This window comes from Aplidium turbinatum, chromosome 13, assembly GCF_918807975.1.
Source record: "Aplidium turbinatum chromosome 13, kaAplTurb1.1, whole genome shotgun sequence".
Taxonomy (NCBI): domain Eukaryota; kingdom Metazoa; phylum Chordata; class Ascidiacea; order Aplousobranchia; family Polyclinidae; genus Aplidium; species Aplidium turbinatum.
The window spans coordinates 1,553,413-1,614,360 of NC_137484.1; the positions used below are offsets into that span (position 1 = coordinate 1,553,413).

Here is a 60,948-nt window from a genome sequence, read left to right on the forward strand (position 1 = left end):
TATGTTGTTTAGATAGACCCAATGTATCCGTATTCCAAGTTTCGTTCAAAACTATGCAGTATTTAAAAAAATATTGAGGTTTGAAAATTAGCGGGCCTAATTAGCTGCAGGTTCCTTAAAAGCAAAAGAAGCTGAAAATTTAAATGAATTCAATACTCGCTTGAGCAACGCATTCAGTTAAGGACTGCTTTCCATCCAGCGGCATCTAATAGAATAGACGGAATAGTTCCCCGGCAACAAGACTTCAACAATCGGAAACTTCACTCTGCCAATCTCGGTGACCGGGCCGCAAAATTTTTTTCCAACAAACTTTTTGCTACCTCACATAGAGTTTGCATTTGTACCGTGTGAATGCAAACATTTTTCCTTGGCGTGTTTGGTTCAGTGGTTTCTTGGTTAGAAGAAAAGTGTGAAAAAATTGAAAGGCTCAAAGACATCAGCCCGAAGGAACTGTTCAAGGAAATACGCATTAATATCTAAAACCGGTCCTGTATTAACCTCGAAGTGCATTCGATCTTCTGATGGCAAAATTCTCTATGAACCGAAAGATGTGAAGAAACGTTGGGAAGAGTACATTACTAACCTTTTTCATGATGACAAAGAAGATATTGATAACACTGTGCTGTGTGCTGTGTTAATTTTTAGGTTACCGTACTAAAGTATTGACGGTTCGTAGTGTACTTTTTAATGCTGAATCCTAAACTGTTATCCGTGTTCTTCCATCAGGGCTAGTTTTTTGGCAAATTGCATTTGAAATTTTCAACAACTTCAGCTTTCAGCGCCTTGCGACTGATATTTGTGATGTCATAAAAATGATTTAGCAATTGAATTATTTTTGATGAAACTTCAGTGACATCACAATGAGAAGAACATAACGAATGTACCTGATGCTTGAAAAGTTAAACATCTGAACTGGTTTTTACAAGCTAGGTTAGTGTGCAGTTTAGATGGTAGCCTACTGTAGTCGTTGTATTTTATTTGGAAATTAGCTATGTTATGGTATTAGCTATGGGACTCGAGGGCTGATGATCGCCACTACACACAAATTAGCTGGCCACCCACAACAAGTTTTACACCTGGTTTTAAAAATGTCAAATCTGCTTACTTAGTTGATCCACAAAATATTCTTTTGCCACCTCTCCACATTAAACTTGGTCTCATGAAAAACTATACCAAGGCACTTGAATTAAGATGGCCCAACCTTCAAGTTCTTACAAATGAAATTTCCCCGTATCTTTGAAGCGAAGCTACGAGCAGGAGTCTTTGATGGGCCACAGATCCGTGATCTGATCAAAGACGAAGGTTTTACTGCACACATGAGTGCAGTAGAAAAAAGAGCATGGACAGCTATTCGAGTGGTAATTGCAAACTTCCTTGAAAAGCATAGAAGCCCTAATTATGAAGCACAGGTTAAAGAGCTGCTTGAAAGCTTTCAATCCCTTGGAGCCCGAATGTCTGTGAAAAATGCACTTTTTGAGTTCGCGTTTGAATTACTTTCCTGACAACTGTGGTAACTACAGCGAAGAACAGGGAGAGAGATTCCACCAAGACCTTCGCCAGATGGAAGAAAGGTAGGCTACCAAGGATACTGGGACGTAAACATGCTTGCAGATTACTGCTGGTGCTTAAAAAGAGATCTTCCCAATTCTACACATACAAGATAATCTTAGAAGCGACACTTTTTGTCAGCATAAATCATTTGTATTCATATTGTTATGGTATTTATCGTCGGAATATCATCATGTGCCGCACAACGCTTTCTGTGTTAAGCTTATTTGAACACTGCATTTTTATTTCACACATTGATGTTGGCAAGTATTTCTCATTTAAAACACACTTGTGATGTTAAGTGTTTACGTGTCTATAGTGTAACCATGGCCACCTGGAAATGCGGCCTGATTTGTCACATTTTGCAGCTTTTGATTACAGCTACTGCTAGTGCTTGACTGACATTTTTTGAGATGTTTTTACTTTTTGCGGTTTCCTAATGACATAAAACTTTTTTGTTGCCTTGGGGAAGCAGTAGCAAATGAGAAAAAGTAAGTTGAAAAACACAAAATCAGACTGTTATTGAAAATTAACAGTCTGACTAAAATCTTCGAAATCAAAATTTCTTTGTTTTTCAACATGTGAGGATGGTAAAACCTATTGTGTCATCTGGGGAAAAGAATAAAGAAAGCGTAAATATCTAAATTAAAAAAAAAATTATTTAAACGTTCGCCCAAAGTTAGAAAAACCTGGAAATTTCTGCAAAATGTGACAAATCAGGCCGTATCTTTAGGTGGCCATGGTGTAACACAGTAGTTCTCAAACTGTGCGTCGCGACGCCCTGGTGCGTCGTTTTAATTTTCCAAGGGCGTCGCAGAAGAGTTTCGTTTCGTAGCTGAATTCAGTTTATCTTATAAAGATGAGGTTAATCCTTTGATTAGCAGTTTCAGTTGTCATCAAAGTTGTTAACTTCATTAAAACACGCCCTCTGAAGTCAAGAGTTTTCAAAAAACTGTGTGGAGAAATGAATGCAGCGCATCGGAGTTTGCTCTTTTAATTTTCATCCAGGTGGCTTTCGCGTAGAAAATTCTTTGAACGCTTCTACGAATTGGTGGATGAACTTCAGGCTTTTTTCCATCAAGAAACTAATCCACTTGCAGATTGTTTAACTCAGAACAATTTTTTATTGAAATTGGCTTACTTTACTTGTGTGATATCTTCGCCAAACTGAACATTTCTATGCAAGGGCCGAATAAAAATGACATTTCAGATAAAATTGCAGCATTCGTTAAAAAGCTGCTATTGTGAAAGGAAGATATAGCAAACCTGTCTGGAAGCTCTCGATACTTCACTTTCTTGTCCAACTTGCTTAAAAGAAAAGTATGGCGCTGCCTTCAAATTTGTGAAGCATATTTGGGCAACATTTGTCCAAGCTCGAGTCGAAATTTGCAAAATACTTCCCGAAAAATTTATCAAACTACGAATGGATTCGTAATCCTTTCGTTCAACCTACTCCACTGTCTTTTACTGCACAAGAAAAAGAAGCCTACTGGTCACAGCGGTAAACCATAATTTCTTCGTGGGAAAATTGTAACTTAAAGTTCCCGGATCCTTTCGTCTGCATATAATGACCGAAGAAACACACACTTGAACTTCTTTTCAAACAGTGTATTTCTGTAAAAATTAGCCCACGGCTACCAAAAACGAGGGGGTGCAACGCGTACACCACTTAAACTGTCACTACACAACAGATTACTTGGATAAAAGACGGAACTTTTGTCCAGCTAGCAAGCACTAAGCCAACAGTTAAATGTGCGGCCAACTTTCAAACAATCATTTTACGAATGACCAGAATAGATATCAATATCTCAAATTCACGTAGAAAGTAACTGTGACGCAATAAATGAAAGACAATTATGAAGTCATTCCAACAGGTGTTTAAGCTGATGTAATATTTCCTGTTTAAACAGGCCCAAACAGGTCCAAACAGGTCTTATGAACGATGGTGCAATTTTGGCACATGCTTTAGGAATTTCCATGACGTAATATTCAGTAGACTTGAACGGTTTTTATATGACGTTTGATTTGGTGAAAATTGTCGGGAACACCTACATTGACCTTTCTTGTGACAATTTCCTGAAAAGGATGTTTAATTCAGGAAATCCGGCAAATTTCTGGATTTCAATGAATGGCGATTATCCAGCTTTGGTGAAGAAAGCACTACTAATTATTATCCCATTTGTCACGTCATATTTATGTGAAGCAGGATTTTCTGCCTTGGCGGTGATAAAAAGCAAATTTCGATCACCAATAAACACTGAAAGAAAAACGCGGGTGGCAATTTCAAAAATTCTCCCAAGTGTTAATGAACTTTGTAAAAACAAACAAGCCCACACGTCACATTAAATAATATGCGTTGCTTTTTGTTGCTGTATCAACAAACAAAACTTTAATAATAAGTTTCCTCATTAACTTTTATTTGCTGGTGCGTCGCAAGTCCAGAAAACTTTTCCAGAGGCGTCGCAACAAAAGAGGCGTCGCAACAAAAAAAAGTTTGAGAACTGTAACATATTAACTTCTACTGTTAGGTTGAACAACATTATGTGTTAGGTGGCTTTCTTGGTTAGTTGTTGTCAGTGTTGGGCGCGATAACTCATTTTTCAGTTAAGCGATAACGATAATCGATAAACAAAAAATGCCTAAAGCGATAACGATAAACGATAAATCAAAAAAAAGTTAAGCGATAACGATAAACGATAAATTATCGCCGATAATGTCCGATAACGATAATTTTTTTACTTGATTAGCGCTGCCCCATTCCATGCAGCACGAACTGTTTTCATCAACATGACGAAAAATCGAACATAATATACTGTAGTGTAAAGGGACAAAACTTTTTTTAAGTTATGCATGAATAGAATCGCAACAGCGGCAGTAGGTATCGAACCTTCAACCTCTTGATCCAGAATCAAACCACTGAGGTAACCGCCGTGCTCATAATTATACCTTCAGATACCAGTTGGCTGCTTTTATCAATTGAGTTACACTGCCGCTTACGTGCAGTAGGAAAAATAAATAAATCAAATGAAAATACCATAAAAAATTCCAAACTTTGTATTTTGCTTTCTGCTTAAAGGGCTGTTTACAGCAAAGTCAGCAATAATTTAAAAAATTCCAAAAAACGCAAAATGCTTGAAAATTTATCAGTAATCTTAAGCGTTATTGGTAGTAAAAATGTGCATACTGTGAAATCCATCAAGCTTGTCAAATTAGTCGTGTTTGTGTTAGAACAATAACATAATTATCGTAATTTACTGATAAATTTTTTTGTTTTCCTTGTGAACACCATCATTGAAGCAATGGCAGAACGCTGAGTTGTTGAGATAAGAATTACAATATAGGCACTGCATTAGTGGGAATAAAAATATTTGATTGAGGTAGGCTATGTCGCATTCGCATAAGTAAATGAGAAAGGTAATACTGTATTTAGCATAATTTTACCACGCAACTCGATGCGCCTATTGTCATGCAAAAACTACTACAAGATGCAAAAAATATGATGTCGGTCTGCATGTCAAATGCTTCCAGCAATATCATATTCCGCAATGACTTGTTTCAGTGATGTTGTGTTACTTTGCTAATTTTCATCTTCATATTTTTTGAACTTTCATTTCAATAAAATGCTCGATGACAATATTGACATGACAAAACATGAACAAGACATTTCCCATTTATTACTTTGAGCGATAAGTAAAATGTAATAACACTTAAGCATTACGCACAAGAAACTTGTGAAATTTGATAACGGATTTGCCTAGCGTCTTATATATAGGACGGCTTTTTTCTCAAAAAGTACAAACACAATTAGGAAAAAAATAATTGTGATATGTTTTTTAGGTCATAATTATGCAATATTTAAATTTTCCGAAATTTTTTTTAAGTAGGCTTACTTTCACTTTCGGCACAAATGGGTTAACTTTTTAAGTTAAATCACAGTCTCTATATTACTAGTCTGGAAGGCTAACGAAAAAGGCAGTTGTCGTCGCTTGTGAAACAGCGCCCCTAGTGGTGCGAGGGTATATTATGAAAGCAAAGCACCAAAGGTATGCAAATACAGGCATATTGTCTGCTATCAATGGTGAAATTGTGCAAGATATTGTGGTTGCAGACTTGTTTTTAACTAATGTAAAATGTTTAGGATGTTAGTTACAGTATTTATCTAGTAAAATTCGTTTGTTCTAGTTTTCTTAGACTTAGGTTAGCATGAACATAAGTAGTTAAAAGATGTTGTCAGTTTTCAAGTTATCTGCAATATAAGCAGGTAATCTGCAAATAAGAATTTAGCCTACTTAAAGTTAAAACAACCTGCAGTTGACATTACTCGGCTAAGCCTGCATAGACTTTTGGCTACGAATTGAAAAGTACCCACGTGCCACTTGAGGCGCTGTCTCAAATGCTAAGACACACCCTTGCATAGCAACGCCATTGAGCTTCCAGACTAGTAATATAGAGACTGTGGTTAAATGGCACTTACGCATTTGGTTATTATTTTTGGATTAAAGTTATATCGCCAAGCTAGAAAAAAATCGATCTTACAGTCTATAACCGATCTTGTGTTGTTATTGTGTATGAATTTTGTCTTTTAAACTGAGTTTGTGACGTACACGTCTCAAGGCAAGTGCTTACAATTTTAGTTAATCTACTCATCTAAAGATTTAATGCGCTTAAAACAGTAAGTTTTATGTTTTGACGAGAGACATTTTATTTTTTTACGACAATTACTAAAAACTAACACTTCCAACGAAAAAAGAAAACACAAGAATAAAATAGTTGATCGTGAGGTGGCGCGAAAGACCATGTTTCCGATGTAAAAGCGGCTTCGTATTGCGACACTTTCACAAACCACTTGCCCATTTCTTTCGCTTCGCTTCAAAGGAATCTGTACCGCCATGCGCTTACATTTTAATTGTAAAATTCAATCAACAACATGAGACTTGTTGCATGCATTGCATTGCAATTTGCAACTCTAAGAATTATTGTGTTGTCAGGGCCGTCGCTGCAGGGGGGCGTGCCCCCTCCCCTGACAACGACCTGTGCACACACACTTCAGGCACTGAAGAAGAACTGGTTTTAATTATAGTATCATTAGCTAGGTGGCTAGTAAAAATATTGCTTTTCATGATCTTTCCACTTGTGTGTTGATCCGAAATAAAATTTATCCGCGATTAATTATCGGCGATAATCAAATATTGCCTTTGGCGATAACGATAAACGATAACTGAAAAAATAATTAAGCGATAACGATAAGCGATAAAAATTTATCGCCGATAATGCCCATCACTGCTTACACTCAAGCCGCAAAGCATGGAGCATCGTCAACAACCTCATTGGGCACTCAGCAAACTTCCCTCGTCAGTTCCCCGTTTCTGTTAATGCCATCGCTTCACAGCTAGTGCAGAACGGGGCCTACAAGAAAAAGGACCGCAAGGCATCCCGCCTTGTTGTCAAGGAAGTATCTGCCCTTTGGCGAGTGGAAACACCACAAGAGGAAGCAATCTCTGGAGACTTCACTCCAGAGGAATTTGCCACCGCCCTCCGCCTAGTGAAACCAAACAAGTCTCCAGGGCCGGATAAGATCTGCCCTGAGCTTGTGCTCCATGCTGGCCATGCCCTAAAGTCCTGGTTACGTAGATTCCTCTCTTCCTGCCTGCACCACCTCACAATCCCAAAAATCTGGAGAAAAGCTTTAGTAAGCTAGTTGCGATCCCTAAGCCTCATAAGCCACCAGAGGACCCAAGGAGTAATTGTCCAATATCCCTCCTCTGTGTTCCTTTCAAGATCCTCGAAAGACTGATCTACGCACGCGTCAACCCAATCATTGACCCGCTCCTTCCAAAAGAGCAAGCTGGGTTTCGGCGCGGAAAATCTACCGTAGATCAGGTCACACTCTTAACCCAAGACATCGAGGATTGCTTTGAGGCAAAAAAGATGGCCGGCGCTGTCATTCTAGATCTTACAGCTGCCTATGACACCGTATGGCATCGCGGCCTTACTTGCAAGCTGCTTCGCCTGCTTCCTGACCGACATATGGTTCATATGATTATGGAACTTGTCAGGAACCGAAGCTTCACCCTCACCACCGGTAGCTCACAGCGAAGCAGACTGAGACGCCTGAAAAACGGCGTCCCACAAAGATCGGTCCTGGCTCCACTTCTTTTCAACATCTACACCCACGACCTGCCAACTACGGTCTCCGCAAAATACACTTATGCGGACGACCTGGCAACTCTCTACTCCGCAAAGTCGTGGGAAAATCTAGAAGACACCTTGAGCCAGGACATGAAAACTCTCTCAGCATATCTCCAGAACTGGCGACTGAAATTCAGCGAAACCAAAACTGTGGCAGCAGCTTTCCACCTCCATAATCGGGAAGCTGATCGTGAGCTACACGTCCAGAACAACGGAAAATCTCTGTCCTTCTGCCCCGAACCAAAATATCTTGGGGTGACACTGGACAGATTGCTCACATAGCCTACCGCCACCATTTGGTGTCATTGCGCAAGAAACGCACATCCCGCGCTGCGCTACTCAAGCGCTTGGCAGGCTCCAGCTGGGGGGCGAGGGCTGACACTTTGCAGCCTTGGCCCTTGTCTACTCTTCAGCAGAGTACCGTACTGTGCACCTGTTTGGTGCCGCAGTGCTCACTGCCATAACATCGACACTGCCATAAACAGCGCCCTGCGCACAGTGACCGGATGCCTGCGTCCCACACCATTGGACAATCTCCCCATTTTCGCTGGCATCCAACCCGCTGAGCTTGGTCGCGAAGAAGCCACTCTGTCCCTCGGTCGACGGGCACTGGAGCCTAACCACCTTCTCCACCATAAGATCTCTGCTCTCCCAAACGAGCACCCCGTCGACTGAAATCAAGACACCCATTCGTGCCAGCCGCTCAACTTCTTATCAACGAAGCTGATGGGTACAAGACATCTCTGCGGCTGCTTGGGCGGACCATAGGCCTAAATGGAGTTCTGAATGGAAGTCAACCGCCACCAGACCCTATTCGTTCATCCCCGACGCCGACACACGCCCCATCGGCCTAACGCTACCAAGACAGGCATGGGTGCGCTTCAACCGTCTTCGTACGGGCGTCGGGCTTTTCCGCTCAACCTTGCACTAATGGGGAATGGCCTCTTCCTCCTCCTGTGAATGTGGTGCCGAGGAACAGACCGCAGACCACATCATCAATGACTGCTCCATCTTCAAGCCACCTAACGGAGTGGAAGGTCTGCGTGTCATGGATGATGAAACCAAAGACTGGCTGCTCTCTAGTAGCCTTCCAGTGTAGTCCGGGAACATCGTGAATCTGGGGTGGTAAAAGGATAGACTCTCGGCCCCAGACGCTCACACGACGACGACGACGACGAGTTGCCAGTGAGATTTCTCCAAGGTGATAATGTACAGGAAATAGAGCAACAATACAGGAAGATAGGCTTTATTGACTGGTTGGTCATCTGAAATTGAAGTAGCCTATTTGCTGGAAAAATCCCAAAAGATACAGCAGATTTTTGGATTGGTGTCAAAACATAGGTTATACAAATTCTGCAGGTACACATGGATTTGCAAACTTGGCCACATATGCTTTGTCTTGTTTAACAGATCATTTTGTTTTTATTTCTGACCACCACAGTTGTAGAAGGGATTATTTCTACCGTCACTTTGACCAATACAAAGGAGAGAAATAGAATGCGGTTGCAAATGTTGGACTCATTGCTGAGAATAAAAACGCATTTGAATTCCTCAAAGCAATGCTGTAAACACTTCAAAGTACCGTAACACCAAGGATGCTATCTTTGTTTACATCAAAGAACATGTATCAAACTGACAAAGTTGACGAAGGTTCAGTAAACGTTATAAGCTAGTTTATAGGTAGCTTTGTGTCTTTTAAGGAAAAACATAGGCTTGTTAGAGTTTGTAGTAGATTTGGCTTTTTTTTTAGGCAAGTTTGGCTTTTTTTATTTTGGCCATCTGGCAACTCTGGTGTATGGTTAGATCATAGATATCTTCTATGATTAGATCGAGTTAGATACCGGTAGTTTTCTTTTCAGACTAAGTTCAATCATTCTAGTGCCGCAGCCATATGAGTGTTTACGATACAGTTTACTTTGAAGTCTGAATAGGCCTACTGGTTAAGATTCAAATAAAGCTACGGTATATGTGTATGACAGTTGGTTAAGAGATAGTTAGACGTCAAAAATATTTCTTGTAACAGTTCAGCAATGTTCTCTATCCACTCGATGTAGAATTGTATTTAAGATATCATATTGAAGACTTTTAATTGACTTCCTTGATCTCATTTTCAATCTTTCATTGTTATATATATGTTGCATATATAATATATATAACATATGTTGCAAATATAGTTATTAGGCTACTATCTGAAGCCTTAGGTGAAACAATTTGTAAAGGCTTCAGATAGTAATAACTATATTTGATTTAACATATGTTGCATATATATGCATATGTTGATATGTTGCATATATATATAACAAAGATTTCTGAGAAGTACCGGTAGATGACTTTGGGAAAGTGGAATGAATATTGGGAGCAAGTCTTTTAGGCGCTGACAGTTAGGCGCTGGTCTAATAGGCGCGCACACTGTGGCGTCTGGATATTTAGGTGCGGAGCACTGTGGCGCCCGGTCATTTAGGTGCTATTCCTAGTAAAGTCTGTAGATTGTATTAGCTTGGCAGCTTGCCAGAAAATTATATCATAGCTTCAGTGAGTGAAGCTGCTAAAACCGGCAATGCTTTTCACACAAAATGTTACATTGAACAGAAAAATATATTGTTGTTTTATTAGTTGATTTATTATTGTTTTATTTGTTGTTAGTCCAGGTTTGCTTTGGTGAAAGCTTTATCAATAAATTATTGAAGCTTTCGAACATTATTGAGATCATTTTTAGTTAACTCTTTCGCGACCACGGACGTATACACACGTGTTGGGATTTTTGCCATGATGACCAAGGAAGTATCCCTACGTTCAAGGTTAAAAGGTAGCCTATTTCAAGCAAAAAAATAATGTAAATGATGGCAGATCCATAGTCTTTGCCTGTCCTTTTTTGGCTAATATAAAAAATATATATAGGTTTGCTTGGGACTGGGTTGAATGGGTTTTCAGGGGTGATGAGCGATGGTCTATGTTGGGACTTAGGAAAAGGGCTAAGGATGGTATGGTTTGGTAAAAAGGTCCTTTTAGGCTGGCAAAGGCCAGATCCGGATTGGTTGTTGTTTTCCATCTTCCTGACAAAAAACTGTCTGGTTCTTTTAGGTTGAACATTAATTGGATACCAGTTACAGCTGCCCATGATTCAAGCGCTATGCCGTCCGCATTTGAGTGGCGGTAGCCCCAGGTTGTGCTGTGGGAATTGAAGTCTCCGACATGCGTGGTGGAGCAAAGGCGGGAATGGAGTTAGCTTGCAAACTCCATTCCCGTTGATCACAGCTGTGCCTTCGATTTCAGTGGCTGTCCATTCAACTTCACAGTCAGGGTTGGATGAAGCAATCGGTATCCACTTAGCGGAGTTCCTTACATATGTGGCTATTCCATAAATATTGCTATTGATGCAGCTGCCAGGGTATATCCACTGATCTTTGACTTCGATACTTTGGTGGTGTGGGTTTCTTGCAGGAGTAATGCTGTCACGTTATGCTTTTGTGTGAAATGTTGCAACATGTCGCATTTGGCTTTGGTAAGGCCTTCAACGTTTAGCTGCAAGATTGTTACTCCGACAGGAAGACGAATTTCTCTCATTGGACACCGGGGCCAAGGGCTTATCCTTTTACCACCCCAGGTGCCCTGTGAGTTGCGGTCTCTGATTGTTGCCATTCGCTTCATTAATTTGAATTACCAGGACTCACCACGAGGAGGTTGGCAACATGAGTCCCTTGTATTGTCTTGTATTTGTATTTAAATAAGACAAAGACAGGAAAAATAAATCAAAGTCAATTATTGTCACTTAAAGTGATGTAAAATTCCATGCAATTTATACTGAGAAACAAATGCAAGAATGTAACTGTGGTGAAGAGTGCAAAGCGCTGATTTGATTGAAATGCCATGCGAGTAATCTAATCAGGCATTTATACACTGCAGACTAGGGGCTCTTAAACTTTTTGGGCTGCGCCCCCTTGGAACTTTATGCCCCCTTTTCTTGTTTAAGTTACAAATCAAGTTTTACATGTTTTGGATTTTAAAGCAAGATAATTTTCCATCACACATCAATCAAAAGATTAAGTGAAATACATTTATCTTTTTCCTCGCTTTAACGTCGTCGTCTGAGCTTCTGGGGCCGAGGGTCTATCCTTTTACCACCCCAGATTCACGATGTTCCCGGACTACACTGGAAGGCTGCTAGAGAGCAGCCTTCCAGTGTTTCATCATCCATGATGCGCAGACCTTCCACTCCGTTAGGTGGCTTGAAGATGGAGCAGCCATTGATGATGTGGTCTGCGGTCTGTTCCTCGGCACCACATTCACAGGAGGAGGAAGAAGCCATTCCCCATTGGTGCATTAACAATTATGTAGCATTGTAGCGACGAAGAAGAATCATCCATGACGCGCAGACCTTCCACTCCGTTAGGTGGCTTGAAGATGGAGCAGCCATTGATGATGTGGTCTGCGGTCTGTTCCTCGGCACCACATTCACAGGAGGAGGAAGAAGCCATTCCCCATTGGTGCATTAACAATTATGTAGCATTGTAGCTGCTTTTTTGAAGCCAGCAGTTCAATTCGTGGTGTAGTTGAAGACAATGCACAATTGCACATTCCATGTCAGGTTCCCACTTCCCAGTTAAGGTTGTTCCGAGCTTGTGTCTTCACACAATTGCAGGTGCAAAGCCACTTTCACACAAAAAACGTCGCAAACAACCACTGTTGCTGAACAATGAATTTAACAAAAGCCGCAAGAAAAGGCTGGAAGCTAAAGTTAAAACCAGATCAGAATATCACTTACCAGTCAATAATCGTGACACAAGGTAACTTGTTCTCAACATTTGTGTTCACGACTTGTACAATATGTGGCATATTAATACAAACTGCCTGTCACATTTGTGGGGTGCAACCTAGTTCGTCCCTGAACAGTTTGTACCCTCAGTTCGTACCCTAAAAAGATCGAAGCCGAAGTTGCTGATCGCAGTTTAATAGCACAAAGCCGAACTCGCTGATCGGAGTTTCCGCAAACAAACTCGAGGGTTAGGGTTAGCGGAAACTGCGGAAAAATATTTGCGGAAACTGCGATCAGCGAGGGTTAGAGCATAGATTACTCTATGGTTAGGGTAAAGGTTAGCGGAAACTGCAAAACTGCGGAAAAATGTTTGCGGAAACTGCAATCAGCGAGGATTAGGGTTAGAGCATAGATTACTCGATTGTTAGAGTTAGGGTTTGCGGAAACTGCGGTTAGCGGAAACTGCAGAAAAATGTTTGCGGACACTGCGATCAGCGCGGGTTAGGGTTAGAGCATAGATTACTCTATGATTAGAATTAGAGTTAGGGTAAAGTTTAGTGGAAACTGCGAAAACTGCAATCAGCGAAGGTTAGGGTTAGAGCATAGATTAGTCTATGGTTAGAGTTAGCAGAAACTGCAGAAAAATGTTTGCGAAAACTGCGATTAGCGACTTCCGCTTTTTTTAATTTTTTCTCTCGATCTTTTCAGGGTACGAACTGAGGGTATGAACTAGGTTGCATCCACGTTTGTGCCCCCCTTGGAGAATATTCATGCCCCCCAGTTAAAGAACCACTGCTGTAGATGAACAGTCAAACATGTTGCATTTAACTCGGAATGGCCCGTTTCGGTGAGTCCGATTCGGTGAGTCCGATTTGGTGAGTTCCCTATTCGGTGAGAGCCCGTTTCGGTGAGTCCGATTCGTAGCCTAATAAAAGTTCGTCATGTCAGTTCAGTTAAGTTGTTTTTATTTATGATTCGTCATGTCACATCATATTAAAAACACGTCAACATAGCAAAGGTAGAAGCGACAAAACGCAAACGTTAAAACGTGCTTGAATTCAGTGCAGCTCAGTTGTTTTTATTTGTGACCATCATACCAAACACAATACACATCAACAGTGTTGTACGCGTCATTGAAATAAATTGACGGCGTCAGCGTCAGCGCGAATTGCCTAAAAACTTTACGGCGTAAAGTACTGCGTAAGCTCTTAAAGAAATTGACGGCGTCAGCGCTAATTTCTAGCGCTATTTTTTGCCAGCGTCTCATAAAACGGAAATATTTCAACCAAGTTTAGGCTAACAATAGCTAAAAATAAAGAGCAGATATTATGTTTTGAGACTGTATTGTAATTAGCTGCTTAGCCTATTAGTTATTTCCTTACAGAAAAAGCAAGCATTTCAAAACGTTTGTCTGACAATTTGCTGCGTTTGGGACGCATAGCCTAGGCTATTGTCCTTTTCAAGTGAAAACATGCGTTCCACAGCAGCGCTGGTTGGTATTGGTGTGTTGTATTTCAAAAATAAATTGAAAACGTTTACTCGGAAAGGTATCACTGTTCCTAACGTGCTGTGATAGTTTAGCATGTATAAATCTTTTAACCAGGTTCACTGCACCAACATCGCTCTTTTCAGAGGCATAAAGCTCTTGAAATAAAGTATCTTCAACGTTCCGCGAAGCCGATCATGGATTTTTCGCTTTCTGTCTCTGATCTCTCGTTCTCAATACATGGGTGATCACTAGGGCCCGCAAAAGTCAATAAAGTCAAAAATTTTTAAGGACCTCGTCTATCCACGAATCCAAGAATAGAGTTATTTTTAGCACCTAGGGGACTGTTTCTAAGAAGTTTATAGGTCAAAGTAAAGTCAAAATTGACAATAAAGTCAAAATTTTCAATAAAGTCAAAATTTGTCAAATTATGGCTTTTGACAAACTTTTTGTGTTTCTTGAAAGTAATTTTTGTCAAAATCCTCGTGGAAGCATTGTATCAATCAATCAATCAATGTTTTATTTGTCAGTAACAGGAACATAGGTACATGTTTGAAATATGCAATATACACAGTACAAAAGTTACACAAGTTCCCATACCGACAGGGAGACAACGAGACGACCATATGGTCTACTAGTCAATTGCCACCCTACGGAAATTACGATTTTGCCATTTAAAATAAGCTTACAAGAGAAAAAATAATAATTGAAACGTTCCCGCGCTTCAACAACAGCATACGCACAAAAAAAAAACATATTGATGATAACGTAGGCCAAAACACAAAATTCCATAAAGCAAGCAGAGAATAATCAAGCTTCCGAAGAAACTGACAAGTTGGTTTCCATAACATATCACTTACGATGCACTGTAGCTTTGTAAAATTAACGTTTTGATTTCTTTTTTGAAACAATGAAATGATAAGTTTTTTAGCCTACTTGGAACCTCTGACCAGAGCATTGGTCCCAATACCTGCATGGACTTCTTGCCAAATTCTGTGTTTGATCTATTTATAAAATAGTTGTTGTTTGTTTGATATCTTGTGTTATGCTGATGAATAGATGAAGCATTTGTAAATAAATCACAATACGTAGACGGATACTCATTCATATGAACTTTGTACATATGTTCTTTTATTTCAATGTTATGTATATCTTTTAGTTTCAAGATGTTCATTTTGAAAAATAAAAAATTAGTGTGAGTATAGTAATTTTGTTTCGTAATTATTCTTATAACCTTTTTTTGTAATTTTATTAAAGGATCCAGTGCACTGTCACAGGCCTTTCCCCAGCTTGAAATACAATATTGCAAATGACAGTAAATCAAAGCGTGATACACATCTTTTAAAGTGTCTGTGTTGTAAATCAGGTTGTAAATCAGGAACTGTGACACAATTAAACCATATTAACCCATAAAAGCAGGAAATATGTCACAATGCTGACGGATCAGCAGTACCTTTTATCGCAAATTGCCCATTGTTTATTCATTGTTACGTATTTAAATATTTTTTATAAAAAGCTCCATCTTCACAAACGTAGTCTTTTCGAAAATCAACAGTTTGGATTTTAGAAATAGCCAAGCTAAATCGTCTTCAGCAAAAGTTAGACAGATTTGTGGAGATTTTCCTATCGCCGAAAAACACGACGCACTTTTTATAATCCATAAAAACCTTGACTTTTCGACAAAATATTACGTTTGGGTCTGAAATTGACAAAATATTATGTTTGAGTAACTGGTATCAATTCAAGGAAGAAATGTGACCTTTACAAATAAGCAATTTCGTTAGGTCAAAATAAAGTCAAAATTTGATAAAAATAAAGTCAAAAAAATTTTTTTTAGGTCAAAATAAAAATGGCCCTAGACCAGTGGTTCCCAAACTGTGGGCCATGGCCCACTAGTGGGCCACGAAGACGGTTTCAGTGAGCCACAGAGTTATTTGTAATTGAACTTATACTGTTCCTGTATTGTTTTCATTAACAATTTCTAGATTTTTTACCGAAAAATTTTAACTGCCATTCTTAAAACTGTCTGCCACGGGGAGGAATTGTTACGTAACAATGAGTTTTTAAGCTTGCATGTGCCAGAAATCGTACTTAAAAACAAGCGTTCTTTATGTCGTGGACTGATAGTTGTGAGGTGCAGAGCGAAGAAGAGATTGAATAAAAATTTGCAAATCGAGACATGCTAAACTAAATTACTAAATACTAAATTATTCAATGGCAAACAAAAGAAAGTATGATGATAGTTACGTTAAATTTGGATTTACTTCGTTAAATGATCATGGAGTCGAAAAGGGACAGTGCGTACTATGCTACCGCGTCTTAAGCAATGAGTCATTGAGACCGAGTAAATTGAGAATTCACCTGGAAAAAAATCATCCTGAGTTGAAGAATAAAAGCATTGAGTATTTTAAACGACTAGAATCTAGCTGTAAACGTCAACGACTTGACAAAACAGGGAACTTTCAACAAACTGATCAGAAACTTACAGAAGCATCTTTCGTTGTTAGCCAAATTATAGCTAAGCAGAAAAAAGCTCATAATATCGCTGAAACTGTTGTTAAACCGTCTGCACTGGCCATGACGAGAATTGTCCTGGGTGATAAACATGAGAAAAGTCTCAAAGCTATTCCTTTATCCAATAACACAGTAAAGAGACGAATTGCAACAATGTCAGAAGACATTAAGGAACAAGTAATAACTGAAATAAATAAATCTGCTTTTGGTCTATTCGCCATCCAGCTGGATGAGTCTGTCGATGCATCTTCAGTTTCTCAACTTATGGTTTTCGTTCGCTATGCAGTTGACACCTCTGTAAAGGAAGAATTACTCTTGTGCTGTGCTTTGAACACCAGCACAAAAGCATCAGATGTAATGGAAAAAAGTCAACCATTTTTTTAATGAAAACGGAATATCCTGGGACAATCTGTGTGGCGTGTGCACTGACGGTGCACCTGCGATGCTTGGTTCCAAAAGTGGATTTAAGGCACTTGTGCAAAGAAAGGCTACTGGCGTTATGTTTACTCATTGCTTCATTCACCGGGAAGCTCTGGCTTCTAAAACTTTACCAAGCGGTCTCCAAGGTGTGCTTAACGTTACTATTAAAATAGTAAATTTTGTGAAGAGCAGCGCTTTGCACACTCGTCTATTCAGAAAACTTTGTGAAGACATGGAATCTGATCATAAAAACCTTTTGTTTTACACAAAAGTTCGGTGGCTCTCTAAAGGGAACGTTTTATGCAGAGTGTTTGAGCTCCGCGATGAGTTGGAAATCTATTTAACTGATGTAAAACCTGAGTTAGCATTTCACTTTACCAATGTAAAATTTATTGCTTGTTTGGCATACTTGGTAGATATTTTTCATTCTTTAAACACCCTTAACCTGAAAATGCAAGGAAAAGAAAAAAACATTATTCAGAACATGGACTTGATCAATGCGTTTGTTGAAAAATTGGCGAACTGGAGACGAAAAGCTCAAAACGGCAATTTTGCCATGTTTAACAACCTGTCTGATATTTACGAGTTAAACGATGAACTAAAGACCAATAATGTTCAACATCTGAAAGAGCTGGAAAGCAAATTCAAGTCATATTTTCCTGAAGTTAGTGCTGATGACCTATCACTTGCAAGAAATCCGTTTCGACTTTCCCCTGAAAATGTGGAAGATGAATTGCAAGACCAATTGATTGAATTGAAAAACGACTCCAGTTGCCGAGATCTATTCGAAACTTTGCCACTCACGGAATTCTGGCTAAGCATGGCATCATCATATCCAGAAATAAGCAAAACTGTACTTAAACAGTTATTGCCTTTCACTTCTACATGGTTATGTGAATCTGCCTTTTCAGCGCTAGTATGTATGAAGTCCAAGCAACGCAACCGCCTTGAAGTTGAACATGACATTCGCTGTGCTCTTTCGACAACTGAGCCAAGAATTTCTAAGCTTGTTGCTAAAGCGCAAGAGCACCCTTCCCATTAAAACATAAATTGCAAAAAGCCATTTTGTTTGTTTTTGTGTTACATGTCATATAGTACAGTAATTAGGTAGTAGAACTTGGCCGATTAGCGTAGTGGTAAGAAACATCGCTATCTGTGCTGGAGGTCTGGGCTTCGATCCTCGGGCCAGTCAAATCAGGCACAGCGTCGCCACTTAGAAAATTGCTAGAGCCTACAGTGCTCGCCCATATACAAGTGTATAAAATATTTTGGGTGGGCCACGGAGTAAAAAAGTTTGGGAACCACTGCCCTAGACTGATCACCACCATTTGGCGAACTTCTTCCGCGTGTATTCCAGGGAGCCATTCCAACCAACGCAAAAGCCGGTAATTCGGATGAGTCGCGCTGGCCAGAATACATTGTGAAACCATAGGTGAAACTTTAATTGTGAAACAAGATTTTTCATTTTTTTTCCATGAAAATAAAAAATGACACATAGCGCTTGACGCTTAAAATCGGCAAAATAGTTGACGGCGCTATCACTTCCGTCAACTGAAAAATAAATTGACGGCGCCAGCCTCAGCGTCAACAAAAAGTTGACGCCGTCAAATGACGCCGTCAAATTGACGGCGTCAACGTACAACACTGCACATCAACATAGCAAAGGTTGAGAAAAAGGTAGAAGCGACAAAACGCGAACGTTAAAACGTGCTTGTGAACCAAAAAAATAAATCATGTTTATGTCTATAAGTTAGTACTTTAGAAAATTCAGTTTTTTATATGGACAACCTTGGACATGTTTATATGGACAACCTTGGACTTTTATATGGACATGTTTTGGATATGGACAACCTTGCCTGACGCAAACAAATAATAATATGTGAGCAAACATTTTAATTTAATAGTTCAAAATTTTTTCGCTAAATATCATTTTAATTTATTTATCTTTGTGGGAATGCAAAAGAAACGATATTGTGGAATAAAATACAAAATTCTCTAAATAAGCAAAAGGCGTCGTTGGATTTGGAATTTTCTAATACTAGTTGAGGATTCGAATATCAATTCAATTTTATTTTTCACTGCTGGCGCGAACATGTAGAGAACGATAACGTAAACCCACGAATTTTACACCAACAAAAAGAGATGACAAACCAAAAGGTTTAAAGTACGCATCAGTAAAACAGTGTTTGAAAAACATAATCTTACAAATGCAACGTATCCTAGTCAGCAAAAGTTCTCTTTTCTACACGATTTCAACGTTTAGCGACGTTAAAACGATGTAAAAACGGCAATTTCTGCTGGTCGGGATAACTAGGCTACGGTATGTCAACCTTTAGCGACGTTAAAACTATAGGCCACAAAGGCCTCGAAATTCACGGCGGACATGTCCGCCGTCACAGCATGTGATGTCTGCGGGAAGTACCCTCTAGATCGGTCATATTTGTCCGCCAAGAAATATCGCAGAAACTGGCGATACAAATCGTCATTGCATAGCACGAACAACTGTTGCAAGAATATAATTTGCGCTGGGAATGCGAAATTATCGCATTCCCAGCGCGCATCTAGAAAAAGTTAGTACTGTATCTCTTAGCTTCCATTCAAGCAGAAAAACGTTCGAATTTTACGTTGCTTCAACGATTGATGACATTGAATCAGCGTAACAGAGGTGAATTCTTAGCTAAGAATTGATGGGAGTACCGGTACTTCTACACTAATCACGCGCAACTTAGTTCAAGTCTTATGTCACAATGTCTGGCTTTGATCTCCGAGTAATATTGATAAGGCAAGGTTGGTTACAAAGTTAGATTATAAGAGTATAGGCTACTACAGCAAGATGCCGCAAAACTTAAGTTTTGGTATTACAGTAAGAATGAAGAGGCCCAGGGAAATTTCTGAAAGTGAGAATGAGGGCGATGAACTTACTACTAGGAATTTTAGTGGTGATAGGCGCATATATTAAAGGAACAACGAATCTAAGGATTAGCTCTGTCAAAGATCACAACACATCGTTTACCCCAAGCCATCAATTTCCGGTCATGAAGGCCATCGACAATATGAGTGACAAAAAAAACATCAAAATTAAGAGGTTGTTTGAAATCGCATATTTTATCGCTAAAGAAGAGCTCGCATTTACGCTTTTCCCTCAACTAGCCGGTCTGGAGAAAAGACACGGAATAGATCTCGGTATCACGTATCTTAACGACAAGCAGTGATCTCGTGGAGATTGGCGCACATCTTTGAAGATCGATGTTATTGAAGCTCTCATCATGCGCATATGTTTGAATGGCCTTGACTGCGCTGATTATAACTCCGAGCCTGCCGTGGTCTCGTGGAATACTGATACTATTTTGGAGAGGCGACCGCATCACGGAGAGGGGAAAATAATTGTGCTTTTTGTAATGTTTTGTTTATTCTTTTCGTCACTTTCGCTCACATGTCACGCAAAAATAAACCTAAAGAAAAAAGCCTAGTGAAACTTTGCACATTAGAAAATAGTAGCGTTACGCGTTAGTGTAGAAGTTTTCCGACTCGTGCCCAGAGCATTGTGACGCAAGAAGCCACACGACCTCGTTCGGTGGAAGTTAATCAGTTATGCGGCGGATTATTTTTTTATTATTTATTTGCATCAGACACAAAAAGTCCATAGAATTTAAGTTTTTAACAATCATCATATTATCATCATCATCATATTTAGTAGCTACACGGCGTCAAGCGCACGTCGTTGGTCTGATGAAAGTCTTTCAGAGTGACTTTGCTGAAATTTTAAAAAGCCTAAACCGTAGCTATGGTTCTCAAATGGCGAAGACTTATCAAGATAAAGAGATTAAGTATGACGATCGACGTTAAAACTGGTGTGTCCGCCGTAAGACTTAATTTGTCCGCCGAGATAGCTGCTCAGACCGGACACGTTTGTCCGCCGTCAACAAAAACGAATTTCGAGGCCTGCCACACATTTGGTTATCTGTTACTACAATGTAAAAATGAACTGTTAGGCTAACTGGGTTGTTGGAACAATTTTTTGCTGGTCCGGATAACTAGGCTACGGTACCCGATAATTTCCTTTCAATCCAAGCTGTAGGCCACACATTTGATTAGCCTTTTCATTCTGTTACTACAATGTAAAAATGAACTGTTAGCGTTAGGGTAACTGGGTTCTTGGAACACATCGAATGGCTTCTGTGAATGTTTCTCAGTTTCAATGTATCCTAGTCAGCAAAAGTTCCCTTTTCTACACAATTTCAATGTTTAGCGACGTTAAAATGATAAACAGACATAACTAAGCAACAACACTACATTTAACATTATAAAAACAAAAAACAACAAGCGAACGTTTTCGGCTAGTCATATACCGGTAGCCCTTTTCAAGCCTATAAGAAAAATACATTATTGAAAGAAATGCTAAAGAATCATACAGTATTACAGCAAAAATAAGGTCAAATCTAAACATTTGAGAAACTGCCTCGCTCACACAAAATGATAACTGAAAATTACGCAGCGCAACGGGTCAAGTATTTCAGAGGTAAAAATAATTGATTGTTCAGACAAGGACTCAAATAATAAACCGTCATTGCAGTCTTTCAAAATTGTACGTAAGTGTTTGTCCGAATTCGAAACCAAAATTCATGAGGCATTGATCATCAAATCTTTAAACCCAGGGCTCAACAGGCAATTATTTGCTTGCGGAGCTTCTTACCTTTTAACAGTTTTTTAATTAAATTATCACGTCTTGTGCTTTTCGCATTACTTTGTTTTGTGCCACTATCTCTTGTGCTTCTGTCTTTCTTGCGTAATCTGCCTGAGTCCTTGTCTGAACAATCAATTATTTTTACCTCTGAAATACTTGACCCGTTGCGCTGCGTAATTTTCAGTTATTGTTTTGTGTGAGCGAGGCAGTTTCTCAAATGTTTAGATTTGACCTTATTTTTGCTGTGATACTATATGATTCTTTAGCATTTCTTTCAATAATGTATTTTTCTTATAGGCTTGAAAAGGGCTATATGACTAGCCGAAAACGTTCGCTTGTTGTTTTTTGTTTTTATAATGTTAAATGTAGTGTTGTTGCTTAGTTATGTCTGTTTATGGTTTAAAAGAGTTACCTCTCTACCCAAATTGTATTAAAATGATAGGCCACACATTTGGTTATCTGTTACTACAATGTAAAAATGAATTGTTAGGCTAACTGGGTTCTTAGAACACATCGAAAGGCTTCTGTAAATGTTTCTCAGTTTCTATGTATCCTAGTCAGCAAAAGTTCCCTTTTCTACACGATTTCAACGTTTAGCGACGTTAAAATGATAGGCCACACATTTGGTTATCTGTTACTACAATGTAAAAATGAACTGTTAGGCTAACTGGGTTCTTGGAGCACATCGAAAGGCTTCTGTAAATGTTTCTCAGTTTCAATGTATCCTAGTCAGCAAAAGTTCCCTTTTCTACACAATTTCAACGTTTAGCGACGTTAAAGTGATAGGCCACACATTTGGTTATCTGTTACTACAATGTAAAAATGAACTGTTAGGCTAACTAGGCTCTTGGAACACATCGAAAGGCTTCTGTGAATGTTTCTCAGTTTCACTGTATCCTAGTCAGCAAAAGTTCCCTTTTCTACACGATTTCAACGTTTAGCGACGTTAAAATGATAGGCCACACATTTGGTTATCTGTTACTACAATGTAAAAATGAACTGTTAGGCTAACTAGGTTGTTGGAACAAATTTTTGCTGGTCCGGATAACTAGGCTACGGTAGGCTACCCGATAATTTCCTTTCAATCCAAGCTGTAGGCCACACATTTGGTTAGCCTTTTCATTCTGTTACTACAGTATAATACAATGTAAAAATGAACTGTTAGGCTAACTGGGTTCTTGGAACAAATTTTTGGAGGTCGTGATGACTAGGCTACGGTACCCGATAATTTCCTTTCAATCCAAACTGTAGGCCACACATTTGTTGATCCAAACTAATCATTTTAACTATTCAAAAGTACTGACTTATAGACATAAACATGATTTGTTTGGTTTGTAACATCTTCTTTTTTTTATTTTCCCTTCATATCTTAAATTTTTCTGAAGGTGTTGCGACCACGCCAAATTTCTTTCAACTCAATAACTTACTTCGGTCACAAGCACGTTTTAACGTTCGCGTTTTGTCGCTTCTATCTTTTTCTCAACCTTTGCTATGTTGACGTGTATACATATTGTTTTTGATATGATGGTCACAAATAAAAACAACTGAGCTGCACTGAATTCAAGTACGTTTTAACGTTTGCGTTTTGTCGCTTCTACCTTTGCTATGTTGACGTGTTTTTAATATGATGTGACATGACGAATCATAAATAAAAACAACTCAACTGAATTTCCTAAAGTACTAACTTATACACATAAACATGATTTATTTTTTTGGTTCACAAGCACGTTTTAACGTTTGCGTTTTGTCGCTTCTACCTTTGCTATGTTGACGTGTTTTTAATATGATGTGACATGATGAATCATAAATAAAAACAACTTAACTGAACTGACATGACGAATTTTCATTAGGCTACGAATCGGACTCACCGAAACGAGCTCTCACCGAAACGGGCTCTCACCGAATAGGGAACTCACCGAATCGGACTCACCGAATAGTAGCAGACCCCATTTAACTAACAAAAGACCAGAACAGAAAATTATTTAGGGGCATTAATTTTTTTCCCCAATTGCCTCTTTGATTTTTTTTTGCCCCATTTTACTTTCTGTCTCAGGTAGCCTAATATATGACTCTGTTTTTCTTAATGTTTAATTTATTTTTTGAACTTTCCATTGGTATTATTCTGATTTGTTTCTTTCCATTTATTCATTGAGTAATTTATCATGAACGGTGAAAAAGCACTGCTTCGACGTGAAAGGTGAAAAAGCACTGCTTCCCACTGTGCTTGCAACACTATTATTATTATTAAGAAATGCTGTCGAAGAAAGTTTTGTCAGTATTAGCCATATTATCTTTTAAATTTTAATAATTGCGTTTTAGATCATATTATTAAGAGCTAGGCTAATTCTTAAAAAAATACCTTAAGAAATTGTTTAAAATGTCCAGGAATGACACTAAACGATTGGTCGCTTCTTTTCTACAATTTCTTGGAGATGAACTGAAAGAATCAAATCTATCTTCAGATCAGTCTGAGAGCATAGATGTAGCTTGCCAATGTCTCCACATGGCTTACACTACCACTGCTCAAGATGTACCAGCGGGTCAGAAAAAATTGAAAGAAATATTTCATCAGCATTGTCCTGCTCCTGTAAGTATCTTTTGTACTTAAAGTCAATAAACATAATAATAATGTAAGAACATAGTGTAAGAACGCAATAAAAAAGTAGTTAAAAAGTAGCTATCAAGAACAAAAAGATTGAAAATCACTAAGAAAAAAACAAATAAAAACAAGAAAGAAAAAAACGCAACGATTTGGACCTAGAGAGCAAAAATCTTGCAACTGACTCAAAAAGTGCCGAAAAAAGCTTAACCAGGATTGAAGCTAAACCAAGACTGCCGCAAATACCAAGGTTACTATTGTAATATCAGCACCAGAAGTGAGTAGGCCTACTAGGCATTGTGATGTAAGATCATGAGTTTCTAACATACAATGAAATTGCTCAGGGTTGATCGGTTTAAATTGGGGCGGTTTAAACCGCCCGGTTAAAACCTGGTTTACACCGGGCAGTTTTGACCACCTGTTACTGGTCAAAACCCCTTTAGTGTATGAATCAAGTTGCTTTTCAATTGAATTAAAAATATTACCCTCCATGTTAATGAATGGTAATAGTAATGATAGTGATGATGTTCAACTATATTTTGTTTTGATCAACAATAACCTAAATGCTGGATTTGGAACAAAAAATATTCAATTTCTCTGTTTATTTTTGATATTTCAATCAGTTGGTTATTTTAATTAATGAGAAAATTCAAATTCTAAAGATAAGTTTCTGATTAACCACAAAATGCTTGGTAGAACGATAAACCATTTGCACAGCCAACTGAAGTACAAGAATTTATTCCAACAAATTGTTTTTATGAAAAACTTTTGCCATAAAATTCGCGCAACATTTGCCCTCTCGTTGCGTAGCACATAAGACGTAGCACGACATGTAATTAAGATTAGAGATGTACCGATACCAATATTTTGGCCGATACCGATCCCGATACCGATATCACTTTTTTAGGCCGATACCGATACTGATACCGATATTTTGGCCGATACTTTGGTGTTACAAAAAGAAGCAATTTTGGTATTTGCAAGGAATCATATCAAATGCTAAGTTTTACCTTATTTGCATAAAACTATTGAAAAAAGCTTTCAATTGGCATAACTTATTAAAGATTCAAGAATCCAATCTCAACTGCATTGTTGTGTCATAATAGTAGGTTTTAGTAATGAAAGGCCACCATAATTGAGGACTGGGGTATAAGGGAAGAAACATTACATCATAATTGGGGTTTCTGAAAAATTAATAAAGTGTTTGCGCAAACTCTCCAAATAGGCTATCATAATTGATAATAAGATGTAAAATGTAAACCAAGTGATTTGTGTAGTCGTACAAAAACTATTCGACAAGTAATGTGCAACCTAATGGCGCTTGTCGTTCGGTTGAAAAGCTTTTACCAGGCCAAGACTACCCAGGTAGCAAAAATGTATACTTTTGCATCGTTTTTACGTTGCTAAACGTTTAAAAACCCGTGTAACTTGGTTGTTTTTAGTAAGCTGGTTCTATCAGTTTCTGATTAAATTTCCACCTTTCGTGTAATAAACTCACCAAGCTTAAACAATGTCATGGCAGAATAAGTATGCTCAAAATGAAAGCAATGAAACTACGAATCCTCACTAAACTAATCAAAATGGTCTTGTTGCGCCTAAAATGACCAAGGCCTATGAGAGGGGGTACGGAGGGTACGGCGTACCCTTGACGGCCCAAGCCTGTGTTTGTTGGGAGGGCCCGAAATTTTGGTTTTATAGTTTACGCGCAAAAATGTTTGGCTAAAACCATTCTAAACGACTGATTTCAAGCATTAAAGTTGTTATTCTTTAGTCCTGGGGGCCCATAATCTAGCAAAAGGGCCCAGAAGGTAAGCGAGTGCTTTGCAAGCAAATTATGGGCCCAAAGTGGTAATTTAATGCTTTACGTGCAAAAATGTTCTGTTTAAAGCACCCTAAATTAAATCATAACACTTAGTTATTCTGCTGTCCGGGCGTACACTAGCCATTTCAATTCTTGTCGATGTCAATTCTTGCTACAAAACGGCTGCCGAGAAACATATAGTTGATTTAATGGTCTAAATGGCTAGCGTGGAAGCTACACCGTTATGGTTAGCGAATCGCAACAGCTCGCTGTACTAGTGAGTGCTCAGCCTTGTGCTGATAGCCGGGAAGAACGCTCCTTTCTTCACAATGAGGTTGTCATCTTAGGCGCAACAAGACCATTTATTGATTAGTTTAGTGAGGATTGGTAGTCCCATTGCTATCATTTTAAGCCTACTTACTCTGCCATGACATTGTTTAAGCTTGGTGAGTTTATTACAACGAAATGTGGATATTAAATCACAAACTGATAAAACCAGCTTACTAAAAACAACCAAGTTACATGGTTTTTTAAACGTTTAGCAACGTAAAAACGATGCAAAAGTATACATTTTTGCTACCTGGGTAGTCTTGGCCTGGTTTTATCCTCTGCTGAGAAATAAAAAGAAACACAAAGAAAAGCATGATAAATATTGGAGAAATTGAGTCTCCTTCACAACTTAAGAATCGAACAACGCAAAACTGCTGAAACAAAACGTTTTGTTTGAGTGAAAGAATCACTGTAAGCAAACAATGCCAAGAGGTACGCACATGAAGTCATGGGAGTGTGAGGTATCAAAAATTTGAACAGGTTGTTATTTTTCTATATCAATGTGGTGTTAGTTACTACTTTAAAAAATCTATGTAATATCTTTGCTTCTGCAAAAATCCGCAGCAAACGCCTTTTTTTACATGTTTAGTATCGGCCACAGTATCGGCCAAATTTTGCCGATACCGATGCCGATACCGATACTCAAAAAATGGCCGATATCACCGATACCGATGCCGATACCGATGCCGATACCGATATATCGGTACATCTCTAATTAAGATAGTAGTCTTAGCGCTGTTTGATGTCTTGTTTTTGGCGGCGCTGAAACAAGAGAAAAATCCAAGATAAATATAATCTTTCGTACGAACTTTACAGGCAGCCATCTGTGGCTGCCTGACAGGTCGGTATTGGCAGCCATTAATGAAAGTTCAGGCGGCCATGGCCGCCAGCTATTTCGAGGCCTGCATATCAAAATGGTCACAACTCACAACTGCTTTTATATTTCCTAAATAGCCCAGGTAGCCGACCATTCAGTACATAAAAATATTTTTTTGGGTTTTGACCAGTTTAAACCTAGTTTTCACCGGTTAAAACCAGGTTTAAACGCTTAGTGGTCAAAACCAATTTTGACCACTTAGAGATCAACCCTGAAATTGCTTGACATATTAAGAATTTGTGTGAAGTTTCATGGACATTTTCAGACTTTTTAAGCACTTTTGAAGTGACATGTATAGAAAAAATATGTGGCACTTGAACAATGAACATTTACTGTATCGTAGACTTTGTAATGGTATTGACGGTGATGTCTCTTAACCTCTTTTTTGGTTCCTCGATGTTATCGAGGATGAAAAGTTATACAAGGATCCTTCATTTAGCAAACAACCAAACGATTAAACATAATAGCCTACTATAGCCTAGGCCAGGGGTCACCAACCTTTTTTGCATGCGGGCCACTTTGGCACTAAGGAAAAGAACGCATTTCGTACCCAGTATCCAGTGTTGCATGTTGTTAATATTTATCTTAAAATACGTACCTTAGCAACAAAATTAGTCGAGCATCCTTTAACAACACTTTTGACTTCTTTAACAATGTCTAATAAACGGGGCCACTTGTTTTGCGCACTTATAACGAGGCGAGCGGTTTCATCAGGTATTCATCGCCAAGCAAGGGTGGTGTTGTCACGTCGCTTCACCAATGACGTCTCGCAATTAACAGTTTCAGTAAACAAGGAAATATTTGACACTTTGCAATACAGGCAAATCTACAAACATAGGCTCCAATAACGGGAGCAAGTCTTTTAGGCGCAGACAGTTATCGGTAGGCGCCGGTCAAATAGGCACGCACACTGTGGCGTCTGGATATTTAGGTGCGGAACACTGTGGCGCCCGTTCATTTGGGTGCTATTCCTAGTAAACTCTGCAGATTGTATTAGCTTGGCAAGTAGGGCAATGCTTTTCACACAAAATGTTATATTAAGGCATTTATTTGTTGTTAGTCCAGATTTTCGTCGGCGAAAGCTTTATCAATAAATTATTCAAGTTTCCAAACATGATTGAGTTCACTTTTATTGAGTCAAATAATAACTACACTAAACATCAGTAAAAAATATACCGTAGCCTATATTCAAGCAGGTGGTAGGCTTGAGTGAAGAGTAACTTAGTTTTTCGTCAAAACCCCGACTAGGTTTAATAACGAGCAAAGTCGCACCATTATGCTTGCAACTTGTAGCCTGGGTTGATATGCTCTATAGAAATGTATTCATGTAGTAGAGCGTTGTCTCATTCGTACTCGCCACACGACCAATCCATCCCGAGTAGAAGTAATTGCGAGAGATAACAGATTAAGAAAGGTTCCATTTGGCTGCAACCTGTGTTCAGGATGCATAGCAAATGTCCTGTGGAGATGTGCTAATATTAAGAGTAGTAGAGCGTTGTCTCGCACCTCATCTCCACACGCGCATTAACAAAACAACGTATTTTTCTGTTCAATATAACATTTTGTGTGAAAAGCATTGCCCTACTTGCCAAGCTGATACAATCTGCAGTAGGGTGTTACATTTTTTCAAACCTACTACAATATAGTGTTTGTTTGGTGGGAAATGCACTCAAACAAACTATGTCAAAATATTTTTCAACTAAAATAATATTTTGAGGTTCCACACTTGCGTTAACGATTCACCCGATATTGGCGATTTTATCATATGAACAACACAGTAACAGTATGAGTAATGTTATCGAATCTGTCCTGGTAAGAAACATAGACATGGGCTAATACATGCAAAGACGTCGGCAGAATTTTTTTTAAGGGGGGGGGGGGGCGTTTTTGTAATTTTGACATTTTTTAGGGGGGCGCCACTTATGTAATCTACATAAGTAGAATTACTTTCATTACTTTACACCTCTGGTCATGGCTAAGTGGAAAATTTGGGGCATTTCTTATTGAAATAGTACGTTTCACAATCATATTGATTATTCTAGGGGGGGCCAAGACCCCCCCCTTGCCCACGTCCTATCAACGCCCTTGAATACATGCACTGTATTACTAAATAATATCAAACTCTCATCTTCTACAATTCACTAGTGTATCTGTATATTTTAAATATACGAAATATTACAAAAAAATCAAGTGTCCTACAGATATTCGAGACTAGTGGTCATGCAAGTAACATATCCTCTGATCGCTGTATCAATCTTTTTCAGTTTTTCGTCACTCATATCATCATTGCTATCCTTGATTTTCTTTTCCTCTAAGGATTTCTTAACATTCCCAATCAGTCTTTCATTTGGCATTTGGTTATTTTTGAAACTTTGCCATATTCCTCCGTCACCCAATGAAATACAAGGAGAACATTTACTGGTGATATCAATGAAAGCTTTGAGGGGTCTAGCTGACCATTCTCTTGCCAGAAGCATTAAGGCTGGTCCTTCAACCGCACTGGGTCTTTTAAAAATGGAACAAAACATTAGAGTGTAGACATCAACAATAAATTGGGAAATTTGGTTCAGAACAACATGTTGTGAGGAATTCAACTGAAATGGACAAAATGATAAAATGCGCAAATACCCATTTGCAGTTGTTAGCCATCTTGCATGTCCCACTGTCTCCTGCTTGTAAAATAAATATTTTTGGAAAGAACTTGGAACTTGTCTGAATGTATTGCAAGCCAATGCTAGTAAAACTGCTTGATCATCTCGAATTGATTTCTTGCAAGCAGGTTTAGTGGACTCAGCTTCCAAAAAGTCAGATAAAATCTGTTGACTTTTTGTAGTTGGTTTTAAATTAGGGGTGGTCAAATTATTAGCCAGAAGATAATGTCTTGAAATCTTCGAAATAAAGTTAAAAACCGATCCATGCTGCAATAACTCCGGTGATGTTGTATCGCCATCAAGAGCTTTAATAACATCTCCCAAATACAATTCGACTATGTGAAATAAGCATTCCTATAACAGCACATCATGCTCATACTCTTTATTAACATGCTGTGAAATTCTTGCACAAATTCCACGCCTGTGTCCTGTGTTAAGAGATGTTGTATCTGTCATAACACATAGAATCTTCTTGAAAAAGCTGGGTTGGATCAACTCAGGACTTTATTGCCAAAAAGCAAGCTTCCCCGGTAACGCTCTCATTTCTTCTAAAAGTTTTAAGAGCTATGAAGATTTCTTCATCAGTGAAATTGGCCAAACATACTAGTCTTTCTCTGTTGAATATTCGCTTTCCATCAAAGCATAGCTGATAGTATACAGCATTAATCATTTTTTCTTCTACTTCACCAAGCAACGTGTTCCTCAGTGCCAACTTATGCCGATAAACTGTAACATGGGATCGTTTTGCTTCTAGATGTCCAGATATTTCAGCAGCTGAGTTCAATAGTGATGATGATAAACGATTTGAAGCCAGTTTTTTATCCGCCATAATACAGTTATCTGTGCTAACAACACTTAACCTTTTTGTACGATTAGATGGCCCAGCCTCATCTTCTTCAACTTGGATTTGTGCACTTTCCATTTCATAATTATCATCACTACCCATTAGACTCGGTTTCATCAATTGCTGAACTGCTTCCCTGTATTGATTGTCCATAAAGAACTCTACATGGTTCTGGTGTATTGTTTCTACAGCTGTATTTGCTAATTCTTCTCATATTTGCTTCAGTTTCCTGAATATCTAAACCACCAATCACTTGTATTCTCCTATTTCTCAGGTCAGTTAAAAACCCTGGTTCTAGCACTGGAATGCGCCTTTCAAAATCACATTTGCATACTGTTTTCTTGTGCCATTGCTGCTCAACTGTTATTTTGCACTTACAGGAACTCACATCAAATAAGTTCTCAAGTTTACTCTGAAATGCAGCTACTTTCATTAAATATGCTGGGGAGTTTAGATGAGATAATGGCTTAGCTTGAAGTTTTTTCACCTGATCAAAAAGTTCTTTCGTCATTTGAGTTACACGATCAATGTTAACATGTGGCAGACCAGCTTTTCCCCACAACTGAATGATATTTTGTACTAACAATGTCTTTACTTCAACAAATGTAGGAATTTTTTCAGTATTGTGATCAAGCATTATTTTATTTCTTAACCAAAAGAAAGCTCTTGCTACATCACCATTAGTAGGGGGGTATGTTAAAAGACGAATTTTGAGTACAAACTCTGAGTACCCCCCAAAATTATGCCACTGGGAGTAAAAAAACATGTTATGAAAAAAAAATTAGATTGCCCCTCCGGGAACTCCCCGCTACCGGGGGGTTTTATAAGCGATTGTCAAAATACATGGGATTTGATACCTAAAATTTGAACCGGTTGTCATACAAGGCTGGGACCAGTCTCAAAAGTTTCGTTTTGAAAAGTTAAGATAGGAATGTAACAGTTTTAGAAGTGTCAGGTGTATTGACAGGCCCATTTTGGCCCAAAACGGCCTATTTGGCCTATCGCGAATGTAGGAAATTCAAAATTTTACCTTATTAAGTTTGAAACCGGGGTAATTTTTTGTTTAAAACGTTAGGATTCGAATTAGTACTTTCAAATGAATCATATGCATGTCTAGTTGTAGAAAATTGATTGATTATATGACGTCATTACGTTTAAAATCAGAGACGTTTTGGGTAATGTCGTAAAAATTGTAATATAGGCATACAACCAGTCATTATAAAGCATTTTCAATTTTCTTGCCCATGTTTGCTCTTTTGAAATATAAATGTAGCCTACATGTCAGTTACCAATGCGACATATTATATATATAATATTCAGTATTATATACTGTATATATATTGATAAAATAATAAGAACAGGATGCTATGTAATATTAAATGATAGTTTGTTAGTTTGTGCATTTGCAGTTTGTGTATTATTTCGTTGTTTTGGATATGGACAGCTTTGTCTAACGCAAATAAGTAGTAATAATAGTTATGTTTCAAAGGTCCAATGTTATGGAAGTATTGTGTAGTTCCAAATATCAAATTAGTGTTTTTTTATCTTTTCATTAAGAGCTTCATTCAATAGTTGAACTGTTTCATTTGAAACACAGCATTTGATTCGGGCAGATCTGACATATGACACAGTAACAAGAAGTTCAGGATTTTCAGGGAAATCCATATTTCTCCATCTCTACTGTTGCCAACCTTCTTGAAGTATGTAAGTAGTACGGCATCATCATTCACAACTTCAACAATGTTAGCAAAGTACCAGTGTTATTAGCTTCCTTCAATCCAGATGGCAGCTATGAACTCACCAACTTGATAGGCTGGTGTTGCAGAATCAGATTCCTGGTCATTTGATGTGGAGCTTGAATTTGCCTCTGTAAGCAAATGCATAGCAGAAAGCACACTTTGGAGGTCTGACATTGTTATAGTTGCACATGAACGTGAATTATCTAACTAGCTGATAAGGTTGTTGGCATAGTCTTCAAATCTGGAATTTTTGTAGTCTCGTTTCAGTCGGAATATTGAAGCACTTGATTTTAGGGAGAGGCATGTCTTCTTTGCATGGCGAACTTCAGTGCAAAGTCTTTTGTTTTTTATGTGATCTGTTACAGCATCACTTCGAAGGTAAGCACTCACTTCCTCAGAAGTGGTAAAGGGCCCTGGTGGATTTTGCGCTTTCAGGAAATTTCTTTTTGTCAATCTTCTGAATATTTTCAAGTAAATCCGTGCTTTTATTGAGAACTACGCTTCTGGAGACTGTATCAAGATTTCTTTCACCATAAATATTTATCTTGTAGTTCGCTAATCTGACACTACGTTCTTCGCCCAGGTTGTGGACTGGCAGATTATCCAGTTTCTGTAGGACATCATCACTTGCCGATCCAATTTTCAACAGCGATCCTGTGTCCTCATTTGCAGCAGGACCAAAACCAAACAGAGACCCTTTTTGAGTTGCCAAGCCTTTTGCAAAAGATTGAAGGAATAGAGCAAGCAAGCTCTTAACTTGTTACAGTGTTCTTACAAGCAAACATCGACCGAGCTGAGAATTGTTGGTTTAGGCAATGTCGATTTGAACATATCAATTGACGAAAAAGAAGTAACACACTCTGATGTTTGCAGGAAATGATGTGCCTGAAGCATAGTCAAGTCGGGCATATATGACTCATGAAAAAATATTACAACCCTATCATAGCTTATTAATCAAAAATTTTAGGCCCATTGCCAACTCATTAAGGCCAATTATTGCCAAATTTTCGATTTTGTACCATCGCGGTAGGCTAAATGGGTCATTTTGGGCAAAACTGGGTTTGTACGGGCCAAACTATACACCTGACACTTCTGAAACTGTTACATTCCTATCTTACCTTTTCAAGACGAAACTTTTGAGACTAGTCCAAGCTTTCTAAGACCACCGGTTCAAAAGTTAGGTGTCAAATCCCATGCATTTTGGAAATCGCTCGTTAGACCCCCGGGTAGCGGGGAGTTCCCAGAGGGGCAACCCAAAAATTTTTTCATAATATATTTTTTTACACCCAGTGGCACAATTTTGGGGGGTACTGAGATTTTTTTAATTTTAACATACCCCCCTACCATTAGTAGGAAGTTGAAGCTGCGGTAACTCAGTTGGATAACCAATGCAATCCAAGATTTTAGTCAGATTTCTAGTGACGCGTGAAGATATCATTTCATATTCTAGGTTGCCAGATAAGTACACAACAACTTGATTTTATAAACTATTGTTTTTAGAGCCCATTTGCTGAAAAAAAAGTTAATACACATGAATAAATCCAAGAAATAGCAGGCATAAAAATCCTGCATTTTTTTGAATTTTTTAGATTTTATCCAATATTACCCATAGAGCGTGGAACCTCAAAATATAAATATTTTTAATTTATTTTTTGTGCTGACTAGTTTTTGTGCAAAAGCCCATCAAATAAATGATATATTGAACAATTTTGCCCTGGGTTGTACAAAAATGTAACACCCTAATCTGCAGACTTTACTAGGAATAGCACCCAAATGAACGGGCGCCACAGTGCTCCGCACCTAAATATCCAGACGCCACAGTGTGCGCAGTGCGCACCTATTTGACCAGTGCCTAAAAGACGTGGACCCCCAGTAACAGGGAGAAAGAAACCAGGCACCATGAAACAAACGCTTGTGGAAATCACCGAAAAAACGTTTCTATTGTAACTCATGAACAGCATTCTCTCTAAAAAAGCAGTGGGTTGGTTTTTCATACTTTTTGTGAGAGTCTATGAAACCGTCTTTCTTTGATTATAGACAACTGCCACTTGCGGTGCTAAACAGCATGGCAAGAATTGTTAATTAACAACATTTTTGCAGTAGGCTACTAAGCTAAATATTTTTCAACTGCCCGGAAGCATAATAATTCCTCTTTGTACGCGTTTTAATCAACCACTGGGACACTATCGCATTAGAATAACTTTAAGCGACCCCCACCTAGAACTACAATCTGATTGGTTAGTCGGTGTAATCGTATGCAAAGCGAAAATATGCTTCCCAGAAAGTATTTTTTGCATTCATGCTCTTTAACTCCTCAAGAAAAGTAAATTTGGTTATTTTTGTACGCTGAATACCTTCCGCGGGCCGCAAATAACAGCGTGATGGGCCGCATGCGGGCTGCCAGTTGGTGACCCCTGGCTTAGGCTAAGTAAACAAAATCAGTCAGGTTGTCAATGTTTTGTCTATTGTATAGCAGTCAGAGATTGAAAAAATGGCAAAATACTGAGATTGCCTGCAGGCTACATGTTGTCTGTGTTTTGGGTCGCGAGATGTTCACCAAACTGAGATTTGGGTCGCGCTCTAAAAAGTTTAGGAACCACTGCCTTAAACAATAAATACTATTAATACTACAAAAAGTGCTCAATGCCAAGCAAAAGGCCAAGCAGAGCGAATTAAATCAAATATAGTTGAGTCATTCCATTATAATACAACAAATTTTCAAAAAATATGCAACCATTGTATCCCACTTTTTGCTGCATTTTTGATATGTTACTGTCTTTTAAATTTGCAATCTAACAAAAAAAAAATATCAAAATCGGACAAGCGGTTACCGAGTTAGAGACTTTTGAATTTTTGGACTGTCACTAGGTGGCGCACTCTTCTGCGTAACCAATTTTAGAGGGTATACTCAAGCTAGAACGATGGTTGAAGTGTCTATTCCACCATTTTTGAGGATGCAGAATCCATAAATGGCATTGTTTTTAGTCTTAACCAATTATTTTAGGAGTTATAGGACTTTTTCAAGTTTTTGGGCAAACCCCCAAAAACCCCATGTGGGAAACAAGATACAAGAAAAAAAAACTTTTGTATGGTTGTTCCTGAACCATATTAACTATAGAGAAAGTAATATAAGATGACAGTTCTACCCTTTTTGCAATACAAGCTGCAGATATTGAACTTTGATTAGTAAAATTCAAATCAAATTCTGCTCTTTCTGTATACTGCTATTTCAATAAAACTTTGTTTCATCACAGATGGCATTGTTATAAATATCCTAAATATTGAGAACTATAATGCAGCAAAAAAACATTTTAAAGTTTTGTTTAAGTCAACTCTGTACCGCATCATAAAAACTTGTTAAGTGCAGTACGGTATGCTTACAGAGTGATGACTTGTGCCATTTACAGGGTGCGGACAAAGTCCTTGGACTGCTTTAAAGTGTAATATTTCTGTAAATAGTGAATAAAATCGCAAAATATTTTAACGGTGTATTGCCAAGACGGTAACTCACAATCGTACAAAGTTTTATATATTATATATATACATATTCAATCTGTCCCCCTCTGGCCTGATCAACACGCTCAAGTGTACTTCTGAAACTCCCTACCGCTTTACGTAGGGTTTCTTGAAGTATTTTGCCCCATGCTTTGTTGAGGGAGCACTTCAACGTCTCAACTGAGTCATGGGATGAAGCACTGGCATCTGCCTCCAAAATGGACCAAACACAAAAGTCCATTGGATTCAGGTCGGTGATGAGGGCAGCCGAACTTCCTTGCTCCAGAAATGAGGAAAATGGTTCTGGCACTTTTCCTGGGTTTTCTTGGACGTGTGGGATGGCGCACCGTCTTGTCGGAATGTGTATGGCTTCCTTTTGAAGTGTTTCTTAGCCTCTGCAAGGGCAGGAGTCAAACTTGTTTCAATGTACGAATTGGTGTTAACTTTAGTGCCTTGTGGAACAAACATGAGGGGAGACCTCCAGGTTTTGAAGACAGCGGCCTACACCATGATAGAAGACAGTTTCTGGTGCATGAAAACTTTTTTCATGCATCAGGAATGTCGGCAGAAGACTTAGCAAAGATACGATCATTTTGTCGGTTACACACTGCTTCAACATTGAACAACTTTTTATCTGAGAAAATGATTTTTCCTCTGTCCATGACTTCATTCCTGACCTCATTTTGTTCAGATGAATTTTAGCTTGATCGAGTCTCTTTTCTTTTGTGAGGTCTGTTTTGGATATCATTGTAATAAGACTATAATTATAGTGCTAGTCATTGTGAGGATGGTTTGGTATAGCCTTTCGAAATCAAGATGAATGATTCTTTTTCTTTCAGCAACAGTTGAATACTGTAGTTTCTGAACACAGCATAGTCATGGTCATCATAAATCTATAATTAACAAATATAGGTGAAGAATTTATTATTTCGGCTAACAACTGGCATCATTTATTCTGAAAATATTTTCTTTGAAATTGTGCCATTTGTGTCTGTTTATTATGATTTTAGAAAGCTATGCTTTTCAATGTTCTTAAAACGTGCTCGATAAAATGTGAATTAAAGTGCAGTAATGCAGTTTATTTAAGCACCTCACAGATATGGTTAAAAGCCCGGGTCTGCTACTATTCGGTGAGTCCGATTCGGTGAGTCTGATTCGGTGAGTTTCTAACCTCCAACCCCTAACCTTAAAACGGCAATGATAATTAGGCTACGGTACCCGATAATTAAAGAAAAAAATTGAAAAAATCCCCCGTTAAGGGATCGGACTCACCGAATCGGACTCACCGAATCAGACTCACCGAATCGGACTCACCGAAACGGGCCATTCCGTAAAAGCCCAACAGATGCCTCTCATACAAATATTACGGGAGTAATGCCGGTAGCTCATGAAACCGTATCGTTTTTATGGCATCTCCAGTTACCAATACCAATGTTTTGATAGTAACAAATAATTAAATGAACCTGAGTAACCAATTCAAATTTTGAATCTATATGGGGTAAAATAGTCTGTGAGGTTTCTAGTAATATCGATGATATATATACCAGTACCGGTACTAAAATAATTTGTCGTTTCATGTTGATTGCAATCACTGATTACTGTTCTACCCAATGATAGTAAATGTTGAAATCTCATACCGGCAGCTCATGATCCTTTCCTCCAAAAGGGCAAAAGCACTTCACCTTTAATAGCTGATATTGTCATAATTTGTGTGAACTGGTAAATTGATTTCTTCTGGTATGGTAGGGATAATCATTTTGCACTCCAGAGTCTTGGATCATAGATCATACCGGTAACAGTAAAATTGGCTCACTTTTTATATTTATTGGAGACATTTGTAATGAAAGTAAATTGCAAAATAGTCTTAGAAGAGTATCATATCCATGCATAAAAAAGTTTTTAAATAAGTGCCAGTGTGCCTAATTGTTATTTACTGGTCTACTTACTACCTGGAGTCAAAGATGATTAACCAAATGCAAATTACAAAGCATCTTAATTGATTGTGAGATATGAGCAATTTAGCAATGGTGCTTTAATGTCATAATATAAACATGTTACATTCAGTGTTGTTGCAAAGGTGTATAATATTAGTTTGTTGTGTTGCCAGCCATTTTCTATTCTCATATAGTTTCAACTTAAGGTTAGAAAGGCCTTGCGCATAGGCTAAATTTGTTATGCTTTGATATTTTTCAGAACTTATTGTAAGTGTTCAAGTATGCTGAGAAGTGTAAAAAGCTTAACACATCAGTGAAATATTTGACCGATGATGAGTGAAAGTGGTTCTCTTGAATTTTGAACTAATATTGAGAAAATTGGTAGCCAAGCAATACCTTTCGGTTGGAGATAAAGGAAACCTATGGAGCAACTTTTTTTCGAGAACAACTTTGCAATGCAATAAAAAGAAAAGGATAGAACTGTCATCTTATATTACTTTATCAATAGTTAATATGGTTCATGAACAACCATACAAAAGTTGTTTTTTTTTTGTATCTCGTTTCCCACATTGCGTTTTCGGGGTTTGCCCAAAAACTTGAAAAAGTCCAATAACTCCTAAAATAATTGATTTAGACCAAAAACAATGCCATTTTTGGATTCTGCATCCTCAAAAATGGTGGAATAGACACTTCAACCATCGTTCTAGCTTGAGCATAGCCTCTAAAATCAAAAATTGGTTACACAGAAGAGTGCGCCACCTAGTGACAGTCCAAAAATTCAAAAGTCTCTAACTCGGTAACCGCTTGTCCGATTTTGAAATTTTTTTTTTTGATGGACTTCAATTTTTGAGGGCTACAAAATATGTTTGAACCATCTTATTCTGAAACCTAGTGGTTGCATTGATTTGTTGTATTATAATGGAATGGCTCAGTTATATAATTATAGAACCAAAATTCTATTTGAATAAGGACCTTCTGATGATCCATTGATCCTCCTTTTAGGTGAAACAGGCTGTCAAGGGTTTAGAGACTAATAACTATATTTGATTTAATGATGTGCCTTATTCGTTGATTATTACATGCCAGTTTTGTAAAACACCAAGGTGCACAATGGCGCCACCAGTGGCAAAAATGCAAATTTTCAATACGCAATTACTCGGAAACCAAACAAGGTAAAGGAAAATTTAAAATGCATTCTTAATCCTTTCTTTGTATCTTCAAAATAACCCAAAAAAATCTGAAAGGTGAGTGCATTCACCATATTTGTGAATTTTTTATGAAAAGAATCAAAGTAGAAATTATTCGACTATTACAGGAAACATCAAGCCATGCTGATACCGACAAGAGTGATGCCAATACTTTTTGAATAGTTGAGGATTCGAATCTATTTTATGGTTTAGAATATTTTTGTAAAAGAACATAATTCAAACGCTAAATAAAATCAAAAGAAGCACAAGTTATGCCCTTTAAAACATGAAATAATGCTGTGCTGGGTTTATAGCTTTCCAAACCTTTTCCTGTTAAACGTTGTTTCAATTTAACAGTGGTTAACTCTGCAGTGGAATCTAACCATGTGGAGATTGACGCAATGCAGTTGCTATTCCGGTAAACCCTGTGATTACAGCGTGATATTTTCTGACTCGATTTTATTTTGCTCTCATTGATCTAATAAAGTTGTTCAAACAAAGTGAAGCCTACCAACAGACAACAGTTTTCATATTGTGTGTTGGCTAATCGTTAATGTTACTCTCTATTCTCTCAAAAATTCTGTTTTAACGTTTTTAAAAGTAAAGGTAGTTTTCATCTGAAGCTTTTTAAACAAATATTTCTAAATAAAACTTTGTACTTCTTCTTTCCGTATAGTTTACTGTGAAGAATCGCCGCCAATCTGTTACTTTTTTTTTTTAGCATCTTGGAAAGTACAGAGTGATGTTAAGTGAAGCACCGAAGTCATTGATTTACACAACATTTCTTTTGCTGAGACTAGAAATGTCATGCATAAATGCATAGGTAAACATAGGAGATGCATAGGAGTTCAAAAATCAATTTTAATTCGCTTTTTAGCTTTTGCAAAAAATTACAATCTAATTTGAGAAAAAACAATTCAATTTTGATAAAAAATATTTCAATTCAGATGTAAAAAACGATTGATTTACTGTCTGAGTGGTTTTATTTATTGTCGCTTCACAGCAGCTAAGGTCTTTTAGCGACAAGGCTCATTTTAAATTTTATATCAGGTTTACGATGTCATCACATTATTACCCCACTTATCCTTACTGCATTATGCAAGAAAGAACACAATCGGTACCGTTGTTAATGTGTTTGGTTTGACCCAACCTGGAATCGATCTCAGTTCTATCAGCACCAGACCCGAAACCACTCGACCACTGAGCTGGTTCAGTCCATCAGTGATAAATAACATAAATGTGACGTAAAAAAATGGGATGCATAGGCTATCAGTGTAAACGAATGATATCATTTGTTTTTTAGGTAATTTTTATGTCACAATAAAGTGCTCAGTGTCAGTTTAAGACAAAATTAGCAAGAGAAGTAGCGATAGCGTGCGCTACTTTAGCCCGAGTAGCCATAGTGTGCTACTTTATCGATTGGTAGCGGTAGCGCGCTACTTTAGTCTGAGTACAGGATTGCGGATAGCGCACTGGTTTTAACGGAATGGCCCGTTTTGGCTAGTCCGATTCGGCTATTACCCTATTCGGCCACAGCCCGATTCGGCTAGTCCGATTGGGCTAGTTCCCTATTTGGCTACAGTCTTTATCAGTTAGTTCCCTATTCGGCAATTTCTTCAAAATCCAACGATAACACTGGTCTACAAAAAAAGAATTTTTTTTTGCTCCATGAACTTTGAAGACTGATTTAGAGTAATTTTGGGGTGCTGAATCCGAATCTGACCTCAGATTTATCCTATCACGTCAGGTTTGTGAAATATGATAACAACAAATTGCTACTTTTGTCAAAAGTGGAAGATTTGGCGTTGCGTTTACCACCAACATATGCAGTGCTGTAACGAAAGGTTAGTGTTAGACAGGCTAAAACAGCCTAAATATGGTTACTGAACAAGCTTTGCCATAGGCCTGCTTAAATCTTTGTGGTTTCATGCAAAACATTGACGGGGGGAGGGGGTCAGTTACACTTATAGCCTCCCTTTTAGCTTGTTATTACTGCCTTGTTAATAATGTTGCTTAGAAAACAAATTGGTATCAAAATTATAATTGGTAGGTGTATTTCAGCTACTTATGCACCACATGGCCTGGATTTCTGGATCTTGCACAATGTGTATGTGCAATAAACGCAACGTCAAATCTTCCACTTTTGACAAAAGTAACAATATGCTGTTATCATATCTCACAAACCTGACGTGATAGCATGAATCTGAGGTCATATTCGGATTCAGCACCCCACAATTACTCTAAATCAGTTTTCAAAGTTCACAGAGCAAAAATCGTGTAGACCAGTGTAATCCTTCTGTAATCCAACAAAATCCTTCTGTAAATCCAACGACGCCTTCTGTTTATTTAAAGAATTTTGTATTTTATTCCACAATAGGCTATTCGTTTCTTTTGCATTCTTGCATTTTATCCAGTGTTTACTTTTGAGTGCCTTCCCAGACGGAAAAATCCGTCATTTTTGTTGTCTGGGTTCGTTCAAAATATGTGTTTTACATCAAAACAACATTTTTCATGATTAACAATACAGGTTAATGAGATAAACAGAAATGTTTTGTTAGTTGTTCGAGTGTGTTATTGTTCAAAATCATAGGCGCCTAGCAATTTTTTTGGCCGTGAGGGCGAAAGTGTGTTTCATCAGCAGCAACGCAAATTCAGCAAATGTCACGCAGATGGATGACGTAATTAAGCCGTCACACTAGGATTGCTTTTATTGCCACACTCGGAGTTATCGCTACGTTTGACCTACCGTTAATTATTATAAACAAAACTCGACCACTTCGGTTAAGCAAACACATGACATGCGTCTGCGTTAGGTAGCGGTTGATGGACTGCGACTCTTTAAGCTAAGCACAACATAAAGTTTAGCAACGAACTAGATTTATTAGCATGAAACAAGAGACGAAAAGGTTTACTAAAAGGTACACTGTAAATGTAATGACAATGTTTTGAAAATGGAATGCAAATACTAACTTGATCATACGCTTGAAAATATACCTGTGAAAGTAAAATCATCCATGTTTACATCAATTCAGCAGCACGTCACCTTGAATAAATTTAAAAGTTGCTGACATCCATAAGCAGCCCTTGAAAAATAGTTACGGAGAGACGTTTGATTAAGTTTTCGACTTGACATTGCTCCCTTTTCACTACAATATTGCAACTTATGACTGACCGCTATAAAACGCCTGTTTTCGCGTTGCAGATGAAACAAAAGATGCGCATATTCCGCCTTTGATCGGGTTTCTATGGCAACGGTCGTGTGTGCGCCATTCAGTATGCGGCGTGTGCGCAGTGCGGTTTGTACCAGCCCTTGTTGCGTTGGTTAGTGGTTACCTCAGGCCGAGACTTCAAGTTCATTTTCACAGCGAGCGATTCACTGGGCACCGCGCAATTCACTGCAGTGCAGAGGTTTTGACTTTCGAAAGCGACATTTGCAAGCTCATAAAGCTAAACGCACGCTCCGTCTACGTAGCAAATTATGTTGTTTTTTTTTTTGGTGCATTCAACATCTGATGACATTGAATCGACACAAAATGGTAGATTTTTGCTATGTCGCAGGCAGCAAAATCAATCATATTTACATTGATTCAACGTCTGCAGACGTTAAATCAATGTAAAAATGACAGATTTTGTTGTTTGGTGTGGGATTGTAGCATCGCTACTCGTTCTAGTGATTACTTATTGCGAAGCTGTTGCGGTTTGCATTCAAAAAATGTTTTCCTGCTGTCGATCGCTAGTTCATCTATTGTTTTATGTATCAATACAGCATAAAAAGTTGCCCCCACGCAGAAATATGCGTGGGGGCCAGGCCCCCACGGCTTAAACGCCTATGTTCAAAATACATGTAAAAACTTACATACGGGTTATTAATTACGGAGATAGCATAAATTTGATGCTCTAAAACAAACTCATATATTATCATATATAGTCAAAGTGGCAAATGCCCGGACGGACAGTTTTTACGATAATGCACGGTCCATCAATTTAGAGAATTAACCGGCAATTCAATTCGATAATATCAAACCTCCATCTTTACACTCTGACTACAAAAAAAATTGGGCCTATATCACGTGAAAGTTATGAGTAATTAAGCATTAATTTCAACGACCTAATTTTTGGGAAAATCAACTTTACGACCGGTTTTGCAAACTTTGATCTTCCGCTTTGCAAGGCAACTTGATAGTTACTTTGAACTTTAGTCCAATGTAGAGTGGTTTCACTTTAACCTGAATAAAAAAATGTCTACTTCTGGCCTTCTTTCCCAATTAAAATCATTAATCAGCGCATTCGAAAAGGTTTTCGAGAATTTCGTTATTGCTTTGTGACAAGCATTTCTATGGTAAACAATTTTACCTCGCTTCCCACTTTTTTCTCAGCTATTCTCTTTTAAATACCGGCGCGCGTAGTCTTGCTCCTCCGTCAAGGGGTGGTAATTACATGCAATTCATTATGACGCAACCGAAAGCTTTAATTTATCACATGTCTCATTCAGACAGTAAAATCCGCCATTTTTACATTGATTTAACGTCTACAGACGTTGAATCAATGTAAAAATGACTGATTTTGCCGTCTGGAAAGGCACTCAAAGGTAAACACTGGATAAAATGCAAGAATGCAAAAGAAACGAATAGCCTATTGTGGAATAAAATACAAAATTCTCTAAATAAACAGAAGGCCTGGCTTGGATTTACAGAAGGATTTTGTCGGATTACAGAAGGATTATCGTTGGATTTTCAAAAAATTGCCGAATAGGGAACTAACTGATAAAGACTGTAGCCAAATAGGGAACTAGCCCAATCGGACTAGCCAAATCGGGCTGTAGCCCAATAGGATAATAGCCGAATCGGATTAGCCCAATCGGACTAGCTGAATAGTAGCAGACCCGGTTTTAAAGTAGCGGATGCCCATCTCTGGAATCTGCAAGCAAGCAACCGTGGTGATTGTCCAAGCCCTACAACACTTGATCTATTAATGATCCATTAGTGTAAATACCTGGATGAACCATCAATGGAGCTTGAGGTAGAAGAAGAACAAGACTCCAGTCCAAAACTTAATCTCTGACCCCCTGCCCAACCGGAATTCTACCAAGAAAGGCCTGGCTGCCTCTTAACTGCTTGCACACTGGCATTGGACTATTTTGCTAGCTCAAAAGTTGTAAAAACACAGAGCCACTCAACTATTGTAATGACGAAGAAGAATACGTGAGAATGTTTACTTTATGGTTGGTGATTGATTAACTTGAACTTACTATTGTAATTTTTCTAGCCAAAACCAGCTCCACTAAGTGAAGATATGATTGCCAAAGCCGATGGTTATAAGCAGCAGGGAAACCTACACATGAAGAATGAAAATTTCAATGAAGCGGTCATCTGTTACAGCAAAGCTATTGATATTGATCCATCAAATGCTGTTTTCTATTGTAACAGGTAATTTATTCATTCACTAGCCTACTATCATTCTACTGTCAGTTATTGCAAGTAACTTTCAATGACAAAATACTCATATTTGCCCAATACACATAAATGCCCTCTTTTTATACGGTACATATTGCTTGTGAACACTTGTTAAACTGCTGAAACTGTTGATCTATGAATTGTTAGTATTTAATTGAAGCTTGCAGTTGGGACAATCCAAAGGAAGTCACATTTCAACATGCTCTTGTGGAATTTCTGTTTATTGTGTTGAAATGAACAACTTGAAAATTTATGTTGTATTCTTTATAGAAGTTACACCAGCTTGGTTTATTCCTAATGATTTCTGATCATGTGCTTTCCAGTGTCTTCTTGTTTGATTTTCTTATGATTTGTTACAGGGCGGCAGCCCAGACAGGGCTACAAAGGTACGACTTATCTATCACTGACTGTAAAAAATCATTGGAGATGGATCCAAAATACAGCAAAGCTCACAGTCGTATGGGGTAGCTATATTTTGCATGTTTTATAAGTGTAGTTGTAAAGCCATTGAAGGTCATGTTAGTAAAATATAGTTAAACTGGTCTATTTCATATGGTGCAGTAAAACATTTCTCTACAATCAATCCCTCGAAGAAATCCAGCATGCTCCAAATCTAAAGCCAGATAAAGCACCAGGCCCAGACCATATATGCCCAGAGTTCATCCTTCACGCCGGCAAAGCACTGAAATCTTGGCTGCACGCTTTTCTCTCCTCCTGCCTGCACCACCTAAAATACCCAAAACCTGGAGATGAGCTGGACGTCATAGCCATACCAAAGCCCAACAAGCCCCTTGATGACGCTAGGAGCTACCATCCTATCTCACTTCTATGCATCCCCTACAAAATCCTTGAACAGCTCATCCACACACGAGTCAATCCAATCATCGACCCACTCTTACCACCAGAACAAGCAGGTTTTGGTCGTGGCTGATCAACTGTAGAACAGGTCACTCGCATAAACCAAGACATAGAGGATTGTTTCGAGGAAAAGAAAAAGGCGGGTGTCGTATTCATTGATCTCACTGCAAGCATATGACACAGTGTGGCACTGCGGCCTCTCCTGCAAACTTCGTCAGCTTCTTCCCGACCGGCACATGGTCATAATGATGACGGAGCTTGTCTACAACCGTAGTTTCACCCCAACCACCGGATGCCGATGAAGAAGCAGACCAAGGCGCCTCAAGAATGGTGTTCCTCAGGGATCCATCCTGGATCCATCCTGGCTCCACTCCTTTTCAATGTTTACATCCATGACCTTCCACCAACAACATCTAATCTGTATGCCTATGCCGACGACCTGGCTATGGTGTATAACGCTTCGGAATGGTCTCCACTGAAAAGGACCCTAACTCAAGATATGGCTAAGATGTCGGACTACTTCCACAAGTGGAGACTCAAGCTCAGTAAATCTAAAACGGCGTCGACCACTTTCCATCTAAACAACAAGGAAGCAAAGTGTGAGCTGAACATCAATATCAATGCCTAACATCAATTATGGAAACATCCTGCCATTTAACCCCACATCAGTCTACCTCAGTGTTAGTTTGGACAGTACTCTCACGTACCGACACCACTTGGAATCATTCCCCAAGAAAGTAACGTCATGTGTTGCTCGTATTTGTCGATTGGCAGGGACGAGCTGGGGTGCGACAGCAACAACTCTGCGCACCACAACCCTGGCTTCTGTCCATTCCACCGCAGAGTACTGCACCCCTGTATGGTGTCGTAGTGCTCATACTCACCTGCTTGACAAACCCATCAACAACACCTTGCGTATTGTATCGTGATGTCTGAAACCTACACCTACTGAATTTTTACCAGTTCTTTCAGGCATCGCACTTGCCGAGCTTCGTCGCATAGCTGCCACACTCTCCCTGAGATCGCCGGTCACAGGACCCACACCACACACTCCACAGCTACCAGACATCACCAGACCGGCAATAAAGAAATGCAACAAATCAAGAAGCCCCTTTGTTGTTCAAGCACAATCCTTGCTGGAGCACAACACCAGTGCCTCGTCCTGGATCACCAATATCTGGCAAGAGGAGTGGACACACAACACCTCTAGACTCCACACCTTTGTGTTTGTCCCCAATGCTAGACCCATGCCGCCAGGAAAGCACAGCCGACCTGCCTGGGTAGGCGGCTGAACTGCCTCCGCAAGGGTGTTGGACGCTTTGCATCCTTGATGCACAAATGGGGCCTATCAACATCTGCGGCATGCAGCTGTGGTGCAGAGGAACATACAGCAGACCACATCCTCTACCACTACTCGATGTTTACTCCACTAAGGGCAGTTGGTCTGTCAACGCTGGAGGACTGTACAATCAAGTGACTGCTCAAAGAATGCCCGGACATTTGAAGCCAATGAAACGTAGTCTAAAAAACCAACCTCTCATACGAAAGAAAAAGAAGTAAAGTTTTTGTCTTATTTTTTTGTTTAAACCTCTGAGTTGAAGTGTTTCAGCATTTTCTCATCCCAGATTGTTGATGCAATGTGCAAATAGAGAGCTGTAAACTTGTGCGAAGGATCTGAGTTTTCTGAACTTTTCTATCATGGTTTATTTTAAGAGTTTTTACAAGCAAAACGATGGTTCAGTTCTCTGGGTTTTTATTTTAGGTGTGATATAATATGTGACATAATATATATATAATAATATAATAAAACAATGAAAACTATTAATACTACAAAAAGTGCTCAATGCCAAGCAAAAAGGCAAAGCAGAGCGAATTAAATCAAATGTAGTTATTACTATCTGAAGCCTTTACAAATTGTTTCACCTAACGGATCATCAGAAGGTCTTATTCAAATAGAATCATTCTATTTGAATAAGACCTTCTGATGATCCGTTAGGTGAAACAATTTGTAAAGGCTTCAGATAGTAATAACTACATTTGATTTAATAATATAATATATATAATATCTTGGACTGAAAAGAAGAGTAATGACGAAGTTATGAAATTGGCAAATGCAGAAAGGAGATTAATAACAACAGTTAGAAGGCGTCAGATGCAATTTGTAGGTCATATTCACAGACATGGAGATTTGGAAAAATTAGCTCTATTGGGGATGATACAGGGAAAAAGAAGCAGAGGTCGACAAAGATTAACTTATTTAAACAGCTTGAATCAATGGGCCACAAACACAACAGTTAAAACGAACGATTTTATACGAATGACAAATGACAGAGAAGTTTGGAAGACCATGATCGCCAACGTCTGTATCAGATCAGACACATAATCATCATCATAATATGTGAGTCGAACGACATGTCGTTCAGGTCATAAAATAGTCACTACTATGTTCCATGACTGGTTATCACTTATTACAATAGCCTACAGTAGTTGTTAATTGTTGTAAATTAAGAAATCGTGTATTGTTGGTATTAAGGAAAACCCAATGCTTTTCACCGTGTTTACTTTGATGTCATCTCAAAGCATATGAAATGGAAAAGACCTCAAAGTTCAGTTTCAAAAGCACCTTTTCAAATTTTAATGATTTGCAAAATTGCCTAGGCTGTATCAAAATTAAACGTCACCTGCAACAACCAGTATTTGATTCTACTTCTTATGCCGAGTTCTCAAGGTTTCGATGATCAAAATGCAAGTGCGAGTTTCATACAAAGAATGCAAACCCAATCCTGCTATCCAACTGTTTAGGAATTTTTCATAGGATTAATTTGAATCTGATTGCATTTGAACTAAATTGTTCATTCTGACAACAGGTTAACTTATTCCAAAATGGAATTATTTGATGAAGCAATCGCTTGTTATAAGAAGGCCTTGGAGATGGATCCTAATAATGACGGATACAAAAAAAATTTGCAAATTGCCGAAGAGAAACAGAAACTACAATCTGCGGTGAGTTGATGTCGCAGTGATTGATGTTTGAAACGGGTTCTGGTTTTGGTTCACATCTGTGTTATATCTCAAAAGAAGTATTCTTGATCACCTTTTCTGATGTTGTCGTCTATTAAATGGCAGGGCGCGTGTCCTTAAGGTATTCTTTATTAATACAGATCAGACTCTTGGTGTCCCATTACTGCCAATAACATCGCATCAGAACTAGTGAAAAATGGGACCTATAAATCAGGCGACGCCAAGTTCTCGAAACTTGGAATTTTTCAGAGGTCAGACGTTTCCCTCTTGCAAGTTTCGAGAACCAGACGAGGAAAACATTTCTGGTGAATTCACATCAGATGAGTTCACCGCTGCCCTCTAATAAACTAAGACCCGTAATGCCCCTCGTACCGATAACATCTGCGCCAAACTTGTACTCCATGAAGTCTTGGCTGCACAAATTCCTGTCTTCCTGCTTATGCCAACTCAAAACCCCAAAATTTGGAGACGAGCCAAAGTAGTCGCGATACCTAAGCCTCATAAGTAGGGCGATTTTTTTGTAACCTTAAAAACTCAAAAAAGTGATTTTAATTTTGCGAAAAAGTAACCAAGAAGTAACTTTATTCAACGAAAACAAAAAAGCGAGAGAAATGGCAGCAATTCAACATAAAAAAGCATCTAAATTAGTTTCAATTTGTGATATTAGAATTACACAATGTAATGTTTTACGTTCTCTGGCAGGAAGTTTCTGTCAATCAAACACTTTAGCTGTTACAGGGAAAACAATTGGTTAAATACACTATCGTTAACTCAATCTGTTTCATCGAAAAAATTACTTAGAAACGCCTCTGAAAAGAGATAAACGAAGACCTCAAAAAGTAGTTGACGTCAGTTATGAACACTCCCTAACCGTTGTTGAAACTTGTCAGTCGCAATACCGATGCTGGTGGTGCATTCTGTTGAAACATTATTCGGTATAAGCGACAGGCAGCAGAATCATCCGGCAACCACTACGAAGTTCTGATTCCGTGTGACTTCAAGTCTTAAAATGTAATGACTGTCATTCACAATGTGTTCTGTAAACTGCTGATGCTGCTGCTGATAACTTCTAGATCAGTGGTTCTCAACTGGGGGTTGACGGACCCTGTAAGGCGCATCAGCAGTTTATAGAAAGCAGTTTATAGAAAGCAGTTTATCGACATTCGGAGAGGAAGGTTTTGTCAAACAGTTTTGAGCATGAAAGAAAGGTTGTATAAGCCTTATACAACCTTTCCTTTCCTTCATCTTATACTATAAGGGTCAATGGGCATACCTGTAGGTTGGTGCACGATAAGCTTCTAAAACGAGTTGGTGTTTTTTATTGACATTTTTCGTTTAGGCCCCATCTAGAGGTGCGATGCCAGGAATGGATGCTCTGGGTGGGATGGGGGGCTTCCTCAACAACCCAATGTTTATGAACATGGCAGAGCAGGTAAGCTTAAACTATTGACAATTTTTCTGGGGAAAGACCTCAATATTATTGTGATATTGTATTTTAACTGTACAAAGATTGGGAGCATTTTTGCCTATTTTATGTACAAAGTCATCCGCATACTTTATTTCCTTTTTCCCTTCACATCTTTTGCACTATCATCTCCAGCAATTCATCTTGTCCTCGCTTTCGCCAATTTTCTGTGATGACTGATGAGGTGTAACATTGGTATCATTAGGCCCTCAATCTGCAAAGATGGAATGATTCGAAACGTCAATTTTATCCAAATCATTTGGAGACACCAGTCGCTGCTTGTCATTTATTGACAATTGCCTCAACGGTTAACAACTCAACCTTGCTTGTCTTTAGATGGTGCAGAATCCTGCTATGCAAGAAATGGCCATGAAGATGATGAGTGGGATGATGGGTGGGAATGCGCAGGGCGGGTCTGCATCCCAGTCCCCAGACATGTCACAGATATTACAAATGTAAGCTTGTTTCCTGAATGTTGGTGGTGGAAAATTTAAACGATATAGAACTTTATACGAAGATGTGAGTCTATAATAATGACTGGAGGCTTGTAATTTCGATTACAAACTCTACGCTACGTATCTTTGGAATAAAACTGTAGTTTCGAGTTGTCTGAGTGTGATAAGTGATCACTAAATCTTTAAGAATTGCAATTCAAAACAAGAAGAAGCCTTAAAGTGTTGCCAGATCCTGGTCGGATTTCCAGCACAAATATTGAAATAGGCTATACTTTATTCAAAACTAAAAATATACACTAATAACACTAATAAACAAAATTTCAAAAACTATATAGGCTATGTACAATAACAAACGAATCATTTTCACAACTACAGTAGTAACCATACCACTGCATGCAGACCTATTGCAATTACAAGCATAAATCAGCTCCTTTAAAAGTTTGATGTTGTAAGAAAAGTTCACTCGCTGAAAATAGAAAGCAAAATCCACACTACATGCTGGGCAAAAATTGGCGTTTGAGGCTCTTGCGTTTGTAAGCTTTTTGGGGGCAGTCTCGTTTAATGCTCCAGCAGTAATCTGCCATCATGTGTCGATTCCATTGGCCTTGGTAACGTTCTTCTACTTTCATAAGATCCTGGTGGAACCGCTCTTCTTGTTCGTCACTGACAGCTCCAAGGTTTTCTGGAAATTTGTCCAGATGACTGAATAAGAAATGAACTTTAATGCTCATTCTGCATCCTAAGTCGCGGAAAGCAAAGAGCATTTTGCTCACAAGAACCTCGTAATTGTGAGCCTTTTTGTTTCCAAGAAAGTTTTTAGTGACATCCACAAAGGACAACCATGCTGCTCTCTCTGTGGTTTTCATCTTATCGGTGAACTGTTGGTCTCGCACAAGGCTTCGAATTTGTGGTCCATTGAAGACACCAGCTTTAATCTTTTCGTATGAAGTGGAGGGAAATGTGTGAACAATATATTGGAAGCAGTCGCTATCAGGGCTTAAAGCTTTCACAAACTGTTTCATCAACCCTAACTTGATGTGAAGAGGGGGAAAAACAATTTTGTATCTAGCCTACTTACAATCGGATCGTTTGACATGTTTGGCATGCCGGCTTCAAGTGTTTCACGTATGGGCCAATCTTTTTGGGTCCAATGCTTGTCATTAGCTCTGCTGTCCCACATGTAAAGATAACATGGAAACTTTGTGTATCCTTTTTGCTGACCAAGTAAGAAACCAACCATTTTCAGGTCAACACATAATATTATCCAATTGTACTGATTATATTTCAGCAAGTCAATGACTAGCTTAATATCATCATATGATTCTTATAAGACAGTTGAATGACCAACTGGAACTCCTCCATATGCATTACCATTGTGTAAAAGAACACACTTCAAAAGCTGTAACAGCTTCGCCTGGAACTGTCTATAAATAAGTGCCATTCACTTGAATCATATGAAGAAACTCCTAGTTGGACGATATGGCCTGGAATATCATTGCAGTAAATTAACTGCTTTTCCTCTGAAAAAAAAGACATAAACATTTCATCTCGTTTCCTGAAAAACGAAACCTTTGTGGAACGATCCAATACGTGTTTTTCACTAAGCCTTGATGCTAAAAGCTCAGCAGCTTGCTTGGATAAGTCCAAGTCTCGTACCAAGTCATTTAGTTCTGACTGGTTAAATTTCTGAATGGTTTCAGAATTAGAGCCCTCTGAGTCTGCATCTGCTTCCTTAGTATACCGTACTCGCATTCCATACTACCGTGGTAAATCTCAGAGTCTGTTTCTTCATCATCGGAGGATGCAAAAAAATTAAATACTGGAGGTGGAAATGTTTCAGAGTGAAGGATCGGTCGAATAGCGGAAGGAATATTTGGATAAGAGATATTTTGTCTGTTTTTCCTGCCAATGCCCTTGGTGTTAATCAAACAAAAGTAACAATCAGTGAAGTGGTCCTTCGGTTCACGCCGCACCATAGGAACACCAAAAGGAAGTCCGTTACGTTTTTTCTTTGTCCAGTCTCTAAGCATTTCTTCGCAGTTATGGCAGACAATATGTGGAGCCCATTTCTTATGTTGATCTCTCAGAGGAACTTGAAAATAAGCTTTGTAGGCCCGCTTCACGAATGGCGTTATATTTCGTCTCTGACGAGGGAATGAGTAGGCCTATATGCCACTAATATAACAAAAAGAATCAACTTTTTTTTGGCATTTGTAAAACCAATCATCGTATCGCTGTAAATCGAGGTTAACTGCCGTGGTAACTAGAACTAAATAGTTGGAATTTTGTTTTAAATTTCAGACCAAATGCTGCAAGCCTCAAAATATCCACTGGTGCATTGCATAAAAACTAGAGATTGCAGAAAAAATCTGATTGCAGATTTGGAATCAGTGGCTAAAACTCATTCAGAATCGATCAAAAAATCTCTTGCAACAAGAAATTTTTTTTTTGTTGACCAGTGTTATTAAACATAAACATACCTTCAGTGGCCAGATTTAACAATTTTACAAAATTCTTTTTCTCAATGAGTTGTCGATGCGGTTGGTTGTCATTAAAAATGTGATCAGAAATAATATTGATGGTTTCTCGAAGCGGCACGTTAGTAAATAGCGATGTCACATCGAAACTCACCATAACACTATTCGGACATTTAAATTCCTTCAGCTTTTCCATGAATTGTTTAGTCGAATTTAGCATGTAAGTGTTGGGAATATACGGCTTTATGATAATGTCCAGAAATTTTGCCTCCGGAATATCAACTGGCAAAATTTCTGGACAATATTTAACACCAATGTTTAACACCTTTTGATGCAGTTACCTTTGATTCTCGTGGAGCCTATCGTTGAGTTTGAGCTAGTCAGAAGTACTGTGCAGTTTTTGTCTTTTCCTGTTTATAGTTATAATAACCGTTGTATTTTATTCCGATGTAGTTAAGTTGTATGTATAGTATTATTCCTGAAGAGGACATCTTGTGATGTCGAAAACGTTTGATACTTAATTTGTTGCGTAGTTTTGTGTTTCTATATGTAATAAACTTGAAGATGTTAAACTTGATCACGTTACTCGGCTTCGTATGCCTATGGTTCAACAAGATTGAAACATGCTCTTTCAGATAAAGTGCAGTCAAAGTCATCGTGCGGTTGCACTTTAATATAAGATAAATTTCACTATAAAATTTCTCAAAAATCTGAAAATGCCCATCAAACTTCACACGACATCTAAATCTAAACGCTAGTCTGTTGTCGCATCATTTTATTGCGTACGAGAAACCCGTATTGTTGCATCACATTCACATTGTGACATTGCCTATGCACTTTTTGTGCCGTTATCGCAATAGCAACCTTGGTAGCCTGTTTGCGGCCGTTAGTTCTTTAAGAATTTCGTTTGTTTTTGCGCTTTTTTGAGAGTCGATTGCAAAATTTTTGTTCTCCAGGTCCAAGTCGTTCTGTTTGATTTTTTTACAGTGTTGTTTCTATTCTTACTACTATTTCTTTTTTTTGTTGCGATCTTACGTTCTTGATGCGTTATTAGTATCTCTTCTATTGCCTCCTTACTGTGTTATTTTGTTTATCAAACGGCGGTGAACTGTTTTATCAACATCCACAACGTACGGGTACAAAAGAATGGACACTGCAAGAAGAGCACAATAAACATAACAAGGTTAGAGGCTTCAAAGAACTGGCCTGCTACACCTGTGGCGGCAGGAAGCCTCTGATCTCGATTGGGGTGGTGATCAGTGTTCCCTTTAAGAAAATTTTACGCTGAGCAAATATTTGATTTAGTGAGCATGAGCATTTTAATGCTGAGTTAAAATGTAATTACTGTAAATAGTAAAACCAGTCTTCAGAGTCGCAACTGAAAAATAGGCTATCTTTTGCAAGCTAAGTAATAAAGTTAGTTGCATCCACGAGTGTGGAGTGTTTGTGAAGCAAAGACAAAGGATTGTGATGTAACAAAAGGGTACTGCACGGCCTACTAGAACACGGCCAAATATGTTGCTATTTGAGGAAATTTCTAAGAGTCTGAATTGTTACAATTATAGCTATGACAAACCTGTCATCTTCCCATTTCCAGAAGTAAGTGAAATAAGCAATATTTGTACCTGGGCTGGACATATGGTTGGCTTGTTTAACCGAAGATTAGGTATGTATGTTAAGCACAACTTATGCAATAACAATGTAAAATATGTAAGATTTTCCAACTGCAACCTGGAGGTAGTATCGTTTGGTGTGTCGCTTTTGGTGAAATTGCATGTTCCATTTAAAATATCAAGGATTTTTTGTGAATTCTATGTTGTAAGCGGTTCATTTGATGTGCTAATTTAAATTTTAGTTCGTTTTGTTTTCCACCAAGTTTAATTTTGCAAGTAAAATGTGGCTATTGGCAAAAAATCCTGATATACAAAAAATCTAACGACTGTATGATGAGACTACCTCCAGGATGTAGTTGGAAAATTTACATATTTTACATTATTATTGCATAAGTTGTGCTTAACATACATATCTAATCTCTGGAAAAAACAAGCCAAAAATATGTCTAGATGCAAATATTGTTCAGTTTACTTACTTTTGGAAATGGGAAGATGATAGGTTTGTCATAGCTATGATTGTAACAATTCAGACTCTTAGAAATTTCCTCAAATAGCAACATATTTGGCCGTGTTCTAGTAGGCTGTGGGTACTGTATGCTCATGTGCATCAGCACACGGTATAAATGCGATAAGCGCAGAAGCGTTCTGTCCAAAAATAATGTTGAAGATCATTTTACTTTTAAATTTGGAAATTGCAAGTGCGCAACAATAAGATTTTACTGCGCAAATAGTCTGGTGGTAGGCCTACTGCGCATTTGCTCAGTTGCGCACCTTAGAGGGAACACTGGTGGTGATGCATCCAGGGAAAGGTTCGCCAGCTTAGGTCGCGGGGGCCGGACTGTACAGTCGAGATGCCAGTGGAAGGAGAGTGTAGATTGAAAATTCGTGGACTGTAGGACCCATCCGCAAAATTTAGAATAGTGGAACGGGCCAAGAAGACAGGATTAACTTTCCGTAATGCAAAAGGATATTGCGGCGCTCGGGTAAATTCACAAATCTTCATTTGGCCCTCAAGAGCAATTTGAGTTTAATTTGACCCTTGGTTTAAAACAGTGGTTTCAACCTTTTTCAGCATGAGGACCAGATTCCAAACCTAAATTTTATAAAGGGCCGCAGCAAAAGAAAAGTCATTTAATGTGAACCTTGATGTTGGCTTTGACTTTTCATAAGTTTCCCAAAAGGAGGAGTAATATTAAAATATTTTACTTGGTTTGCAATATAGTTGAAGCAATGAAAGAATAAGACGATTGATTGATTGATTGAATTTTTTATCCTCGGACTGGAAAAGCTTCTTGCAGAGCTTAATCCTGGCAGTTTCGCATACTTGTAGAGGCTTTGAATCACTGACGCAGGCCCGGTCACCGAGATTGACAGAGTGAAGTTTCCGATTGTTGAAGTCTTGTTGCCGGGGAACTATTCCATCCATTAGATGCCGCTGAATAGAGAGCAGTCCTTAACGTGCGTTGCTCAAGCGCACACCCCGAGAGTCGAACCAGCGCCGCTTGATCTTGAAGGCAGCATCAGTGGATAAGGCGCACTGTTGGAGATCATAGCTTACTGAGACACAATCGAATGTTTTATGGAAGTTAGAAAAGAGGGAAGAGTACCAGACCTGCTCAGTAACAGCGGGCTAACGAAAGATTTGCTTAATAATTGTCACCGACAGTGAATTGCAAAAGTATGTTATTGTTTCAGGGGCCAGCAATTCGCTCAGCAATTATCGAGCAGTAACCCGGATCTTGTGGAACAGCTACGTGGACAGATGCCGCAGGAAGATGGCGATAAGCAAGATGAGAACGACGCTTCGTGATATTGCTTCCCAAGATGAAGTGGAAATTGATTATTGAGAAACGTTAAATGGCATCAACTATTCGCATTTCAGTGAAAACCACAAAATATTACCGTCTGGACCCAAATTCCAGCGGTTAACTTTTGTTCTTAGGCAAATTTCTGTAACATCTGTTTCTGCCTGGACGTGAGTCGCTCATTCATGCTGGAGTCGTCACAATCAGCGTGGCACTTCCATGGAGTATTTCGGCTTCCCGGTAGCATGCCTGCTTGTAAAGTTAAGAGTTTAATTTTGAAATGTTGGTTCTCAATAAATTGCCAAAGTGCATTCGTCACCGTTTATGTTGTTGTGCTCGAAAAGTCGCCGATGTCATAATCAGCACTTCGTTTGGCCTCGCTTTCAGAGGTCCCACCTGGCGTCCATAGTGCTGAGCAATGGCCAACCGCCTGGGGACGCTATATATTCTGAAACACGGTAGTCACTTTCACATGTTAATTCTGCCAGCTCGGCGGCCGAGTGGTTTAGGGTCTGGTGTTGGTAGATCTGAGATCGATTCCAGGTCGGTTCAAACCGAAGACTTTAACAACGGTACCGATTGTATTCTTGCTTGCATAACGCAGTGAGAATAATTCTGGTAATAATGTGATGACATAGTAAACTTGATATAAAATTTTAAAAAACATTAACTCTTAGTAAGACCCAATGACACCGTCAACCATTCAGATGTTTAAGTGGCTACCATCCAATTGTGGCCCTTCTAGCACTCAGCCAGAGTGTTGATCCGTGCTTTGAACTTTGATTGGTAATTACAGAAAAAAGAGGTATGACAGGGGTAGGAATCGAACCCACGTCATCGAAATGTAGGCTGTTCCTAAGGCAACGTAGGCAACCTAAGGCAAAAAAAAAAAAAAAAAAAAACGTTGGCTACGTCGGAACGTTCGCTAAGTTTACTTTCTATCAGAACTGTTTGCATTTCTCTCTGTTCTACCGCTAACTTAACGCTATTCTACTTAAACTTCTGATTGGTTGATTGCTTTCAAGCTTCACTGGCTCTTACGAAAGTAGTTTTTGTGCGGCGCTGTATCTACCTTTTATTGTTTGAGCCGTAGCCCGGCAATCTTGTTTCAATAACCCATCATTCGGGACCTGTAAATTCCTTTATTTTTTCTGGCGATCAAGCATATAATCTTCCAGAGCTTCTCAAGTTATCTAACTCAGTCCAAAACTCTGAAGAATCGTCAGCTGGCGTACGCTCTTTCGACGAATCTCGTGGATCCCGTCTTCCCACCGATCGCATGCCTGCATCACACCGAGCTTCTCTGCTGCATAAACTTCCGGACTGTGCTCCATGCCCGCCGGGCTTCCTCTAACGAAACTGTTTCTTCCTCAATAGTCACTTTAAGCCTGGAAAAATCTGCTCATACGCCGATGACCTCCTCATCATCTTAGCTTTCCACCAGCTCCTCGCTGCAACATTGTCACGTAACAAGGCTGTTTTTATCTACGTTTTTGTCTTTTATAAACCCTCTTACAATGCCACTCTTGTTACCATGCCACTTCCTCTCGGTCCTGACAGGTGTAAACATAAAGTGAATCTTTCGCTGTCGGCATGTTGGCCTAGCAGTTTGAGGGTTAGGAAAGTAATCATTTAGATTCCAACCCCTGCCATTACTCTTTTTTCTTATAAAAGTATTTATTATTAAAAATGCATAAAAACTCAATGGCGAGAGTCAACTGTCTGACTGAGGGAGTAAGCTTCACAATGAATGCAGTCAGCTGGTTCATAAGGAACGTTGTCGTATGTTAACCCTTACTGGAAGCCTACTGAAATTACTTTATGTAGGCTAGTCTTTCTGTTTATATTTAGTAAATCTCGTAAAAAGAAGTTTGTATTTGATGCAACTGTAGAAGTTATGGGTTCACAAACGAAATGGTGTTTCCTAAGTATAGCAGGGTAATATGGGCCAGTTGGTGGCCTAATGTGGTCCATCCTTTGTGTCTCGGCAGTCGAGTGTAGCAAGAATAATTGACAGCGATAGACACGTGTTTCGCCCATGAGACTGGGCTCATCAGTATCGCACCACTCGTATTTGCATCAGTAGCGATAAAACGTGAGTAACTACCGACGCAAAATAAAATGAGCCCGAACGTGAAGACCTTGAATAACCGGCCTACCGCGAGTTTTGCGCCCGGAAATGTAATTGGTCCACCAGCTAAGGACGCAGAGCTGGGTAGCCGAAACTCCGATCGATGAGGCCGAGTCCCAAAATTTTACATAGACGGGACGGGTACGAACGGCCCTTTTGCAATGGGGGTTCAAATGGGAAAACGGCTTACACCCGCGGGGAAGATAGCTCACGGAGAGCGTTCTCCCGCGTCTCTTTTTCGCTGTCATCCTACAGACACTCACCTGAGTTTTAATTCTTGGGAACTCTCGGCCGGCTGCTTTTGTGAGCGGTCTGGAGCTAAAAGCTGTGGTCTCCTGCAAAACGGAAGATTGATTTGATTGAAAATGTGGGGCGTTCTGCAGGGGCTAATAAACCGTTTGAATAAATTGCCTCAAAATTACTGGGTGAGTTTGTTTCGGAGGATCGTAATTAGATTGAGCGAATTTTACCCACGGATCACAGAGAGTTGAGCGAAAAGCATTCTCGCCCAACTGGGTCGTGAGAGCTAGCGGACAGAATCGAAAACACACACAAAAAGGAGTTTACAGGAAGGAAAATCAGGAGACAAATTTTGGGGAAAGAGGCCGGTCAGATCAAACGGATCTCTTGAGACCAGTAGTGCTGAGGCGAGGTTTGTGAGAACCCAACACGTGAGGCAGCTGGCGAATACAATACACTGGGACACGAGTATCCTGCAATAGCCTAATAAAAGAGAACAATAATATTGGGGCACATGTGGCATTGTGGCTACTGGCTAGAGATTGGCCGGAGCTTGTTCCATTACTAGGCCTACAGACTGTTGCCGGAGTAACTACAGCGCTGGATAAAGAAAATCATGTTCTTTCTGAATAACGCGTCAAAAGTAACAATACTAACATTAATTTGATGTTCACGTGCGCTCACATAACGTGGAAGATTATGTAGCATTCTAAAGTAGTCATTGTAAGCCACTCGTAAACGAGTAAAACAAGAAAGACGATGTTTATGCGCTAGGGAGGGCCGTAGAGAACAAATCGCTTAGCAACACGAGTTTCTTAGAATTGATTGGTTTATTTTGTTGTGCAATATCAAAACAGCAAAATCATTAAATGATGCAGCACTAGGGTGGGCCAAAAAAAAACTCCCTCCTCCAAAACACGGCGGTAACCCCCTCAGACCATGAGGCCAGTCCAAGAACCTCCCCAAAAAAATCGTCGAGGTTAGTCGAGTAGGCTAAATGGCGAAATCGAAAACCGTTTTCAAATTAAACGCCAGGAAGACGGCGCACAACAGGGTCCAACCAGGCTAATCAGTAAATCACCCCATTCTAGGGATATTGCAGTGGCGTATATTCAAGGTGTGTGCGTCGCACACCTATCAAACATGGTTGATTCATCAATCATCATATAGTTAAACTCAGTCAGTAATAAAGCTTGGAATGCATGAGAGTTCAGTTTTTCACTGTTCCTTGTTATAAAACAGGGGTCGGCAAACTTTCTGTACTACTGGGCCAAATCTACAAACTTCCGGTAACGTGCGGGCCGCATAAATTTCAAACTATAAACAATCGCCACATTATCCTTAAAATCATGGCGCACCTGCAACTCCTATTTCTGTGTCTAATTGCACAATGAGACGTGTTTGTTGCCGTTTCATATTTAGTATCAAACACGTATTAAAACGCAATGCATTGTTTTTATTTACTTATCATTTATCAATGTGAAGGATGATGTTGTTTCTGTGTCATGGCCAAGGTGTTTAAATCAACTGGCAACTTTGTTGATGATATTTGCAATACGTCATTCAAATGACGATCTGACAGGCGAGTGCGAAGTTTATTCTTTGCGTAATTCATTTTTGAAAAAAGCTGCTCACAACAATATGAACTTTCAAACATGCACATTACACGTTTTGCATTGTCATACAGGTGAGGATAGGTGGATTTCTGGACATATTCTTTATAAAAGTTGGCAATTGGAACTGAATCGTATTTGGCCTTCAATATGTTGGATGATTGAAGTTCAATTATTTCCATTTGCATCTCATGTGGCACAGTATTGACATCGATTGAAAATGGAATGGCAAATAAATCGAATCTGTTTAGCCCATTTGATTGTGAAATCGCAAAAACGAGATTCAAAGTTAGTTTTAGTGGAAACGATAAGTGAATAGTGATATGTACTTATCAGGGTTGGAAGGTTCAAAAAGGCCCTAATTGTGATAATGAGCAAAGTTGGAATTGATTAGTTGAGTTTCCCAAAGACGTAGCTTGTTTACGAAAGTAGTAATATGATCATACATCTGATTAATAAATTGCTCTTATCCTTGTAGTTGTAAGTTTAGCTTGTTCATATGAGAAGTGAGAAAGGCTAAATCTGTTAACCCATCAGGATCACTAAGTTCATCAATGCCGAAACCTGCATTCTTTTGTTTCAAGAAACTCAGTATTTCGTTTCGCAAATCATAAAACCGTTGTAACATAGCACTGCCACTTAGCCATCTAACTTTGCAAAAGATTTTGTAGCGTAGGCTACATGGGAGTTACCGAGTAATGTCGGGACACATGTTAAAGGGCTTTTTGTTATGATATAAAATAAATTCATGCGTAGATAAAGATGA

At 38.8% G+C, this 60,948-nt stretch overlaps 1 protein-coding gene and 1 pseudogene across 1 annotated transcript; both read left to right on the forward strand.

Moving 5' to 3' along the window:
• Positions 1-16,553: 16,553 nt before the first annotated feature.
• LOC145782361 (protein FAM200A-like) lies at positions 16,554-17,952 on the forward strand (annotated as a pseudogene).
• Positions 17,953-23,917: 5,965 nt separating this feature from the next.
• LOC145782489 (small glutamine-rich tetratricopeptide repeat-containing protein beta-like) lies at positions 23,918-56,521 on the forward strand. The gene is made up of 7 exons (XM_082594287.1): positions 23,918-24,181; positions 44,317-44,477; positions 44,864-44,968; positions 48,230-48,365; positions 49,723-49,815; positions 50,185-50,303; positions 56,089-56,521. Exons 1-7 carry the CDS (start codon positions 23,972-23,974, stop codon positions 56,201-56,203), a joined length of 939 nt encoding a protein of 312 aa, XP_082450413.1. The 5' UTR covers positions 23,918-23,971; the 3' UTR covers positions 56,204-56,521.
• Positions 56,522-60,948: the final 4,427 nt, after the last annotated feature.

Excerpts from the sequence above, each read along its gene's own strand:
- LOC145782489 (XM_082594287.1), top strand. The coding sequence starts at position 23,972 with ATGTCCAGGAATGACACTAAACGATTGGTCGCTTCTTTTCTACAATTT. Across the intron at positions 24,182-44,316 it reads ATCAGCATTGTCCTGCTCCT|CCAAAACCAGCTCCACTAAG; the intron begins GTAAGTATCTTT and ends TAATTTTTCTAG. Across the intron at positions 48,366-49,722 it reads AACAGAAACTACAATCTGCG|GCCCCATCTAGAGGTGCGAT; the intron begins GTGAGTTGATGT and ends TTTTTCGTTTAG.